We start from the raw sequence: 72,089 nt of genomic DNA, 5'->3' as shown, positions 1-72,089 counted from the left end.
CCACTTTCTTTACTCTTACAAGAAATTCTGTCCCCAGGCTCTGATGTTGGGTCACCAGCTTTCTATCCACGTCTTGGCCCATCTGGTTCCTGAAGCCTATCCTGGTGCCACCTAGCTTCTAGAGCCCCTCTAACTTAGAATCCTATCCTTGTCTACCTCAGAATACCCAGGATGATGCAGGGTCTGAGCCACAGAAACTGGTTCCTCATTGAACTCCTGGATTCTCTCTACTCCCACTTCTCATAGTATACACAGACAAGTAGTTCTCAGTTCCTTTATCTCTTCACTAAGTCTAATCCCCCGCTGCCCCCCCCACTCTTGGCATCCTAAGATAGCTGTGTGACTTTACTGGTACCCCACTGGGGGCCTGGCTAAAATGTAGACTTTGATACATCTCACCAGTGAGGAGCTCCCCAGCAATGCATCATCTTGGCAGAGGTTTGATCACTAGAGTTCTGCAGGAAAAGAATCAGAACTTGTGCCCATCCCTCCTCTTTCACATGGGACACATCTTTTGACTTATGTGGGCCATCTTTGCTAAATAGCTAAGGCTCAGATTGGTCTCAAAGCTTTGCTGGGCAGGCCTCTCCCTCCATAAACAGCGACACACTTTTCTGTAGGTGTGTTTAAAGTCTGACGTTGTTCAAAGCCTAGAGCCACCTTGGTACCTCATCCGCCTGAGTTGTACGTCATGTTTCTTGGAACCCTGTGTGACTTTTCTCTGGGATGCTCTTTCCTCACGATCAGATGCTGACTGACACTGTCACTGTTTTGCATTTGCCTGTGTCTTTCCAGTCAAACTCTGAGTTCCCACAGACAGGGATGGGGCTTTCCCCATCTTTGACGCTATTTTTTTTTCAGCACTGACATAGTGCTGCACATTTAGGAGACACTTAATAAATATCTTTGCTTTAAATTATTCAACTAAAATTCTGGTACACAATCAAAAAGTGGCTTGAGAAATAAGCTGAAGTGTGATCACATCCATCTCCTAGCCCAACCTGGGCTGCATCAGAGTTGTTACTTGGCACTGGCATTCCCAACGCATCCTCAGCATGGCCTGCACATCTCTGATGTCTTGTTCCATCACATGAGACAAATGTACATGGCAGGAAGTCATTACTGTCTGCTGGGGCCTCACTGAACACACACAACCTGTCTTCAGACATTATATCCATAGCAAATACAGCAGGGGAAGGAGGTGATAGGTACTTCTGTTGTTGTTGATTCTGGGGCTTGAGCTTATGACCCGGACGCTGTCCCTGAACCTCTTGGTGCTCAAGGCTAGTGCTCTACCACTTGAGCCACAGCGCCACTTCTGGCTTTTTCTGAGTAGTTTATTGGAGATAAGAGTCTCATAGACTTTCCTGCCCAGGCTGGCATCTGATCTCAGCCTCCTGAGTAGCTAGGATTACAGGTATGAGCCACTGGTACCCAGCTGTGATACATCCTATTGCCAAGAGGTCTTGGAAAGACAAAATCAACCTATTTACAAAGTTGGGTGGGGAATGGGGCCAAGGGCAGAGAGAAGGGCAGAAGTGAAAGAAGAGGTTAGTGGAGGGTACTATACCTCTTTGGCTCAGCAAACAAGTGACTTGTTCTATTTGTGGACTTGTTGGTTCAAGCCAGGAGCCAGTCGCTGGAGAGACTGGACAGGTGGGCATCACAGGCACCTTCTCCTTTGGACCTTGTCAAATCCAGGTTTTAGGATCTGACACTGTGAGCAGAGTGTGTTGGGACTTGTTTCTTTGTCCAAGATTTAATCAGGGGGCAAGTGAAGCGGCAGTCACTCTGCATCCAGAAGATCTCAGGAACTGGATATTAAGAGGTATTCTTAAAAAGACTTAAGACAGTACGCCTGTTGAAGGTCCTACAAGCATAATAAAGTTATAATAATCTTTGGGGTTGTCTTCTTTTACGAGGCCAAAATCTGCAAGCTAACATGTAATTCCACAGTGGCTGGGCTTTTGCCCAATAAATAGTACAGAATAAAGTCAAGGCCAGGTACACTCCCCTAAAGATTAGATCATCTCAGGCAGACCTAGGTCCCAGGAAGGCTTGTTTCCTTCCAGGTGGCTTATTTCCAAGTGCTGGCTGTGTTTTGAATCAGCATCAAGCTTCAGCCTAGTAAGGAAAAAGGACAGATTCTGTATATACATTGGTATAAAAGAAGGTGCCAAGCTCACATGTCCCCTGGTAGTCAGGGAAAAATGGTGGAACAGCACCCTCAAAGCATTCCCCTGCTTAGAGCACCCAGTGGACCAGTCCACCTCAACTCTTAACAAGCTCTGGGGGCTTTATGGGGGTCCATGTAACTCTTCATGGGAGCACTGCGGATAGTAGGACTCACCATCTAGAACAATGTTCTTGCCCTGGTTTGCAAAGCACCATTAAAAAATATTACTGCTTCTCTCATTAAAACCTTGTGCTCTTTATCCTGTTTATTTGTCCATATTTATACGGTATATAACATAGTAACAAAGTTTAATAGGCTATCACATAAATAATGCTTACTCAAAAAAGTGTGTGTGTGTGTGTGTGTGTGTGTGTGTGTGTGTGTGTGTGTGTGTTTATTCTGGATGCATAATCTCAAAACCCTCTCAAGTTTTAATATGTATCTGAGTCCCACCTGGGAATCAGGCTCCTTGGATGGAGTTGGTCTAGGAGGACCCCAGGTTCTATACTTCCTCCAGGCTCTCGGGTGATGTACAGTCACAAAGACAGATGAGAACAGATTTTCCTAAAATGATATCAGCAAGAACATGAGAACATGAAGGGAGAGAGCCACATGCAGGGCTCTACCCCATGCCAGGTACTTACCATCCTGGTGTCCCTAACTGAGAAAATTTAGTAGCAGTCCCCTCCCCCATGGTTGGTTCTGGGGTCAGAGCCTGTCTTTGTTCCCTTTCCCTGTCTGTCTCTGTTTCTCTTTTTTTTTTATTCTCTGTCTCTTTGTCTCTGTCTTTGTCTTTCTGTCTCTCTCTATGACTCTGTCTCTTTCTGTCTGTCTCAGTCTCTTTTTGTGTTTGTTTCTGTCTCTCTCTTTTGTTTGTTTCTGTCTCTCTCTTTTTCTCTCTACATCTGTCTCTGTCTCTCTGTCTCTGTGTGTCTCTGTCTGTCTGTCTCTGTCTCTATCTCTGTCTGTCTGTCTCTCCCTTCCCCCCCCCAGCTCCCCTACACGTGCTCTGTTATCTGCAGCACAGCTCCTGTTCATGGCCTGCTGGATGTCTCTTACTGTGGCCAGCTAGAGTCCTGTCTCCACAAAGCTGGATTTGACAGGTTTTAGACTTGCTAATCTCTAGGGTTTTCCTTCTTTTGTCTCAGTGAAGTCACTCCTCTCAATAATATTGTTACATGAAGAGACATTTATCTTGGTGGGGTCTTACTTTCCTTTTTAAAAAATATATCCACCTGTGAAACCCTCAAACAAACAGAAATCCATCGTCTACTTTTACTCAGCAGATTGGGTTATCAGAAGCTGGGAGGGAAATGGAAGAAAGAAATGGGGCTATGAAGTAAAAACTGAAGCAATTAAAGGATCAAATTCACCCTAAATTTTTCTACAAAGACCCACTCACCCGTGCGTGCAGGGCCCCCGTTCTTTTTAAGTTTTACAGCTACCCCTTGTTGGCAGGAAATTCAGTAAGTCACTTGTTGCACCTAGCACTGTTGTAAACTTCTTTGATTAAGAAAAAAAAAGGATGAAAGACCAGAAGGAGGCCTGAACACTGACTTTAAAGGCCTGTGGAATGGCAGGCTCCCCTTCCTCGGCTTCTTTCCACAGGACTGTGTGCTTGCTGCCGCCTCAGGGCGAACATGAACTATTGAAGTAAAGGAAAATTCTAGCCTTTGATATTCTTCTTTTTTTCTGCTTTTCTCTGTGAAATATAAACCCACAACTGATTATCACAGGGACTTGATCTCCAAAGCACAAGATAGGCCGGTCTTCTGGGGCAAGCCCTTGTGTTGGGGGCAGTGGAGGCCACTCTTTACCCCTTCTCTGCGTTGATTACAGTGTTTATGGAGTTGTTGGTCTTGTTTGGCTGTTTTGTCAGGAGCAGAGGTCCACATACAGTCAGTGCCCACTGGTCAAAAGTAGCCAGTCCTCTTCCACGGCAGCCCCTCCCTGCTTCCCAGAGCCAACTTTGGACTCTTGCCAGCATGGACCCTGGCACAGAGCATAAAATATTAGCAAATTGGAAAATCAATACATCCAAAGCTCACTCCAGAAACCCTATTACAAAATGTAGTCAGGATATTAGAATTGCTTTTTAATTACGCAAAAAAAAATTTTGCAAAGAAGTTGCAGTAATAGGAAGATGGGATCTTCTCAAAGGCCTTCAGCATTGCCTTAGGGGAGATAATACTGGGGCTGAGACTCAGCCTCCATGCTCCGATTCTACAGACTACACTGAAGACCAGGGACACTCTGAAGATGCAGTTTCCTGTGCCTTAGCCAAAGTCAACCTAGACTCAATTTAGTCTGGGCCTCCAATGCCACTGTACTTATTAAAGCTCTAGAGTCACTACAAGCCAGTCTTAGATTAGTAAAAGCTAAATTGTTCACCCAAAGTCCATGAAAAGATGATCCAATTCAAAAGTACAGATATACTGAGCACCAGTGACTCATGCCTCTAGTCCTAGCTACTTAGGAGGCTGAGATCTTAGGATCAAGGTTCAAAATCCATGAGATACTTGTCTCCAATTAACCACCAAAATGTCAGAAGTGGAACTGTGGCTCAAGTGGTATAACACTAACCTTGAGCACAAAAGCTCAGGGAAAACTCCCCGTCCTTCAGTTCAAGCCCCAAGACCAGCATGTGCACACACACAATAAAAAATATACAGATGCTGCTCCTCCACTAAAATGAAGTTTCAACCTGATGAACCTATCATGGGTTGAAAATATTTTAAGTCAAAAGTGCACTGACGCTGGGCTTGGTGGATCATGCCTGTAATCATAGCTAATGAGAGGCTTGAGACTGGGAGGATCACAATTCAAGACCATCCTAGAGGCAAGGAGAATCACCACACTCCTTCTCAACCAACAAAAATCTCGGTGCAGTGAGCCACATTTGTCCCCCCCAGCTATATGGGAAGCAAAAAGAGGAGGATCAGGGTCCAATCCTGAGCAAAAAGCAAGACCTTATTCAGAAAAACAACAAAAGCCTAAAGAGCTAAAGGAGTGACTTGTCTAACCTCTTGAACGTCCTAACTCAGCATCACAGTCCTCAGTAGAGTGTAGTCATTTCCCCTCAGGATCCAAGAAATGCTTGAGGGTGTGTGCTATGGCACCTGCTTCTGCCCAGCATGCAAGGGTTGGAGTGCATTTCAGTAACCCAGAGGTAAACAAAATCCAAATTCAACATCTGATGTACAGTTTCTACTTGTATCCTGAACCATCATGAGTAGAGCAGGCATCTGTTTCAGAATTAAAAGTAACAAAGACAGTGCTTGGCTAAGTAAATCGAGTTTTTGAAACGTTATACATGGGATGGCAGTGGTAGGGGAGGGGGGTGTGGAAGATGAGAGAGGATGGCTTCAAAGTTAGCCTGATCAAAACACCTTGATGTGCTAATGGCTTTCTTATCAGAAGTGAGGCCATAAACGGCATTAGATCCAAGGATATGGTGATGTCAAATGTTTTCATGGTGCATATTAAGAGACAAGTGGAAAGTGGAAGGTGTCACTCACAGATAAGGGAATTGGCCCTGAATTTTATAACTTCATTTAATTAGAACTCATTGGAGGTAGATAACACCTGGTTTTTCCAGTTTTCAGGAAATGTAGCTTTGCCTGGAGGGCCAAGAGGTATAGCAGGAAATGAGGGGGGGGGGGAGATGAAGATGAGGGGAGGGGGTTGTGGACATGAAAGGCCTCCATCTTGAGTTTTCTCTGTGATGTGATAAAACCTTGGCCTCCCTCTCTTCCCCTGCCAAAGCTCTGAGCAGCCACACCTCCCTGCATCAGACACCCATCCCATCCCCTAAGAAGGGCCACCAGCTCCCCTCCCAGCACCTCCGCTGCAGCAGTCTCCAGAACAAGAATGCACGACACACACAGTCGCCCAAAGGTAAGAGGAAAAGACCCCAATCCCCCTGAAGCCCCAGGCGCTTAGGCAGAGAGTCGTTATGAGGCCAAAAATCTCCTAACAACCTCTCGTTTGCCATTTCTTTCTCTTGCTATATCTGAGAACAAGTAGGATGGAAGGAAGGAGGGAAGGAAGGAAGGAAGGAAGGGAGTTGTAAAATAGGCAGGTTTTGTTGAGAGAAAGCGTTCAGGTTTTTCTCATTAAAGATAAAGTTTTACTTACTAATTTAAATATATGTATATTAAGTTGAGCTTTTTTTGGATTGTATTGAATTAGAAGGAATAAATTGATGTTTCTATTCGCAATGTGCTGTTGTTACGTGTGTTTTTGCCATGGTGTGTGATTTGTCAGGTTTTTCCAAAGATTCTGTAGGATGTGCTCTCACTAGCCTTCTCCTTAAAAAGTTCTAGGTCTTTCTGTGGAAGCCCGCCTCTTACCTCAGCACTGCTATCTTTGATGGATGAGCAGTTAGCCCAACAAAATGTGAAATCTAGGCCCAAGTGACCTTTCTTCTTTTAAAAAAATGTTTTTTTATTGTGAAAATACTGTAGAGAGGGGTTACAGTTACATGAGCAAAGTAATGAGTACATTTCTTATCAAGCATTGTTGCCTCCTCCTTTGTTTTTCCCCTACCATCCCTTCCTTCCACCTCTACAACTACACTCCCCCTTCTCTCCAACCCCCCACTCCACCACCCCCTGCCTAAATTGTAAAGTTCATTTTTCAACATAGAGTCTTGTTCATCTCATTGTTGCAATGGGTCCACCTGTATCCCTATTTGAACAATTTGTTTTTTCGATTCCCCTCCCCAAATTATACCAACATCAAAAACCGTGGGGGAGGGACATACAAAGCAACAAAAAAATCCTATGGTACCTTATAAATACCTTAGAAACAATAGCAAAAAGGGAAAAAACCACTTGTGTCCTTATCTTGGGGTTCATTTCGCTTAATATCAACTTATCTGACCTTTTCTGCTTGTCTCAGATATATACTAGTTATTGCAAATAAGGGAAACCATGAGACCTATGTTTCTTGTGGACCTATTCGTACTTTCTAGAACTGCTATATTAGTTGCTGTTCTGTTTGCTCACAAACCTGCCTCTTTAAACAGTAGCACTTTATCTACCAAAAACTCATCATCACCTCTTACCTTGAGTTTTGTTTCTCAAAAGTGTCTGGCTTCCTCTTAGCCCAAATACCAACTTTGATTTCCCATAGTTTGGGTTTCCTATTCAGTGTAGGGGTAGCATGGACAGCTCCTTCCTCTGCAGCTCGACCAGCAGTGACTAGGATTGCCTGAAGCCAGGACAAGGGTTGTTGGGTTAGCCTAGCAGCAGATGACTATGTTGGCTTCTAACTGTAGCCTAGATGTAACATCAGGACCCAGGGAAGTTCTGGATTTCTCAGAGCCTCAGATTCCCCATGAATAAATTGAGAGGTTTAATATCTAGATGTTTTAAATTAGGACATTTGAGAGACAGGAAGGATCTAAAAGACCATTTTCTGAGTTGTTGTGGTAGTCAACAGCCACATGTACCTGTTTTAATTAGTAACCTTAGTCACAGAGCCTCAGTTCAAGGGCTCAGCAGCCTCAGGTGCCCTGTGCTGGGTTGTAGAAGAGTACCTGGTTGAGGAAAGCCATTCCAGGGAATGACATGTCTCTGCTGAGCTGGCACCATACTAAGCTATGCTCGGGCTAGGGCTGGAGCTGAGCTAGGGCTGGAACTGGGCTGGGCTGGGTTGAACTGGAGCTGGGGGTTGGCATGGGGCTGCGTGCTGCTCCCTTCTTAGTCCCTTGCTGTCTGCTTCTACATATGAAGGCTTCTTCAAGGCCTGCTCTCACTTTCCTCCTGTTGCTCCCATTTTTCAGAAGGCTATAGAGAGGAGCATCCTTGCTGGTTTCTGGTCAATGGGAAGGGGTTCTCTCACAAGAGTTTCAGCCTAGGAATAAACTCACAATGGCCAAAACAACCTGCAGAGTCTCCTGGGTCATTCTTCTGCTGGAGGGTTCCTAATTCTCCCAGATCACAAGTTTTATGAAACAAAGTTTCTAAAGTATTTCTGGTAACAGTTCTCTGTTGTGGCTTATGGATGCCTTTACCAGATTATATGGTGCTACCTCATGGTTATACAGCATGAACTCATAAGAGTAACTTGAATGATGGAGACAGGGGAACCTTACTAAGACACCGCTCACAACTCCAGTGACCTCAAATGAGTTAGAACTTTAAAAAGTTCTCTTCTTGTCATTAAATTTAGGAATATCTGCATCAGATTTTTTTTTGCAAGGCCCTGAAAAGAAAACTGGATTTTTTTTTCCTTCAGAGTTTCTGTGAACTTTAGTTTCACTAAATTTGGGGTTGTGATTTTTTTAACTTATAGTAGTCATTTCACATTTGTAACAAAATTTAAACCCTGAATTCAGGCGCTAGTATCAGAAAACAATTTAAGATATATATATATATATATATATTTATATAGTATAGATGATAGATATTATATATAGTATACATATTATGTATTATTATGTTACATATTCATATGTATTATATTATGTATTATATAATTATATATTATACATAATATAATGTATAATTGTGTATCATATATTATATATCCTAATATATATCAATGAGTGCCCCTTTGATACAAATATCTGTATTTTTTTCAGAATCTCCATAACTAAGAAAGTATTTCTACCGTTCACATGCAAATCTGATGTTTGTTTCTTAAACTCCAGGCTTAGTAGCAACAAGCATAGGAGTGTGAAGAACCTGGCTTTGTCCCTCTGTGTCTCTCTTCTGTTCTAGGAATTCCCAACACACATCACAATCACAAAAGGGATTCTGGTGTTAGGGGGTCTGGCGTCCGTCCAGAAAGAGGACACAGACCCCACTCCCGCAGGCAGGTCTCCAGGCAGCTGAGTCTCACGTTCTATGGGAACCAGGACCCAGGAACTCCACCTCCCCTGGGGTGGAGCAAGAAGAGATGGGGCTCTATCCTTAAGTATGGAGAGCTGGCAGTCTGGAAGGGCTGGGCCCAGAGCCGTTCTGGCTCCTCCCCACTGTCCTCACTGGGGTAGGACTCTGGTGTTTCTGAGTGAGCCAGGGCAGCTAGTTTTGGCCAGAAACCTGCAGGCATAGGTAGCTGGGCTTGGCTACAACTGTCATCTCTTTTAGTGAGATGTCCTTCTTAAATGTTTAAGAGGGAGGGAAAGGATTGGACACGTTCCTCCCTTGAATCTGTTTCTTTGTTCTTGCAAATCTTATTCTCTCTTCTCTCTAAGCCTCCAAAATCCATTTAGGGCTCCCCAAGGCTCTCCAATCCTAGCTGAGAGGAACCCATCTGCCTGTGTATTCCACTCAGACTGCAGTTGTTAATGTGTGTGAACTAACCCAACAATTCCACCACTGGAACTCTATGCTGATAAAATAGCTGAAGTTCCTTACACTGTGTGTAAGGCGTATTCTGGCCTTAATTACAATAGAGAAAGTGACTGAAATAAATTTAAATATCCAATCTCAGGGAGGGGAGGAGTCATTGATTAAATATTCTTGGTAGTACACATGATAGAATACTATACAGCCATGCTCCTGAAGATCATCTTGTGACAAAGGGAGGTGTTCATTCAATTTGTAAATGAAAAGGATGCAGAGCTCTATATGTAATACGATTCTCAACAACTCTTACATGTGTATGGTAAAAGAAACTATAGATGGTAGGGCTAGAAATTATTTTTCTTTTTCTCCTTTATACTTCTGAAATATCTAAAACCTACACATAATATATATATATATAGTGTATATAATTTTTATAATTGGGAAAATGAGGAGAAATGACAGTGTCTAAGCTGGAGTGAAGGGGTTTGTGATTTATATCTGATCTATTTGTTGGCCAGTTGTAGAGCGAGGTCATACTCTGCCCTGGTTTCCTCATGCTCAAATTATCCCCAAAATTTTAGGTAATACTAACACATGTGACCTAGTTTGGGGAAATTCTGACATCTGGTCTGTTAGAGGAACCCAGTGGGCATCCCATAAAGAATTTGAAGGCCCTTGGCCTCTTTTGTTGTTCAGACTCATAAGAAACGGCCAGAACGGAGCCAGAACCATGGGGACTGTTGGAAATCTGAAAACCTGAGTCTATTTGGCATAAGTGTGAGAATTACAGAAAATCAAAGCATGGAGGCCGGCAATGTTCTGTTCACAGAGGACACAAGGCCAGAGCATGGAGAATTCCAGCCTTTTTTAGCAGTAGTTACTTTTTTTCTGGTACCAGGGCTTGAACCCAAGACCTCAGGTTTGCTCAGCTTTCTTGCTCATAGCTGGTGCTCTTTCATTCGCTGGTTAATTGAAGAGAGAATCTCACAGACTTTTCCTCCCAGGTTGGCTTCGATCTACAATCCTCTAGATCTCAGTCACCTAAGTAGCTAATATTATAGATGTGAGTCACCAGTGCCTTGCTATACTGGTTACTTTTGAGATGAGGCCTCACTGTATGCCCAGGCGTGCTCCTAAACCAGGATTTACCATTTTAAGATATCATTGCTGGGAAGACAGACACATGTCATCATGTTCATGTAAAATTTCCCTCTACTCAGGTGGAGTCCTTTATTTCTGCTGTGTCTGAGCTAGAACTGTGATCCTCCTAAATCTCAGCCTTCCACAAAGCTAGGATGTGGACTGAGTGTTTAGCAATTGGTTGAGAAGAGGTCTTGTAAACTTTTCTGCCTCAAACTAGCTGAGATTAACCATGCAACTCACTGGCACCTGGCTAGGAACATGATGCTTTAACTTTTAAGGCCAACAATCCACCATTCTGTCCTCTCTCTCTCTCTCTGTCTGTCTCTCTCTCTCTCTTGCACACACACACACGCGCGCACACACACACACACACACACACACACACGACTGCACTCCTGATGCACATATACAATTAGGCACTATTCCAGCATGTTCTTAAAGTCAGGAATTCATAGGAAGCCACAGAGAGCTGCTGTTGGCATAAGTATTTCTCTGGCTTCTGCCCAGCTTCCAAAAAGCATAGTCTTGGGAGCAAACATAGCATCCTGTCCTTCTCAGGTGCTCATTCCAATTGCTTCTACCAGAAGCCACAGAGGCCACTTCATGTGGACTTTCCAGGGGAGAATAGCATTGTACAACAAGTAAGGGTTCCCAGAGTCTCCATCTACCATTGTCACACCACCCTAGCCTGTGTATTTTCCCAGACACCTTGGAGCCTTGGACAGCTGAACTCTTTCAGTCCATCCTTCCAAGTGGACTTAAGGTCCCAGCATCCTTATACAATCAAAACCTTGCTCTTGGGCTGTCAATTCTCCTGGGCCTCTGGGGATCACAGGACCTTCCAACAAAAGTCATCCTTTAGCTGGGTGTTGATAGCTCATGCTTATAAATCCTACCTACTCAGGAGGCTGAGATCTGAGGATTGTGGTTTGACGCCAGCCCAGGCAGGAAAGTCCTTAAAACTCTTATCTCCAATTAACCACCAAAAAAGCCAAAAGTGGAACTGTGACTTACTTGATAGAGTGCCAGCCTTGAGTGAAAGAGCTAAGGACAGCCCCCAGGCCCTAAGTTTAAGCCCCAGTACTGACTCACACACACACACACACACACACACACACACACACACAATGAATCATCCTTCAGAGATCTGAGAGCCAGAACTTAGCCTCTTGACTTTGTAGTTTTTAAGTAAGCTATCCTGGTGACACTCTCTAGCAATTCCTTCTGCCCCCTGCCCTCTGCCTTTCTGACCTGGCCCCAAGCAGCTTCCCCATTAGCCCACATCGGGCATTTGCCTGTTTTACTTTCCCCCTTGCTGAAAGAAGGTATAGCTCATGGTTATTAATGAAAGTGATAGCAATCCCACGTATTTATCTTAGATTATGTGGTCGTTAGGAACTGAAGCACCTCCAGCAGCCCTGTCTGCGGTTGATTTGAAAACAGGCGAGTCCCAACAATGAGCTTAAGGAAAGGTGTCAGGTATAAATCTTGTCTTCAAACACTAGGGTGCATTCCAGACTTCAGAGACACTTCTTTGAATAAAGGCCTCTTTTTTTTTTACCCCTCGATCCTGCCTTTCTTGTCCTTGGGCCTGGAGCGGGATGAAAGTGCAGGGGTGTGTGCGTTCGTTTAGTCTGATAATAAGGGTGAGGCTCCCGGGCATAGTAATTTGGCAGCTCTGGTACTTCCTGTAACAGTTTTAATTTTTTTTATCCAAAGGCTGCTTAAAGACAAACATTTTTTGTTAAACTGGTAGTTCATTTTCTGCAGGAACCGTGCAATTAATCTTGTTTATATTAAAGAAGCAGGTTGCCTTTGTCAGCTTTCCTGAGCTATAATTAATGAAGATCAAAAACGTTACAAAGACATAATATTTAGCTTAATGCAGATGAGGCTAAGGCAACAGCTGCATCAATTAGAGAAGTAAAAGGAAAAACAAATATCCTTTCCTTCAAAATAATATGGATATATTAAGAAGGAGGGATCATGAGGCACTTTTCCCTCCACCACCTTCCTGGGTAGCCTGGTGACAGATGGGGTTTGGACATTAAATGGCTTTTAACACCTCAACAATTATCCCTTGGAGGAACACAAGGACTCTCCACCCCTAGCCCAAGTTAATCCAGGTGTGAGGCTGTGAATCAGAGCATCCCTGTAGGGGAGGTAGAGGGGGGAATGAAGAAGTTGGGAAGGCAGGGGAACCTGAACTTGATGATGTCTAGAGCAGTCAAGCCTACTAAGGGTGTTAAGCAAGCCAGGGATGCTTTCTTTAGAGCCCTCTGTTGGAAGGCCATCATTAGAAATCAAAATAGGGCAGATCAGATGAACTCAATCCAACAGCAGCACCTGCCCTGCCCATGACTTCCTAACCTGGTGACTAAGGCTTGTGGTTTTCATGGGCAAGTTCAAAAGCATTGTCTCTGCCTACAACAGCAGAGCATAAGCTTTTGCTCTGTGTCCTGAAGCCAATGAAAAACATCTACCTGGAGCCCACCAGAGAATCCCATGAAAATGTAGATTGGGAAGACCCCAAAGACGAAGACACACGTCCAAAGTCACAATTAGAGTACCATCACCTTTTCTGCTAAGTCTCATAAACTTGAAATCCCAATTGTAAAACTCCAGGACAAGAAAGAAAATGGAACAGGAATCATAAACCAATTTAAAGCAAATACTGACATAGAAAGATAGCTGAGTAGATGGGCGGAATTGCCCTAACAAAGTGTCTATAAAGAACATTCTAACCAAACATCAAAGTATCTTAGGAAATTATTGCACTGGGCTAGGTATCAAGACTACGTGTGGTTCTTGGCTATCCAGAATGGAAGGATAGAATGTGACTCAGTGCATAGCTGGTAGAACACATAGAATGAATTGAATGGCATCAGGAATACTCAGTATTCAAAGCCAAACTATGTTCTTCTCTAAAGCCAAACCAAACTCATTTCCCAGTTTAAATGATGTCTATAGTACTCCTCACACCTCGGTTCTGAACTCCTTCATGACTTTTAATTTCATAATTCTGCTTTTCAAATTTTATAAAGAAAAAAGGCTATCATCAGATAGACACAAAGATGTTCATTGCAACAGTACTATAATAGTGAAAATTGAGAAACAACCTGAAGGCAAAATATTAGGAAACTGATTCATTTAATTATGCTCCATCCATGTAATGAAATACTTTGAACTCATGAAAAAGAATATTTTTGCCAGTGCCTTAAGTCAGGGCCTGGGCACTGTCCCTGGCCTTCTTTTGCTCAAGGCTAGCACTCTACCAATTAAGCCAAAGTGCCACTTCTGGCATTTTCTGTTTATGTGGTACTGAGGAACCAAACCCAGGGCTTCATGCATGCTAGGCAAGCACTCTACCATTAAACTACATTTCTAGCCTGAAAAAGAATTTTTTAAATAATAGCTAAAGGCTGAGTAACAGTGGCTCACATCTGTAATCCTAGTTACACAGGAGTCTGAGATCTGAAGTTTGAAGTGCACCTAGACAGAAAAGTCCCTGAGACCCTTATCTTGGATAAAGCAGCAACCAGCTGGAAGTGAAAGTATGTCTCAAGTGGTAGAGCACCAATTTTGAGCCAAAAGCTAAGGGAGAGCTCCCTGGCCCTCAGTTCAAGCCTCAGTACCTGCATAAAATAATAATAATAGTAGTAGTAATAGTAATAATAATAGTAATAGTAATAATAGAAGATCTATAGAAAATGGAGTTGGTAGCACAAGTAGCATGTTTACATATTGTGTGTGTATACAAATAAGAACTGAATACATTGAAATGATGGCTTCCTGATGACAACTGGCTGAAAGTTCACTGAAGGAATAGGACAGAGGTGAATCCTAAGGACAGGACGATGAGAAGGTGCTGACTGAGATGGAAAGAGCCGAGCATTGCCTCATAACTGCCCAGTGCCATCTGCTACCTTCCATCTTGACCTCTCTATGCACTATGCCGGCATCTAAATCCTTCTCTTTTATGCCAGGTCACTATCAAATGCCACCTCAGACATGAAACTATCCTCAGTGTGCCCAACTAGCAGTGTGAGTTCTCCCTTATGTTCTTCCCAAAGACACATCAATGAAAAAAACAAAGCAACAGCAAGAAGAAAAGAAATCCAAAACAAACTCTTGTGGTCTCTTTATTAAAATATTCTTGGTCCTACTACCAAGTCTACTAATGAAGAGATTTGGGGGCCAGTACATGTCTTATTCATCACGGAACTCAATTCAATACCACCACAGGCCTGGAGGGCAATGCCTGTTGAATTATTCGGGTAAAACAGATCTATAATAAGGTAGTCTAATCCATAGACATTGGTTGCCAGTGTTACCAAGACTTCCACTAAATGTCATATGTCTAACAGGCTTTGGTGGACTGATAGAAATGCAAGAACCTTTAGAAATGTTTTAGGACAATACCCTCAATTTACAGTTGAAGAACTTGAAGGTCTTGGTGAGATGTCTTACCCAAGGCTCTGTCCTCTAAACCACATTGCCATACTCCATAAACAATCACACATATTTATCTTAGATACCCATAAAGGATTATAATAAGATTATACATAGCTTTTCAAACAATACTTTCAAACTCAAGTTTCAATTTTGTTATGACTAACCACCCTTCCATTGAGATGTGCTTTGTCCTAAATTTCTTTCAGGCTTTCTGAAGTTCTGTTATTTCAACAATCCCGGGCTGGGAAGGTGGCTCAGTGGTAGAGCGCTTGCCTTGCATGCCTGAGGCCCTGGGTTCGATTCCTCAGCACCACATAAGCAAAAAGAAAAAAGCCAGAAGTGGCGCTGTGGCTCAAGTGGTAGAGCACTAGCCTTGAGCTGAAGAGCTGAGGGACAGCGCCCAGGCCCAGAGTTCAGGCCCCACAACCGGACCCCCAAAAAAAATCCCATAAAATAGCCTGGCCTTGGTGCTTGAATGCTTGACTTCCCAGATGACAGAAATAGCTGGCAGATCAGCTCTTTGTGGCCATCTATGAAGTTTAGTGCCTCTCTCCTACCTATACTAGAGTGTGGAATTTGGAATTGGATTCCACTGGCTGGTTTAGATACAGAAGATGGACTCAAGTTGATACATCACACCGCTTCCATCAGGTGACCTAAGTGATAAAACTAGGAAGGAAAAGGAGCTCTTCCCCACCCCCATAGGAATCTTCAAAGAAATAGATTCCAAGTACACTGACTCTTCAGGTTAACTACCAGGGGAGTTAACAGAAATAGCTGGGATAGAGTAGGTGTGATGCCCACATGCCTGAAAGACAAAAGAGTCCCAGCATCTGGGTCCTGCCAGATGCTGGGACCATGTGTAACAGCTAAATCCCCCAGCTGGCAGAAGCCCTGGAGTGAAGAATCTGTTCCTCCAAGGACACAGCCTGGGTTGGTGTGAGGTACAAAAGCATCCTGTCTCCAATGCACTTCCATCCCTACAGTCCTAGGGAATCTGTCTATGAAAGAATAAGGACAAGGTGCCAGACAGCCTGAGAGCAGAGCCAGCAGGGAAGAGGGGCAGATGTGAGTCCTGGTGGTATTCAGGGGGAAGCCACACAGCTTTACCTCCCAGCTACATGGCATTGCGATGTCATGAAAGGCCTGCTGACTATACTTTCACATTAACATGGCCTTGCCTTTAATGGCCCTGGCTGGCTTACATGCTCTTCATGGCTTTGACCATTATAAAAAATAATAAAGTAAAAATTAAAAACAACCATAAGCCAGGTGCCAGTGGCTCACACCTGTAATCCTAGCTACTCGGAAGATTTCAGTTTGAAGCTAGTCTGGGCAAAAAAAAAAAAAGGCCATGAGACCATTATCTCCAATAAACTATTCCCTCCCCCAAAAGAAAACAGAACTGTAGCTGTGGCTCAAATTGGGAGAGCTCAGGGACCCCGACTTCAAATCCCAGGACCAGCACAGAAAAGACAAGGAAAGGAAAGACAGAAAAAAAGACATAGCCAGGTATTGATGGTTCATGCCTATCATCCTAGCTGAGGCTGAAATCTGAGGATCAAGGATCAAAGCTAGCCTAGACAGGAAAGTCCATGAGACTCTTATCTCCAATTAACCACCAAAAAGCCAGAAGTGAAGCTATGGCTCAAGTGATAGAGTGCCAACTTTGAACAAAAAGCTAAGGTAGAGTTCAATGCCCTGAGTCCAACACACACACACACACACACACACACACACACACACACACACACAGATGTTCCTATAAAACATCCTAAGTCAAGTGCATTGGCTATATGTAAGCTACTTAACATCCTAGGTTGGCCTGGCTTACCTTAAGAACACTTAAATTAGCCTACAGAGAAACAAAGTCATCTAGTACAAAGCCTGTTTTGTGATAGTGTAGGTTATCTCCTGTGATTGAATGATGTAGTGAATGGTTGTACAGGTACTCACCATTAATGTATGGGTAGTGCTTATTGAAGCATGGCTCCTACTGAATGTGTATCACACCATTTTTTAAATCAAAAAATCATAATTGAGGACTATGAGTACAATACATCTAAAAAAAATACATATAGTAGAGGGCAGGGATCTTCCCCTGCCTTGTAGACCTGAGAACAACCTATGTGTGTTGCTGTCTCAATCAAGATGTTCCTTCCTGAGGTCAGACATCATGGCTCTTCAGAGACCAAGCCTAGCAGAGCCCAATGGGTTCACCATCGTGATCACTACTTGATCTGTTCTGGTGCTGCAGCTCAGTGCTCCAAAGAAATGAGCTCCTCCTATATCCAGATATTCTTCCTACTTCAAAACCCTCAGGAAATGAGGGCATTGGCCATTGTGAGCTCAGAGGTCTTTGATTTGGAATGGACATGGTCTTCAGACGGTGGTCTCTAGTCACATCTACAACATAGGCAGTGCAAAGACCTAGTCTATGATAAATCACAGGCCATGTGCATCATTCTTTCAACTGAAGCATGCTTTGGGGTTTGGGAAGTAATGAGAACATCCATGTACCATGTGGACAACAGAGATGGATGGATTAACTCTTACAGCTCCAAACTGGTCTCTAGCTTCCCTGGAGTCTTTTTATGGTTAAGAGTAGGAATTTCACTACAATTTTTATAAAAAAAAGGTGTCTCATGATGAACTGCTTCACAAATCATGACCAGATGGAGAGGTTGTCTTCTATGGAACAATAGCAGTAGGAAAATGATGTGCTTGCCCAAGCGTCAGATAACAAAATATGTGTGAACGTGCATGTGTGTGTGTGTGTGTGTGAATATCAATGCCATTTACTTTTTCATAAAAATAATTATTTTATAGTTTTTATTAAAAATAGTCCAGGCAGGTACTATGGTGTACTCTTACCTACCCTTCATGGCTTCGGCCATTATGAAAAGAAATACATAATGAGGTGCCTGTGGCTCATACCTGTCATTTTAGCTACTCAGAAAGCTGAGAACTGAGGATCATGACTCAAAAACAGCCTAGGCTGAAAAGTCTATGAGACAACTCGCTTAAATAGGGATACAGGTGGACCCATTGCAACAATGAGATGTACAAGACGCTATGTCGAAAAAAGAACTTTACAACTTGGGTGGGGGGCGAGGGGGAGGATTGGGTAGGAGGGGTGGGGGAGGTATGGGAAGGGATGGGAAGGGGAAACAAAGGAGGAGGCAACAATGCTTGATAAGAAATGTACTCGTTATCTTGCCCATGTAATTGTGACCCCTCTGTATGGTATTTTCACAATAAAAAGAAAAAAAAAGAAAAGTCTATGAGACTCTTATCTCCAATTAACTACCAAAAAGCCAAAAGTGAGGCCCAAGTGTGAGTTGAGTGGTAGAATGGTAAACCTTGAGTAAAAAAGCTAAGGGACAACACTTAGGCTCCAGGGCCAGTGACACACATATAGGCTATCCTAGTAATTTTTTTTTAATTAGGCAATATAGAAAACTACAAAGAGGGATGGGAAGGTGGCTCAGTGGTAGAGCGCTTGCCTTGCAAACTGAGGCCCTGGGTTTGATTCCTCAGCACCACATAAGCAAAAAGAAAAAAGCCGGAAGTGGCGCTGTGGCTCAAGTGATAGAGCGCTAGCCTTGAGCTGAAGAGCTGATGGACAGCGCCCAGGCCCAGAGTTCAGGCCCCATGACCGGACCCAAAAAAAAAAAGAAAAAGAAAAGAAAACTACAAAGAATGTAAAGGGAAAAAGATCCTAATTCTTCCACCAGAAACAACCATTATTAACAAGCAGGGATGATTTCAGGGCTGTATGTGCATGTGTGTGAAGTCCCCGGAGTTTCTCCAGTAAAGAGTTCTGCCACTTCTTGAAGGAACCCAGAATACATACACAATTCTGCTTTAAAAATCCTATCTTTGGAGAATAGTGCATGCCAAACAATCTTATTGTGTGTATGTGTGTGTGCTGGTATTAAGGCTTAACTTAGGGCTTAAGCACTGTCTCTTAGCATTTTCATCCAGGGTTGATGCTCTACCATTTGACCACATCTCCACTTCTGGCTTTTTGCTAGTTAATTGGGGATTAAAAAGTCTCTCATATTTGTCTGCCCACACTAGATTTGAACCACAATCCTCAGATCTCAGCCTCCTGAGTAGCTAAGATTCCAGGTGTGAGTCACTGGCACCTAGCACCCTCTTAATTTTGTGTTCATGAAACATTTTCTTTTCTTTTCTTTCTTTCTTTTTTTTTTTTTTTGTCGGTCATGGGGCTTGAACTCTGGGCCTGGGTGCTGTCCCTCAGCTCTTTAGCTCAAGGCGAGCCCTCTACCACTTGAGCCACAGCACCACTTCTGGTTTTCTGGTGGTTTATTGGAGACAAGAGTCTCATGGACTTTCCTGCCTGGGCTGGCTTTGAACCATGATCCTCATATTTCAGCCTCCTGAGAAGCTAGGATTATAGGCGTGAGCTACTGGCACCCAGTTACATAAAACATTTTGACCAGAAAGCTCTTTAAGAACAGTTACTGTCCCCCATATTCCTGACATGGGCCCCCTGAGGTCAGTTCTGCACAATTCACTTTCACAACTGTCCCTGAGCCTCTATGATGGGTGTACAGGCCCTGGACCAATGTGCACTCACTCGAGTGTGCATCACACAGCTGCCCTTCCTACAGGTACTGACCCAAGTCTTGTGCATTCAAGAAGCCTCTAGTAAGGTGAGGGAGACTGGGTGTTTCAGTGGGTACCTGTGTTTACTCTATGCCAGGCTGGTCCCCAGCCCCCAAGATGTCTCCTTAACACGTTGTACCTGTTATGGACAACTGTGACAGATTCCTCATACCTGAGAAATGCTCAAGAATTAAAGCTAGACTATGCTGGTTAATTTTTTAATTAAAGCCTGTAATTGGTGCTGGAATGCTCCCAGCACCAATTCAGAGAAGTGGAGAAAAGTGGACATGGCCTGGGAATTGTTAGATTGTCTGAGCTGTCTCTGACCCAGGGGAAGAGTCAAAGAGGACACAGGATGGAGCAGGTATCCACCGTTATAGAGGAGCATCTGCCAGAGACCACCCTTCCTCTGTGAATCCATCTACTCTACACAACTCACTTAGTGGAACTGTACACTGTCGTTATATAAGCCACGTTTTGTTCATCTGAGATTCATTGCTTTTTGAAATAAACATTATCTGTTTTTAGAAGTTAGCTGTATTATTCTTTTCCAACCATTCCTGGCACTCTTTGTAGCTGACATTTAAAGTGCTGACAGTGAAAATTATGCAAATCTTATTTATTCTACCAGTATCTCTTTGGTTCCTTATTACCTAGAGATAGACTTTTATTAAGGTTTTAATGAATTAACATATCTTAAAACTTTAATTTTTAAGTTTAACCAGCATAGTCCACTTTCAAATACTTTGGCATCATTGAAGGGCTCTTGGCCTGAGAAAAAATAACTGATGGCATTCCAACCCAAGAATACATATGAAAATACATATGAAACACCTAATAAACAGTCTTTGGAACATTGTTGCTTAAGGTCACTGGCATAGCACCTATTAGCCACAGGATGGAAGGCTTGGCTATGCATACTGTGCTTGGTTTGGCCATTTGTCCCTGGCTAGGACCTGACTCAGACACCAGAAGATGAGGCAGCCTTGCAGTCAGACATCATCATATACACAGTCACAACTCCCAACATATCCAGAGGTCAAAAGAGTCTATGCTGCACTAATGTAAGCCAGATAGTAAGGTGTAGCTTTTCTAAATCACAAAAACTGGTGAGATACAGAGCCCGTGGAAACCTTGTCACTTTGTGTGCATGTGTGTGTGTGTGTGTGTGTGTGTGTGTGTTTACCTAGGGCTTGAACTCAGGACCTAGGCACTGTCTCTGAGCATTTTTGCTCAAGATCAGTGCTCTACCACTTGAGCCACAGCTCCACTTCTGGTTTTCTGATGGTTAATTGGAGATGAGTCAGTCAAAGCCTTGGCTGGCTTTGAACCACAATCCTTAGATCTCAGCCTCCTGAGTAGTTAGGATTACAGGCGTGAGCCACCAGCACCCAGCCCTTGTCACTTTGATTAGGCAGGCCTTCTGCTCTCTCTTCCCCAGACTATTGGCACTTCGTGGGCAGCAGCCACCACCTCATGGTGAGACCATGTTGGCCCTCTTGCCAGCCAGCTTGCCCTGCCTCTTAACCTGATTTGTTGATATGAGTAGGGTCTGATACCTGCTCCAAGTCACATTCCAACTCTGCCCAGTAGGTATCTGCAGACCATCTACCCAGGCCCCCCATGCTCCCTGGACTCTAGAGCTGTGCCTGGCTCTACTTTGAGTAACCACCTTTCTTTCCTTCCCCCTGCTGCTCTGGCACTTGGCACAGCAAGGTGCAGTAGGGTCTACTGAGGACAAAAAGCTCCAAGTCCTTCTCAGAGTAGGGAAGGAGCCCTGTCGTCAATCTAAGGGAACCTAATACATCTGCATAAGTTATAACAGCCCCATTATATTAAGGGCAGCTGGCAGCACCGTTGGATATTGTCCCAGCTGCACTATATTAAATTTTCTGAAAGAAAAATGCCTCATTCCCATTGCCTGTATACCTTCCTGCACAGCCATAGTCTGCATGAGCTCCTCGCCCATCCTCTCAGAAATCATCCTCTTTCATTTGTCAGGACTATGGGCAGAGGACTGTGTTCCCAATTCAAGAGGTAAACCCACTATGAGACCACTGAAGTCCAAGGAGGAAAAGTGACTATGATGAAGCCACAGGCTCAGAACCCTCTCTTATTCATCCATCTTAGCCCTGACCTGTGACAGCCTGCTAGATCCATCTCCTCTGTGAGAGCCAGCATCCAGGAAAAGCCACGAAAGGATTGTGCTGTGGTTCAACCCACCAGATGGATGAAAATGTACCAGTCTTTTATTAAAACATTTTTTGCAGCCGGGCACTGGTGGCTCACACCTGTAATCCTAGCTACTAAGGAGGCTGAGATCTGAGGATCATGGTTCAAAGCCAGCCCAGGCAGGAAAGTCCATGAGACTCTTGTCTCCAATTAACGACTAGAAAACCGAAAGTGACTCTGTGGCTCAAGTAGTAGAGTGCTAGCCTTGAGCTGAAGAGCTCAGGGCCAGCATCTAAGCCCAGAGTTCAAGACGTATGACCGACAAAATAAATAAATAAATAAAAATTTAAATACTTTCTGCTCTCATTGGCACATAGTGACTATATATATGTATATACATTCGTATATACGATTATACACATGTATGTAATATGCAATGATCAGATCAGGGCCATGGGCATATAAATCACCTCAGACTTCTATTACTTATTAATATCAGGAACATTCAACTAAGCCCCTCAGAATATTCACTTACTGTTAACATTAGTTTCCCTGCTGTATCATAGAAGCCAAGCCGCTCTCTTCCCCATCACTGAAGGCCAGTCTTTACTCTGAATCTTTTGCTCAGAACTCAAGGTGAAATCAGATCAAGTTCTCTGACACCTATATAGCATACTAGTTCTAGATCATTCAGTTGTTCTCTGTCTGGGGAAGCACAATTCTGCCTTCCATTCCACCACCCCCCTTTTTTTTCAAGTATATTTAAGACTTCAGCTGTGACTTCATCTCCTCCATTTTGGAGAAGGAAAAAAAAAAAGACCAAGGGTCGGAAAATGAGCACGGTGTAATTGCAATATAATTGACATCCCATTTGTGAGTAATTTAGCTGTGAGAAGAATGACATCAAGACACTAGTTTCTTTCTGAACCCCCAGCTCAGAGGGATGTGAACAGTCCTCTATCTCCCTCAGTATAGCAAAGGCCCTGGGGACACCAGACAGACCCATCTTAGGTGGTCTGACCAAGGTGAGGTTTGGCCTCCTCAAGGCCTTTCCGTTTCTATACTTGGAAAGAGAAAACTCTTTCAAACCGGTAGAACAAGACCCTGAGTTTGACAGAAACGATTCAAATTTATGAGCTCCTTGCTTCATGCTTGGACTTGAATTTAAGGGAGAAAAACAAAGTCCTCTCTGAAAGGGACATTTAATGGTTATTTATAGCTCTGAGCCATCCGGGTCACCTGTAGGGTTATTTTTCATCTATGAGGGCCAGAGGGAGGGGCCAGCCCCAGGATTAGAAGCTAGGAGCTGGGTAACAGTCCTTCTACTGTGAACAACAGACAAACAAAATCCTACCCCCCATATGTGCAAGCCCAAGGTCCATGAATGTGCCACATGGCCATTGTGGGGTGTACTGAGCAGTTCACCCCTGATGTTCCAAGTGCAAAGCTTCCTGGTAGTTGAGCTGGTGTGGATGTGAAGAGGAAAGCAGACAAAACAGGAATCAAATGACTGCAGAACTCCCCAGATGGTCAGAAATGAAGTTCCAACCTTCTGGTGTTATTCATTAGCAGACTCGTGAGAAGCCAAGCCACTCTGGACATTTCCTAGGAAGGAAAATTTCTTGCCTGAATAGCTCCAAACCTGGCTTTCTTGGCTCTCTCTCTCTCTCTCTCTCTTTCTCTCTTTCCCTGTCCCCAGTCCTGGGGCTTAAACTCAGGGCTTTCCCTGAGCTTCTTTGTGCTCAAGGATAACCCTCAACCACTCGAGCTTCCGCCACTTTCTGCCCGGGCTGGCAATCCTCAGATCTCAGCCTCCTGAGTAGCTAGGATTACAGGCGTGGGCCACAAGCATCAGGCCTACCTTGCTCTCTTACCTTCTTACTATCCCATCCCTAATCTTGCTCCAAGATTCTGCAACTCCTATTCCTGAGGCTGTATGAGAAAGTAAAAGACCAAATACACCCGGATTGTGTGTCAGCTGCCTCACTTGTCTGTCTGTGTACCCATAGGCAAGTCCTTCAACCTCTTTGCCCTCCGGGGTAGTCCTAAGAGGGTCCAAATGGAAGCCTAGCACTGGCTAAGTGCTCTACAGAACCTCATCACTGAGGGCTAGACCTCTGCCCACAACAGTACCTGCAGGCTCCATGCCACACAGAGATACCAAAAGATATCCAAGGACGTTCTCCTAGGAGCACAGCCAGTGTCCTCACTCCAAGGGCATATGCGTATGTGCTGCTATCCCCAACCAGCAGAGGGAGCCACTGTGTCTGGTGACTACTCTCTCCAACAACTTGACCTATTCTAACATAAATCCTTTGCCCCCAGCAAGCAGCTGCTCTCTTGCCTCCCTGACTACCTAGGTTCTTTTGGAGACCAAAGGAGATCACCAGGGCCAATAGCATAGCTCATAGGGATATGAGACCACACACACACACAGGATAGGGGCTGCTGCTCCTCTGAGTACCACCCCCCGTCCCTTTAAAAAAAAAAAAAACTAAGACAGAGGAATCTATTGAGGACAATTATTTACAATGACCAACAGGAAGCTGTTTTTCAATACACATTAACAATCTTCCTGGTATGACTTTACCAAAAGCATTCGCTGTGGTTGACTCTGGGAACACACTATGATTCTTTCAAACTTCAACCCTAGCCTTTTGGCCGCACTCATGGCTTGGATGGGAAGGGGTTTGGCATTTCATTGGTGGGTCCTCAGACCTGTGTGTACATCTCCCTGGCAATTGCCAGCTGGTGGGGTGGGCATGGTCCCAGGAGCCAGTTTGGAAGCATGGCATCTTGCTGCTTGCCTGGTGACTAGAAGGAAAACTTCGTCCTAGCAGTGATCTCCCCTAGAAGAATCTAGAATAAATAAATGTGAACAAAAGTGGTGGCCACTCCTTTGATGTAAGGCTGCCTCCAAGGTCAAGACAATACAAAGCACGGGAAATAAAAAACCATTTTTAAATGTAATCTTAGCAAAAATAAATCAAATGGGCAAATGAATAAACATTGTGACTTATTAATATGAGTAAAAAAGGAATAAGTCACTAAATCTTACCACACAGACGAACCATGGGCAGGGAAAGAATCCAGCTGCATGGTTTCACTTCTAGGAAGATCTACAGCAGGCAAAATTCTGTTTTAGAGAAGGGAATGGGAATGCACATCTATAATACAAACACTCAGAAGATAGAGGCAGGAACATTGAGAGTTTGAGGCCAGGCTGATCTATATAGTGAGATCCTGTTTCAAAAAAAACATTCAATATTAATCTACACTGACAGTAATAGCTATGATGAGGGGCAGCAGGTAGATGTTAAAAAAGGAACAAGAAGGAAGATGAGGGTTTGTTCAGATTGTGCCATCACAGTTTAGATTGTGTCTACACAGTAACCAATGGCTACCTCTTCCTATCGCCTAAGAGGGTCAAGTCTGTCCCCCACCCTCTTCCACAGTACCTGCCACTTGCTCACTCTCAGTATTTATCTCCACCAAATTGTGAAGACACATCCCTGACAGGACAGAGATGCTATTGACTTTGTGGTTCAGCTTGGTCTAGAGTAGGTGTTGAGTAAATATTGCATGCATGGATGGATAGATGGATGGATGGACAAATGGAATGGTAGGTGAAATACATGTTACAGTGCTGCTTTTGCTCAAGAAAATCTCACATTAATATGTTTATATGAATCCTAGGAAAACTTACATTTTATAATTAAGAGAAATTAACTTTATTTACAATTGCCTCTCTGGTTTTTCTAAAAAAAAAAAAGTCTCCCTTCGATTTCAATTAACGCAATAAAAGAAAGCTTTGTTTTTCAAAGTTTCTCTAGGTTTAATGCTTCAACAAGAATTCTTTCAGTATTGAGGCATTGAATGACAACAGTGAATACATACATACTTTTACAGCAGAAAATGTGGATAATGATCATTGTGCTCCCTCTGAACTTCTGGATGGCTAGCCATGTTATTATCATGATCTAGTCTTCAAGACTACAGTGGTATCCAAATGCCACATTGTATGACAAATACTAGAGAAAGTTCCTCTCTTCCACCTCCCTGCCCAAGCAACTCTGGGAAAATAGGTAATGCCTCTATCCTGTCAATCTTTTGTAACACGTCATCTGGGAGATACGAGCTCCCTGCCTGCCTTTCACCCTGTCTGTGACACCATGAGCAGATACCCACAGCAGAGCTAGACTCCTACAATTATCCCAAGAGTTAATGCTCACGTACACAGACAAGTCAAACCTGAGCAAAATGCCCCCAATAGAGTGGGAAACATCCCTTGAAAGAAAAGTGTATGGCTGGGTGTGGTGGCACTTGCCTGTAATCCCAGGAGGCACAGTTAAGAGGAGTACAGTTTTTGTGCTTGGGTGTGCCAGTACTGGAGATTGAACTCAGGACCTACATACTCCCTTTTGCCTTTTTTGCTCAAGACTGGTGTTCTACTCACCTGAGCCACAAGTCCACTTGGAAATGAGTTGTAAGAACTTTCTACCTGAGCCAGCTTTGAGTAGCTGAATGGCATAAGTCACCAGTGCCTGGCTTGAGTATTACAGTGTGAGGCCAACCAAACAAAGGTAGTGTGGACCCCATCTGAAAAATAAAGTAAAATTCCAAAAGAGCTGGGCGTGTGGCTTAAGTGTTATAGTACTTGCCTAGAAAGTGCAAGGTCCTGAATTCAATTCTTAGCACCACCAAAACAAAACCAACAGAAAGAGAGAGAGAGAGAGAGGAGAGAGAGAGAAAGGCTACATAATGGTTAGTTGAGGGCAAAAAAAACCCTAGAACTGGTGCTCAAATGGTAGAGCTCTAGCCTTGAGCAAAAAAGTTAAGCTAAGTAAGAGCAAAAGGCCCTGAGTTCAAGCCCCTGTACCAACACACACACACACACACACACACACAAAGAAGAACATTGTGTAGTATAGTGCAACATATCACTCACATGTTTGAGGTGGTGTTAGTGTAAACAAACCTACATCTATGTACATACATCATAGTTGGTTAATGATAATAAACAGCTCTTACTAGTTATGTACCTATTATATTGTTCTTTTAATTCTTATTGTAGATATATTGTAGATATGTGTTGTCTTATGCTGACAACAGCCCTGTACATCACATTTACCTCAACTTTTGTTTGTATTGCTTCCTTTCCAGCTCGGTTTATCTTGAGCTGTTGGGTTCATCGTGGCCCTAGCACCACATCTGCCAGTAGCCCAGGTGTGTGTGAGGCTGTTCTATCTGGTCTATGCAGGTATAGCCCATGACACATCCATGGATGCATGTCATGTATGTGCAAGCAAAACTGTCCCCACTACCCCCTTCAAGATGCATCAGAGATCAGTTGAGCTCTCCAAGTCCCAAACTCTTTACCAAGAACTTTCTGGAGAGTTGAATGGCACCAGGCTATCTACATCCTTGCATGATGGTATTTAAACTCCCCAGTCCCCAGTGGGCTGTCATCAGAGCCAGATCCTTCTCCTGTTTCTGGGAAAGAAATGGCCTTGTAGGAAAAAATAGTCCCTGACAAGACTTGTGAAGCTCTGACTTCCAGTCTGTCTCTGCCCAGGCTGCTCTAGTTCCCTTTTAGGTGGGACTATATGGAGTCTTCACCTGTCAGAAGTTCACAGTGGAGATGGAGAATTCTTCTTCAAACATATCACTAAGGATCTAGTGATGGGCAGAGCATCACACCAGAACGGGCATGGGGACCCTGCCAAAGTAGCTGGAAGAGATAGAGAGACTGATCTGACAAACAGAAATGAAGAGAGAATGAGTTCATCTACGTACAATCTAGCATTAATTAGCACTCTCTGACTGGGCCATAAATCACATCAAGTGGGAATGTTTTCAGCTGCTCTGATAATGACCTCCAGCTCCTGGCGGGAATGAGGGTGTCTTTGTTGGAAGGAAGTGGGGCCTTCTGAGGAAGCCAGAATCCTGGTGTGTGGCATGAAGGCTCCTCCTGCAGCAGATCCTGGGAGGCCAAAGGGAGGGAAAGAAAGGGGAGGAGAGGCAGCCTCTGGCCACCTCCCACACACAGGCAGCTGCCAGTGCCTGGCCTGGCTCCACCGGAGAGCCTGCACCCAGGGAGCTGGGTGGGCTCCCCCAGGCCATCCACTTTCCCATCTAGGATATGGGCTGCCCCCTAGCCAGGCCTCTGCACTCAGTGATGGAGTCTGATGAGGCCAAGGGTCCCAGTTAGCATCTAATATCCTGCCAGTGCCCAGTGCCGGTCACCCATGGCAGCCAGGAGAAAACAGCCAAAGACAGACAAGAGCTCCATCTTTGAAAGTAGCTCAAAAAGGTTTTGCTTCTTCTGAAAATTTCCCAGGGTGACAAAGGGCTCAGCTCTTCCTGTAGACCAGAGACAGGCAACTCCTCAGGGGTGATTCTTCCTAAGAGAAGTAGCCCCTCTATACTCAAGGTTGGTCCAACTGGGTAGAAAGTGCATGAAGCATCCAGAGGCTGGGCTGTCCACTGCCTTATCCCAGAAATGGTGACTAAAGGGGAAAATTGACATCTTCTTCCTGAAGTAAGCAGCATCTCTGCTCAGAGGCAGCATAAAGACACATATATTGAGGCCAAGTCACCTCTTAGGGCATTCATAAAAGAGGCAAAATGCCTACACAAGACACAGATGAGAGGAAGGGAGTTATGGGAAGATGATAATTCTAGGCTTAATGTCTGGAGAGACAGACAGGATCACAATGACCAGGAGCCCTGTCTCTGTCTTCAGAGTTTCTAAGACCACTACACTATAGTAACCTCATAGATCCATGTGAATTGGAAGAATGAATGAATGAATGAGATTACAGACAAAATACTGAATGTCTAGTGCAGGGTTCAGATGGGGATGCTATTCACTAATGGCATTTGTTCCTAAGAAGAAGAACAAATTTTAATAAAGAGGGGATCCAGCCAAGTATTTTTCCCTGGGATCCCAGGGGGAATTAAACACTAATGGCGCATTAAACGTGTTCCTTCTCAGCAAGATGCTCTCAGAAGGCTGTCTAGATAGCCATCCTCAAACTCAAATGAGCACATAGAGTCCTGCAGATGTGGTAGGCAAGCCAGTACTGGAGCTTGAACTCAGGGCTTGGGCACTTTTCCTTAGCTTTTTCACTCAAGACTAACACTCTACCATTTGAGGTACAGCTTCACTTCTGGCTTTTTAGTGGTTACTTGGAGATAAAAGTCTCACAGCCTTTTCTCCTGGGGTTGGCTTTAAACCTTAATCCTCAGATCTCAGCCTCTTGAGTAGCCAGCATTTCAGGAGTGAGCCCCAGCACCTGGCCTGAGACCTGAATTTTTAACAAGTTCTCAGGAGATGCCCCACCTTGAGCAGCAAAGCCCATGAATGCTGCTGTGTGTGGCTTATGATCTTCTCACCTGGCCTGTGCTTCATTTAACAGTTGACAAATCTTCCTCTGATGATTGTCTGTAAAGCTGGGCTTAGTCTAGAAGATCCTTGCCTGGGGATGCAAGTACTCATGAGCAAGCTACATCACCTTCTTTAGCCATTTCCTGGCAACAAGTTCTACTTGTTAGTTCATCCTTCCCAGGAGCTAGGACAAGAGACCAGGCATGTGCTGTGGTGGTGGCTCCCGATAGGCACATAATAACCCGACCAAGGAGGTCAAGCTGAAGCAGCCAGCACACACACTTTTCCCTAAGAGAATGGTCACCTCATACCTGTATGGTGTTTTCCATCCCAAGAGGCCCCTGTCACATAGCTTTCTCACTTAATCACAGCAATTGCTTAGCAGGATTGGTACCTGTCCTGGAGTTATGATCACTGTTGCTGTGATTATGGATTCTCTCTCTCTCTCCTTCTCTCTTTGGGGGGCTTGAACTGTCCTTCAGCTTTTGGCCCTCAAAACTAGCACTCTACCACTTGAGAAACAGCTCTAATTTCAGTTTTTTGCTGGTTCATGGGAGTTGAGAATCTCATGTACTTCCCTGCAGTTTCAAACCTCCATCCTCAGATCTGTCTTCTGAATAGCTAGGATTACAGGCATGAGCCACTGATGCCTGGCCAAATTATCTTCTTAGGTAGAAATCCTGTGGCAATGTGAATTGCAGGAAGCAGAGAAGTAGAGTGGGTGGGAAGGAAGAAGGCAGTCAGTGAGGCAGGTCAGGTGGCGTCTCCTGCCCAGGGCAGAAAGCAGGCATTCTGGGCTCAACTGCTTTGCCTGTGCTGTATCATGAGAAAGATCACAGGTACCAGGTAGCAAGCAGGTGCTGCTGGACTCCAGTAATGGGTATTGATACCCCAGTGGAGGCTGCTGATTTGCCACTGGGTGGCCATTTGCCAGCTGGTCAGTTCCACAATTTAAGTAGCAACCTTGTCTGCAGGTAGGTGGCAAAATGCACAATCATGCTCTCTTGTCGCCCATCAGTCAATCATAGGACCTGAGCTACAGGTACCTTCCCTCATCTCTGTGCCTTGTACTTCTGGCAATGACTCTGGATCCTGCCCTATACCCAAGGCTAGCAGTCCCCAAAATAGCACAGCTATTCCATCATGCCAGCCTCTGCCTGCATCCTTGCAGCTCTCAGAAGCGGAACCCCAAAATGCCGCGCATGCACATCCTAACCACTTCCCTTCTAGGAAAACTGATCACAGTAATGAAAATGCCATGGATCTTTTGTTTGGCTTTATCTGTTTATTTTCCTTTTGACTCTTTGGTTTTATTGGGAATGTCTTTAATGAGCCTTTCCATAAATTCTCCCGGCTGGCACCACAATTTGGCAGGCCCAGTGTGTCAGAGAAGCCCCCAAGGCTCAGCTATAATTAGAAGTCACTTAAATTAGAAACCATTAAAATGGCTCCTTGGAAGGCCTCCAGCACGGTTGACAGCCTCTGGCCCTGTCCACAGACTCCTGGAAACTAACCTCCGCTACCCCACTGTCCTTCTGAAGTGAGGCCAGGCTGGGGGCCCTGGGCAGCTCCCCTTTCTAGTCTCTGCCCCTCCCTTATTGGCAGAGCTGCAGCCAGCCTTTTAGCTACCTGCCCTAGCTTGCTGTTGCTAGAAGGAAAAACACCCAGCAAGTTCAAGGCCAGGGAGCTGCCTGGGTGCTTTCATCTTGCCTTCATCTACCTCATGGTTTTCAAATGTATATGCAGCACTGAGCTTCGAGAGGATCCAGTAATCTGCTCCTTCCTCCAGAGGCACCTGGTAAAAATGGCCCAGGGAGAACCACTACCATGTACCTACACCATTTGTTCACCTGGGCCCATGGAAGCATCAAGCTCCTACCTTTTACCTATCCCACATGACCAATTGGGGAGATGAGCTTCTCCCAGACAGAAAAATATCTTGGTTGGTTGGTTTGTTGGTTGGTTGGTTGAATCTTGAAGCTCTCAAGGATTCTAAAAAACCATGCATTCTAAACCTGAGTCCTTGATCAACCCAGACTCTTTCGCTTCCTGCCAACAACTCTCTGTCAGAAGGTCGGTGGACATCTATCTCCCAGACCTGCTTCCACACATATAAAAATTTTGACAAGGCAGATCGAGTAGCTCACACCTGTAATCTTAGCTACTCAGAAGGCTGAGATTGGAAAGATCAAGGTTCTAAGCCATCTCAAGCAGAAAGGTCCATGAGATAACTGCAGGGCTGGGAAGGTGGCTCAGTGGTAGAACACTTGCCTTGCATGCCTGAGGCCCTGGGGTCGATTCCTCAGCACCACATAAGCAAAAAGAAAAAGCCGGAAGTGGTGCTGTGGCTCAAGTGGTAGAGTGCTAGCCTTGAGCTGAAGAGCTGAGGGACAGCACCCAGGCCCAGAGATCAGGCCCCACAACCGGACCCCCCCCAAAAATAAAAAGAAATAACTGCATGAGGGCCTCCATTACTTACAAAAAAAAACCTTTATAAGCACAGCCACAGAAACATCTGTATAACATCTTTGTTATTGAACAGTGGTCTGTAAGCCCAGCAAAGAACTTCAAGACTCTCTCTCTCTCTCTCTCTCTCTCTCTCTAGATTACCTCTCATTAGTGAGCTACATACAACCTGGATTTTTTTCCTATATTTTGGCTACTTTTCTACCTAGTTTTTTCCAGGATACTGTAGGGACAAAGTCTTAAGACTAGGAGGGAAAGAAGAAAGGAAGGAAAGAGGGAAGGCAAATAATGATTTCCTATTCACTATGCGCTCCTGCCTTGAGCATTTCTATACAGTATTTTCTTGTGTGCTATTGGTAATTATAGATTTCCATGACCAACTTGAAGGACAAGATCTGGAAGGCTCCCAAGGCCCAGTTTATCCTCTGGTCTGAGTCTAAGATGGATTCTGAAACTGGAGATTTAGACCTCAAGCCCAAACTCCATGTGATTCCACATGCCAAGTCCACCTCCTCCACCCCTATACACCAAATAAAGAGATATGGTGAAGGGCAGAGAATGATGTATTACATGGCACGGGTCTGCCATGGGAAGATATCATACATATTTGGCCATATTTGGGGTACAAGTATGAGCTTTAGGTTTTATAATTGAAGAACTGAGAACCATAGGGAGGGAGACATGCAACCATCCCAGTTATTAGTGTGGCCTGGCTGATCATTATCTCAGTCTTTGTCTTGAGGGAAGGGTCAAAGAATTTGTTAGCACTTCATCACTTGAGGGGAGTGAGACTAAGTCACACACTGTGGCCAGGCCTCTGTTACCTGGCAGATGGTTTGTCTTCATATCTTGTTTATTGTCTTCCTTTAGAGTAATTTTGCCACAGAATAATAAGAAGGCAGCATTGCTTGTCTGAGGGTCAGTTGGTTTTGTATCCCACGATGCTTATGAGCAAATCCTGTCCTTCCTGGAACCCAATGTGATTGCAAAGTGACTTCAAGAAATAAAGGGTCAGATAAAAAAAAAAAACATAGATACAAAGTGGAGGGTGCCCAGCTCTTATGCAGCCTCTAGTTAATTCATGGGCCCCACTAAAGAGTCTTTCCTTTCCCCAGCAGAAATCAGTGTAAGTATTGCCTACTCTCCCCAAGGGGAAGGTGTATTGTTTGTCACTAATTCATTCTCAATGTCGACCCAGTGACGAGTGTCGCAGTGCAGAGTCCAGGAGTTCAGAGAAACATGTCTTCTCTCCCTGTCCAACCAGGCAAATTAAAATCCAGACTCCCAGGTAAAATTGCTTCAGCTGGAAGCACAAATTCATAAAGTAAAATGATGCATACACACACAGTCCCCTCCTGCAAAGTAATGCATTAATGTAGTCGTCAGTGAAGAATTTGTGAACCTAGGCCATAGCCACCTCTGCTATTATGTAGCTAGCCATGTAACTACGGTCAAGTCACGTACCCCTCTGGCCTTCAGTAGTCTCCATTATCAGGTTAGGACATTGGGCTCTACTCACCTGCTTTAATTAATGGTCTGTGCTTCACTAGAGAGAGAGGAAGAAGGGGAGAAGAGAGAGAGAGAGAGAGAGAGAGAGCTGGGAGAGAAAACTGGAGAGAAAGCTGGGAGAGAAGGGACAAGGATGGGCCAAACTCTGACCTCCAGCAGTATCTCTAGGGGTCTTCTTGCTGTATTGGAGACCAAGGATGAAAACTAGCCTGGGCCATCCCATACATAAAGCTTGTGAAAGAACACCCTATGTTGTATGAATACTTTTAACATTGTCCCAGTCCTGGATTTAACAATAGGTTTCAGTCCTCCTTCTTATGGCTTTTTCTTGGAAATGGCATGATGCTGGAGAGGGCCTCAGAGCTGGTCCAAGGGTACAGCCTGGGACTTGGCTTCAAGCCAAAAGAAAAGTCTTTTAGGGTGTATGCTTTCCCACAAGGCCTGCTGGGATGTACCTTACATCCAATGAAGATGAAGGCAGGCAGATTTGAGGCTGAGGGGCCACTGTCAGTGTCCACCTGATGCTGATAAGAATGTGTCTTTCAGGTACACCCTCAGGAGAGCATGGCCCATATGGGGGACTGTAAATGGACGCCCTGGCTCCCTGTACTGGTGGTAAGTGGCTCTGAGCACCTGCTTACACTGCCCAGCTCTGGTAATGATGGGCCAGAACCTCCTCTCCAGACCTCAGCCTTCACCAGCTGTGCTACCTTAGATCGGATCCTTAGCATCTCCAGCTTCAGCTCCCTCTGCCATTAGATAGGATGACAAGAGCAGCACCTCCTTCGAGGATGAAGTGAGATCATTTCTGCAAAGTCCTGTGTACCATCTGTCCTCCAGTTAGATTGAAGATTGGATTCTAGTGCAGGCTCATGGATGAAAACATCCCTCGGGCTTATGGGTGGTGAGCTAACCACAGCATCCCCTGGGGGGTGAGTCCACAGTGAAGAGATATGCAGAGTTCCTTTTAGGGGTCTCGGTGGGGATGCTATATGACTGAAAGGCCAGCTTCAGGGGTGCCACCTTGGCCATGACAGTAGAAAGAATCAAAGGAGGACTGCATGGGTGAAGGAAACTTGAGACAACTTTGATGGGGTAGAGGGAAGGCAGGGACAAGGTGGACAGGGGTTAGACAGCACAGTAAGGAGGAAATGGTTCTGGATGGTGGCTACTGATGAGACGTGGCTATGACCTTGACCAGCCAATGGCCTACAAGTCCCTGGGGTTGCAGCACTAATGGAGGACTCACTGGGCCGCACCAGGATAAGGCTGGCACCACAGGGGCCTGCATTCCCAGATAGACCTCAGGCCTCTTGGGCACTGCTTCGAGCAAGTATATGTGTCTGGAGGAGGCACTGAGACCCAACAATGTTTCTGTGGCAGGTATCTCTGATGTGCTCAGCCAGGGCAGAAGACTCCAATTGTGGTGAGAATGAATACCACAACCAAACCACCGGAATGTGCCACCAGTGCCCCCCCTGTGGGCCCGGGGAGGAGCCCTATATGGTAAGCACCATCCTGGGCACAACTGGCTGCCTGCAATACCATTGTATTTTACCAATGGTCACCAAGTGTCTTCCTGTGGTTGCTGGCTTCTGAGGCTGAACTGTGATGTGCCCAGGGCTCTTACTGGCTGACCACTTATTGGCAGATTCCTCAGGAGTTGTGAATTCTTTTCTGTGTGTATGCTGACTCTGAGGATTAAACTCAGGGCTTCATATTCTTGTTTGGCTTTATTTTTTTTTTTTGCTTAAGGCTGCTCTTCTACCACTTAAGTCACAGTTCTCCTTGTGGCTTTTGCTGCTTAATGGGTTAATGGGAGATATGAATCTCATGGACTTTTCAGCTCCGGCTGGTTCCAAACTGCTATCTTCAGATCTCAGCCTCTTGAATAGCTAGGATCACAGATGTAAGCTACCAGCACCTGGCAAGTGATCAGTTTTTTTTTTTTAAGGAAGATTAATTTCTTGTTCTACCCTGATTAAATGAGTGTCTGGTTGTCTAAAGTGGAAGCGTGCCTGAAGTGGTCTCCAGTTACAGAATTATCTATCAATTTGAGGATGACATCTCCCTTCCTGTGCAGAGAGGAAAGTTAAATGTGGATGCTTAATTTATTCAAGCTCAATACTTCCAAGTTTCAGTCTTGCATAGCACTGAGAAAAGTTAGGTGCCCAGAGCTGTTCCACTGATGGGAAATTCCAGAAGCCAGTGGACTTAGGGACCTCAGAAGACATCAGGCAAGCCTAAGACAAGCTTACAGGGAGAGGAGAGAATTTGGCTAGAGCTGGCAAAGTGAGGGATTTGCAATGAAGATGAGACAGGAAGCTAAGGCCTGGCAAGAGTAGCTTCCGGAGAAAGGCAGCATCCAACTAGACTGACCCATCATGCTCACCATGTCTTCTTATCTCCCGCTCCCTGGCAGTCCTGCGGCTATGGCTCCAAAGATGAAGATTATAGCTGTGTGCCCTGCCCAGCAGAGAAGTTTTCCAAAGGAGGCTACCAGATATGCAGGCGCCACAAAGATTGTGAGGGCTTCTTTCGGGCCACCGTGCTGACACCAGGGGACATGGAGAATGATGCTGAGTGTGGCCCGTGTCTCCCTGGGTAAGTACCAGCTATGCTGGGAAGCCCCCTGCCCAGTGAGAACCCCTTCAATGAGACCAAAGGTCTGGGGCAGTGCATGCCTGACCCTTGTCCCCAACTATTGAAGCCACATCCAGGGTTGGCAAGGCCTGTTACCCCTCACTGGCAGGCCACCCACAAACTGTGTCTATGCCTCTTACAAGGACAGAAATCATCATCCTTGCAGTGTCTTCTAACTGCCCAACTGAAACAAAATCGGCTGAATACTTACAATGAAACAATACAGGTGAGACAATTTGGGGAGGAAAAACGAAGATTCTATATAGAAAAGTCTTATTTCTAGTATTATTGATATTCTGGGAAATGAGAATAAAAGCTACTAATAAAAATGAGTCATACAATGACTATGATTCTACCACAGTTATCTATCAAAAGTCTTCCAAAATAAATGATGCAGTTGGCCTGAAAGGCAGTAAAAATAATATCTTCCTTTTCCCAGATAGGGAGGATTAGCAAATTCTGCCTGTGACCAGAGAAAAAAGAGCCTGACACCCAGTGAATATTAAGCAACAGCTGTTGCTACTGCCTCCCTCTAGTGGCTACAAAACATAATGCACTGCTAAGGCTGCACATGGAAAGCATGTGGAGGGGCTGCCGGTGCTGGTGAAGGTGATCTAGGTAGTGATGATGGTAATACACATCATGATGGAGGTAGTAGGGGTGGTGACAGTAATGAGGAAGCTGGTGAAGGTAATAGCTGGTGATGGTGGGAAGAGAGACAGGGTGATGCTGAGCGGGGGGGTAGATGTAGTACCAGAGGAGATAAGGAAGATGATAGTGGTGGTAGATGGGCCACCAGTGCAGCACTTGTACATATGCTGTCTCCCTTGATCACTGAACAGAACTAAGAGCAGAAGGAAAATAAGAATAATAAACTCAACCTGGTACTAGTGGTTCACACCTTTAATCCTAGCTACTCAGGAGGCTGAGATCTGCAGGTCTCGATTCGAAGCCAGCCAGAGCAAGAAAGTCAGTGAGACTCTCTTCTCCAGTAAATTACCAAAAATAAAAATCTGGAAGTGGTGCTATGGCTCAAGTAGTAAAGCACTAGCCTTGAGCAAAAGAAGCTAAAGGACAGCGCACAGACCCTGAGTTCAAGCCCCCACCCCACCCCAAGACTGGAAAACTACAAATAAACACACAAAGCCAGATTTTTATAAGTAGGGAGGATATTAGACTATCATCCTGGAAAATGCAATAGAGATAAATGGTTTGTGCTCAAGTAGTTTCAGTGGGGAGATCCACCAAAAGGACCATGATAGATAGGTCAAATCAGTGTGTTCCCGCAGCTACACAAACCCTCACGGAGGGTGCTCTGTGCAGCTTGCCACAGGAATTCAGCATGGTCTTGACCTTAGACAGCTAGAATCATCTTCTAATAGCTTAACTGCAAACTAGAATTTTATCTTGATTGACTTCTGATTCCTTGATTTCATTAATTTTTCTTGATCGGAATCCATAATACATGAGAGAAATGCAAATGCTTTTGTGGATTATGCACAGAAAAGTATGCTTACTTTTTCATGCTGCTCTAGACAAAAAAAATAAACACTGAAAAAAAACCTACATTTATTTCCAGAGGATCCCAGTGTGGATACCTGACCATATACTCACAAGCAACCTTAATATCTCCATTATTTATTTTCATAAATAAACTTTTCATCCAAAAGAGACCAAGTAGGTACTAGTGATACAAAGAGAAGATACAGAAACCAGCAGCCAAAATAGTATGGTACGGGACATAGTGCTCCAGAAATGGGGGGAAATCTCCCTCACCTTATGATTAGGGAGGTGGGGTTCATAGGACCTTAAACTTCTGGAAATTATACTGGGTGGCTGGGATGTTAGAAATGAGACAAGTCAGGTGTTGGTGCCTCACGCCTGTAATCCTAGATACTCAGGAGTCTGAGATCTGAGGATCATGGCTCAAAGCCAGCCTAGACAAGTAGTCTGTGAGATTCTTATCTCTAACCAGCAAAAAGCTGGAAAATAAGCTGTGACTCAAATGGTAGAGCTCCAGGCACAGTGCTGTGGCCCTGAGTTCTAGACCCAGCACCAAAATAAAAAGAAGACAGAGAGACAAAGAGAGAGGAGAGGAAGAAGGAAGAAGAGGAAGAGGAGGCAGAGGAGGAGGAAGAGGAGGAGAAGGCTGAGATCTGAGGATCACTATTCAAGGCAAAGTCCATGAGACTCTTATCTCCAATCAACCTCCAAAAAGCCAGAAGTAGAGCTGTGGCCCAAGTGGCAGAGTTCCAGCCTTGAGCAAAAAAAGCTAAGGAAAAGTACCTAGTACTGGAGTACCCATGTGTATGTATGCATACATGTACACGCATGTGCACACTTGCACTCACGTGCACATGCGCACACACACATACACACTTCAAATTGCTTAGTCCCCAAATCTACCAGAAAGTGTCAAGTCTCTAAAGAAAGTGTGTTTAGCTTCCTGCCTCTAAAAAATGTGAGCAGATACAGATGGCCTTCATAGAACTAGTGGGGAGCCTGCTTTATCCAACTTGATTACCTCTCTTCCCTAAAGGCCCTCTTTGTTCATTTGTATATATGTACTGGTACTGAGGCCTCTTGCTTTTGCTTTGCTTTTTCTGCTGAAAACTGGCACTTGAACCATACCTCCATTTGTGGCTTTGTTGTTTAATTGGAGATAAGAGTCTCTCCGATATTTCTGTCTTAGCTGGCCTCAAACCTCAATCCTCAGATCTCAGTAGCTAAGATGACAGGCATGAGCCACTGAGACCCATCCCAAGACTCTATTTAAACAGACTCTTGTCCTGAACTGTTCACTTTTCCCAACAAGAACAAGGGGAGAGAAAAAGGAAAGAATTATAGACCGTCTTCAACTTAACAGTTTTCCATGGGAACAGATACTTTGTCTTCAGCACCCAGGACAGAGCGAGGCTGGCTCCCAAGCCTCCTCCAGGGATTGTAGAAACAGTACAGCCAGTGCCTTATTTGGCTCTGTGATGTGGCATGTCTGTTTCAGTCAAGCACTCCCAATCCACAGGCCACTAAAATAGAAAGTCCCCCCTTATTTTAGGGGCTGAGGCCCACTCTTGTTATGAACCCAAGGCTGGACTGGGCAGGACCCTGAGTAGTACTCACTTGCTCACAGATTTCTTGCTGAGTCACAGAGGATTATATGTGCTTTGGCGAGCTGGCATTATTAGCTCCATGAAAGGTTGTTTTCATTCTGAACCCCTGTGGTTATAGGCTGCGGATACAGATTGCTTCCATTACCTGGAGTCTGCCTTTCCAGCCTCAATGGTTCTACTCTCCCTTCCTGTGGTTTGGCAGGTACCAGCTCATTCACAGTCCCTGTTCATGCCTATCCAATGTGTCTAAGACACTTGCTGAACAATAGGCTTTCCTGTTGGGAAAGGTTTGCGTGGGCAGACTGGCATAACCTCTCCCCACCCTATACCACCTTGGGCAAGGAAGAAGGACAGAGTTGGGTTTAAAACCTCCCTGGCATCACCGGCCCCTGAGGAGCTCCTCGGGCCAGCTCTGCCCCCGCCACCCGCTTCAGACAAGCGGCTTCATAATGGTTCTGAAGGACCCAGGGGCTAGCTCTTCTCACCACCAAAGGAGAGTAGGGCATGTCATGGCTCAGGGACATCTTCTAGCAAGCTCAAGGGTCCCAGAAGAAGAAGATCTTCCTAAGAAATCTACCCCTATTGGCTTGGAAAAGACTCTGGAGGCTCCATTTAACTAAATCTTGCCCTGAGCTGTGCATTTTAAGCAACCCAGGAAGAACAGAGGAGAGAAGGAAAGAAAAAACAAGAAGCAGTCTTCAGCTTAACAATTTTTCAATTTTAGGATGGTAGAAATGGAACATTCATTCAATAGAAGCCATACTTCAACACCTAATAAGCTAAGCTAATGGATAGTCCCCAAAGAGCCATGCTCATTCGCTCTCAGAAAAATGAGTACTGTGTGGATCGTGTGTGCCTAGGCCATTGCCCCCTTAGCTTGTGTACTCAATGCTGGCGCTCTACCACTTGAGCCAGCTCCACTCCCAGCTTTTTGTAGTTAATTAGAGATTAACAGTTTCGTGGATTTTTTTCTGCTCACTCTGGTTTCGAACCACAATCCTCAGAGTTCAGTCTCCTCAGTAGTTAGGATTACAGGTGTGAGCCACCAGCACCCAGTTATACTGAAATTGATTGAGATAAGTCACATGATATAACCAATACTTTATTATGAAGTAGAATTTCATGATGTTACATAGATGCGTCTTCTGGGTATCCAGAGGGCATCCCCCGGGGCTGGCTAGGGGAAGGTTGGTATACTGAGTGCATTTTCAGCTTCATGGTATTTTTAACTTAAGAGACAGACTCATTGTAAACCCTGGAGCATCTGTGGTTAAAATTGAAATGTGAATAAAGCAGTCTGACGTCAGACCTTTATAAAAAGATAAATGGACTTGATACTCTAGCTAAGCCACAGATCCCTTCAAAACCGATGAAACTCAATCAGGTGGCAGAAGACAGGCCAGTGTTCTCCACCCTGCCTACCCTGCATTAGCACTATGGAAGCTAGCATACATTTTAAAATGTTCTGTGCAGCAGTACGAGAACAAAGTGGCTTCTCATCTGCAGGCATTTGCCCCGCCTCCCAAGTGGTCAACACAACTTTTTGACCATCTCCTGGAGCCAACCTGGTTTGGGTTTTTGGTGTTCTGCTAGATAGATAGATAGATAGATAGATAGATAGATAGATAGATAGATAGATAGATAGATAGATAGATAGATAGATATAGATATAGATATATCTTTCAATTTTGTTTCTTTTTTTAATTTTTTATTGTGAAAATACCATACAGAGGGGTTATAATTACATGGGCAAGGTAATGAGTACATTTCTTATCAAGCATTGTTGCCTCCTCCTTTTTGTTTCCCTTTCCCATCCCTTCCTATCCCCCCTCCCCGCCTTTTGTTTCGTTATCACATTACTTACTACTACAGTGCACAGCTTAGACCAAACACACAGGTGGGGTCAGGGAAGAATCTTAGAGCTAAAGCCATTCAGAGCCCCTGTGGGAGTTAGAAAGCGACACCCCGTGAACACAACTGTGCACCAGTTGCTGGTGTCTATAACCCTACTTATTAAGGAGATTAAGGTCTGAGGATGGAGATTCAAAGCCAGCAGAGCAGAGAAGACTCTTTAATGAGCCAGTAAAAACCCAGAACTAGAGGTATTGCTTACGTGGTAGAGCACCAGCTAGAGTTGAAAGCCCTAATTCAAATCCCAGAACAGGAAGGAAGGAAGGAAGGAAGAAGGGAGGGAGGGAGGGAGGGAGGGAGGGAGGGAGGGAGGAAAGGAGGAGGAGAAGGAAGAAAGAAAGAAGGAAGGAAGGAAAGAAGGAAGGATGGAAGGAAAGAAAGAAAGAAGGAAAGAGAGAGGGAGGGAGGGAGGAAAATAGGGGGAAAGGAAAGGAAAGGGAGGGAAGGGAAGGGAAAAGGAAGGAAAAAGGGAGGGAAGAGGATGGAAGGGAAGGGAAGGGAAGGGAAGGAAAAGAAAGGAAAGGAAAGGAAAAAAAGCAAAAAAATTGCTGAATTTTGGTGGCTCACATCTGCAATCCTAGCTACTCAGAAGGCAGAGATCTGGGGATGGAGGTTCAAAGCCAGCCCAAGGAGGAAAGCCATGAGACTTTTATCTCCAATTAACTACCAAAGTCTGGAAATGCTCAGAGACAGCACCCAGGCCTTGAGTTCAAGCCCCAGGACTGGCACAAAAAAAAAAGAGAGAGAGGGATGTGAAGGGTAAACAAAGGAGGAGGATGCAATGCTTGGTAAGAAATGTACGCATTATCCTGCCCATGCAATTGTAACCCCTCTGTACAGTATGTTCACAAATAAAATAAAATTAAAAAAAAGAGAGAGCCCCCTCCCATATAAGAGTAGTCAATGGGCAGCAGCACGTGCCTATGTGACAAGAAAAGGCCACCACAAGCTGCCCCAGAACTGACCAGCACCCCTCTTTGGTGCTCAGCAGGCAAGGGGCCCCATTGGGTCCAGTGTCCCATATCTACTGATGTAGCTTTGGAATATCCTGTAAGACAGAGCCTACAAGGGGTACTAACAGAATCGAGGAGGCTGTGGCCCTGTTCTTTTTAAAGATCACAAACAGCTCTTTGGGACTTCTGTCCATCTCAGCATATTGAACTGTTGTGGAGAAGCAGTGTGTCATTCACTAATTTGACCCATCAATATCTACCTAGAGCTGAGGGACAGTGCCCAGGCCCAGAGTTCAGGCCCCACAAGCAGCAAAACAAAAACAAAAACAAAAACTGGGATGGGGGAGTGAGTCACTGTCTGCTCATGGAGCCAAATAGCAGACACACGCCCCCTGGTGGGATGATCCATCATTGGTTCCCATGACTGCTCCACAGACAAAAGGTATCTTCCAGAGGGGGAAGAAGAGTATGTTTGAGAGAAGATATTTCTAGAAGGCTTAACTGTAAGACTGGCTGTTGTGGTTTCTGAGAGGTGTTTTGAAACTGGTTAATTAATGTTTACAAGATACACAAGGATCTGAGGATAAAAGGCTTTGAGGAAGAGCAGGCAATTACAGCCATCATGTTACTGAGAATAGTCCAAGCACAGGAAGGCTAGAATCCAAAGCCTCCCCCCACCCAGCCCTCCCGCATCGAGCTGCTGTTAACCACAGCCATCATCAGGACCTTCATGGAGCACAGCTAATAAGAAAGAGATTAGAAACCAATCAGAAAAAGCCCAATAGCAGGGAGAGATTTTCATCCCTCCAATTGTAATGAGGAAAAGTGTTGGCACCCACTCAGTTCATTGAATCGACTTCTCACAATGTGATAAATGGCTCATGATCACCATTAAATGTTTGTTTATGGAAAATGGCATGTGCCAAAGTGGAAGCCACAGCTGCTGAGGGAAAGAGGCTGAGAGAAGAGGACAGGGCCAGAGGGAGGCTGGTCCTCTGGAAGGAAGTGGCCTGCAAGGGCTGGACCTCACAGGCAGATTGCTGATGGCAGGACCCAAGGTCACTTATGTTGCCATAGGATGGGTTTAGAAACAGCAGCATCTGCGTGTGTGCGTGCGTGCATGTGTGTGTGTGTGCATGCATGCATGTGTGCGTGCATGTGTGTGTGTACATGTGTGTGTACGTGTGGGGGGGGGTACTAGGGCTTAAACTCAGGGCCTGGGCACTCTCCCTTAGCTTTTGATACCTAGTAAGTGGTCTTTGCTTCCTATCCCATCCTTTCTGGATTCCAAGATGGTTGCCAAATGACTGCAGGAAATAATGGCTCAGAGCAAAGGACACAGATACAAAGTGTAGGCTGAGAAGCCTGCCTGTAGTTAATTCATGGGCCCAAGTAAGGAGTCTCTGCTTCACTGTAAAAGTAGCTTTTAAGTACTTTTTACAAAACTGGCCCAGCTGGGACTGGGAAGGTGGCTCAGTGGTAGAGTGCTTGTTTTGCAGGCATGAGGCCCTGGGTTCCATTCCTCAGCACCACAGAAACAGAAAAAGCCAAAAGTGGTGTTGTGGCTCAAGTGGTAGAGCGCTAGACTTGAGCTTAAGAGTTCAGGGACAGCGCCCAGTCCTAGAGTTCAAGGCCCATGACTGGAAAAAAAAATTGGCCCAGCTGAACACCATCAGGAGAACTCGGTGGGCACCGATGCTGTTGTACTCCCTGGGCCTCGACTCCCACCATACTCTGATTCCTGGCTTTAACCATGGCCTGACCATGCCCACCTCACTCACCTGTCTCTACTTTGTCTTTCCTTGCCTCCAATAGTTACTACATGTTGGAAAACAGACCCAGGAACATCTACGGCATGGTCTGCTACTCCTGCCTCTTGGCGCCCCCCAACACCAAGGAATGTGAGTGTTCTGCCCTATCAGAAAACCCCATTTGTCCTGCACTGTGGTCTTTTACTATAGTGGGTGTAGAAAAAAGCTAGTCCCAGCACCTGTAAGAGATCATTACCCTGATCTTATGCCTGTAAACCTAGCTACTCAGGAAGCTGAAATCTAAGGATTGTAGCTCAAAGCCAACCCCGGGCAGAAAAGTCTGCAAGACTATTATCTCCAATGAATTACCAAAAAGATAGAAGTGGAGCTGTGGCTCAAGTGGTAGACTGCCAGCCTTGAATAAAAGAGCAAAGGGACAGTGCCCAAGCCTGTGTTCAAGCCCCAATACTGGCATTACAAAAGGGCTGACACTAATCAAGAGCCTGTAGTCATAAACTGTTTTATTAGATGCACCTCCTTTGTACAACTATTCAAAGATACTCTAAGAACAAAAGACAAGATACAGGGTTAGGAAGGTGGCTCAGTGGTAGAGTGCTTGCCTTGCATGCATGAGGCCCTGGGTTTAATTCCTCAGCACCACATAAGTAGAAAAAAGCCAGAAGTGGTGCTGTGGCTCAAGTGATAGAGCGCTAGCCTTGAGCTGAAGAGCTGAGGGATAGTGCCCAGGTCCAGAGTTCAGGCCCCATGACCAACAACAACGACAACAAAAAAAGACAAGATACAGTTCAATGGGGGGAAAAACAGAAAGGCAATCGCACTAAACAGTAAGCAGGTGTGGATGGGGCCCAATGAAGTAAGGAGGAGAGCCATATGTACCCACAGACTTCCCTGCTTGCGCTGGCTTCAAACCACGATCATCAGATCTCAGCCTCCTGAATAGCTAGAATGATAAGAGTGAGCCACCAACGTCCATCCATCTGCTTTTGTAATGTTAAAGAAGAGGAGGTTCTGGGCATCTTGGTCATTCAGGGGCTTACTGATGCTGTATGTCTGAGTTGGCTGAAAGTGTTTCTAGCAAGTCTTGGTGGCCCCCACTTTGAACAGCTAGTGCAGGTCCTATGACTCAACCCATTTTCCAGGATCAGCCTCAAGGGTTGCTTAGCGAATGCTATAAGTACAGGACACCCCCCCCCAAGACAACTCTAAAATCAATAAACAAATCAGTCTTAAAAATCCAAACTTTTTACCTGCTGTAGAGAATCCTTGCCAGTCTAATACACACTAACATATTTATAAATTGTATGGATTTACGAAACCTCAAAGACCCCTGATATTCTATCATTGCTTTCAGTGGGAACATAAGCCCCAGTAAGCCTTGTGTTCACAATCCTGGAGTTCCCCAAGGAGGGAGCACAGTACCTGCATCCACCTGTCTCTTTCCTCGGTGCTGCCAAGTGCTCACAGTGAGCCAAGTGCATCCACTCCACTGTCTTGCGCGTTGTACTCAACCCTGAGTGGAAGTCTGCACCTTGTTTGTTCTACAGTTTTCCCCAATTGGTGTCGAACACCTTGACTTACTCATTCAAAGCCGGGATCTAGCAGGGTGTGGTGTTTCATGCTGTAATCCTAGCTAGACAAGAGTCTGAGATCTGAGGATCAGGATGCAAAGCCAGCCTAGGCAAGAAAAAAAAAAGGGTACCCCTCCCCTGAAAATCTCTTATCTCCAATTAACAAGCAAAATCTGGAAGTAGAGCTGTGGTTCAAATGATAGAGCATCAGGCTTTAGTAAAAAAAGTCAAGCCAGAGTCATGAGTTCAAACCCCAGTACCAACACACACACACACACACACACACATGCACGCACGCACACACACACACACACACACATACACACACGTGCCAGAGTCCACATGAAAGCAGAGATCTACAGTGGACCACCCAAGGAAACCCCCATGGAGAAACATTACCATTTAGTAGCCTGTTCCAATGAAGCCACGTGACCTGGAGTTATGAATCTGGCTTTTGAATGGGGTGACTGTCCAGGCACTGGTCATTGTGAAAGTGCTAAGCTAAGTATCACCAGACCAGAGCAAAAGCTAGTGCAAGAGAGCATGTGTGCTTGCCGCTCGCTCTCCTGGAGGACCTGCACTGGGCACCCGCCAGCCCTGCATGTGGGGATGAATAGTTGATCTGTTTGCTAGAAGCTGGTGACATTCACACAGGAAAGAGCAAGAAGAGTCTATCTAGCCTTCTTTTTCCCTTCCTACTCTGTTTCCCTAGACTGAGGTTTGCCTTATCCTCTTGGACAAATTCTTAAGATTAACATGCACACTTTTGAAATTCTGGGATGTTTTTCAAGCGTTCTGGGGCAGTTGATGAGGAGCAGGTGTGTATTTGCTCTGAGGATTTTGCCAACCACACAGATGCCAACACCCCTTGGCTGCCCTCAAACCATAGTTGGTGCTACCCCTTAGGGCCAAGTCCACTCACAAGTTGTCCCTGGAAATGGGCTCATATTCATATGCCTAATAATGGTGCCGTGACTTGAAGTGAGAGACTTGAGACAGAATGCATAGCCCTGGAGGTTAGCCTGGCAGCCCAGGACAGGGAGGGCAGGGTTTTTTTTTGGTGGTGGGGGGGTGGGAGGGGCTCGTCTGGTCTTCTTACACCTTTTCTGGTTTGGCAGATGCAGGTTATTGAATTGGGGAACAAACCAGACCAGATAGTTGCAGGTCATTTTACAGTATGACTGTACTCAGAGCAGATTCTATTCTTTTTCAAAGTGTTAATTTCTTTGTATGTATTAGCATATTCCTTTTGCCTGTCTTCAATAGAGCCCTCACTCTAGAACATTCGAGTGCACGTGTACATTTATTTGCATTGTGTCTCTTCACCTTTCTCCCTTCTCTGAAAGAGCACCATCATTCCCTTGTTACCTAGCTCCAAACCTCAGGAGAGGCCCACTACCGGGGCCTGAGGGTGTGTGGCTAGAATTCACACACCATTCTGCTCCTTCTGTGTAAATCACAGGACTCCAGATCTGCTGCTGCAACCCTGAGGGGAGAGTCTAGCCTCCTAGCACACTGTCTAGGAGCCCTGAGGGCCACCAGTGGAAAGGATGGGATGGGGACCATCAGGATCCAGTGGGTACTCCCTGTGGGGTTTAACTGAGGGGTAGATACAGGCAGCCAGCTCCAGTCCCAGCATGGACACACTGAGCTCAAGACAAACAGCAGTGTTCACCCAAGCTTGTGGCACCTACCATACTCCTGCTCAGATGTGCCCAGAGCCGGAGTATGTTTGACAAGGAAGCTCCAACCGCCTCCTGGCTGGTCCGTGCAATCTAGAAGCTCAGTCTACTCCAGCTGGGATTCAGTTTAGGGCAATGTCCAGTGCTTCAGGCAGAAGTATGGCTGGCCAGGCAGGCAGTGCCCGAGGGGCTGGAAGATGTCCCTAACGAACAGCACCTGCACACTGGCAACAAGCTGGCCTCTACCAGGGGGCAGAGGCATTTCGTAAGTCTGTGCTGGCGAGGGTGTTTTCATTGTTCCTCACTAGACAACAGGCCTGGGCATATTTGTGTCCCTGTCCCCAGCCTGGTCATTGCTTCAGCCTGCAAGCCCCAGCAGGAAGGGACAAGAAGAAACAAGAGAACTGACATCCATACACACCACCCATAGCTGCGTTTTTTTTATCTGCCAACACATCCTAAGCTCCCTCAAACACCTTTCTAAGCAGACATTTTAGCTTTATTTTAATATCCTATATGTTCTGTGTGTGTGTGTGTGTGTGTGTGTGTGTGTGTGTGTGTGTGTGTGTGTGTGTGTGTGTTGGTTAACTGGAGAGAGGACATTTGGATTTTTCTGCTCAAGCTGGATTTGAAGCTCGATCTTCAGACCTTAGCCTCCTGAGGGGCTGAAATTACAGCCTCAGCTAGGATTACAGGCATGTGCCATAAGTGCCCAACTTGTCTTTTGATGTTGTTTTTGTTGCTGTTCGAAAGTTGTCGTTGCTGTTTCGAAAAGGAAAGTAGGTTCTGCTTGAACAGGAGCCACAATGCTTCCCTTTCTCCCTGATCTGAGGATACTTGTAAGTTGTTTCCCAGTGTAATGCAAGTGGCAGGAGCTGCAGCCAGTCATATCTGCAGCTAGAGTTAACAACCTTAAACAGGCTAAACACTAAATATCTGCAAAAGGCCTCAGCAGGATCTGTGAGCAGAATTTCTCCCATTTGATGGGTGCACCTGGCTGCAGCACCCCTTCCACCTTCCTTCCCTATCATGACACTGGTTCTGGGCCAAGTATGGAGGCTTAATTTCAAAGGCAGACCTTAGTCAGGTGCAGGTGGCTCACACCTATAATCCTAGCTACTCAAGAGGCTAAGATCTGAGGATCTGGATCGAAAACCATCCTGAGATAGTTCCATGAGACAATTACCTCTAACCACCAAAAAGCTGGAGGTGGAACTGTGGCTCAAGTTGTAGAGTCTCTAGACCTTGAGTTCAAATCCCAGTACTGGCACACAAAAACAATAAAATAAAATAATAAAAAAGCAGACCTTAAGCTTAGAGGTTAGCAAACAGAAAAAGAACTTCCAGTTTCCCTTGAGAAAGACAAGGAAACATCTTGGCCTCCCTGAACAGGTGCCGTTTCTCCTGGCTCAGATGAGGGGTGCCCATAGTTCAATTTCTGTCCACATAAGAGACCAGTCTCGAATCATCCAGAGCACTGACTACAGCTCAAGTTTGCCTTCAGCTTGCTGGCTTTCTCTCACATCTCCACCCCATTTTATTTCCAAGCTCTCTATTTTTCTAACAAGGTGTGAAGACTGAGTAGGGTCAGAGCCCTCTCTCCACTTTGTGTGGATGCTTGGGGATAACTCCCAGCAATCCACTCCCAGCTTGTGCTAGCCCCTGCTTCTGGGCTGTCCCAGTGCCATGCATACAGCAGGCCCATGCTTCTTCCGAAACCTTCTTTTAAAGAAAATGGCCCTGCTAGGAAAGTTTGTTTTCATGGAGGTCTTGAAGCAGTATGACCTGATCTATGTACAACCTCATGTCATTCCTCTTGGCAGGACTGAGCTAGACCAAAAGGGCCCAGGGTACTGACTACAGACAGGCAGGCTGTCCTTTCTGGACTCACAAAGTACAAATCCACTTCACAAACCTCTCCAGAACTGGTAGAGACAAAGAAAAAGGAGTGGAAAATTGGGCTGAGTGCCACTACACTCAGATCATAGGCTCAGGCCAATAATCCTAGTGACTTTGGAGATGGAGATTAGAGGGTCGTGGTGCAAGGGCAGTTTAGGTATAACAGTTCATAAGACTCCATCTCCACCAATGGCTTGTATGGTGGCATGCACTTATCATCCCAACCATGGGAAAAGCACAATGGCTTCACACAGTGCCATGAACCTGTTACCCCCAGTGACAAAGCAGAGTGCCAATAGGAAGATCACAGCCCAGGCCAGAGTATAAAGTGAGACCCTATCTCAAATCTAACCAACACAAAAAGGGACTGATGGCATAGTACAAGTGGTAGAACACCTGCTTAGCAAGCATGGGGTCTTGAGATCAGACCTTAAGACCACTAAAAAATATGAAGAAGAAGAAGAAGAAGGAGGAGGAGGAGGAGGAGGAGGAGGAGGAGGAGGAGAAGAGGAGAAGAAGAAGAACGAAGAGAAGCAGGAAGAGAAGGAGAAGAGGAGAAGAAGAAGAACGAAGAGAAGCAGGAAGAGAAGGAGGAGGAGGAGGAGAAAAAATAATAATATCCAACACTCTGGGTTTGATCCCTAGCATGCACACACATACACACACACACACATACACGTGTGTGCGTGCACATGCATGAAAACAGAAAGGCCTTAGTAAAAATTCTAGAGGGAAATTATACCTAAACTAAATGTCAGACAATGAGGCTCAGGTGATTTTTTTCATTTCTTTCTTATGTTCTTTATTTTCCCCCAGATTTTAATAATGACTATATATTACTTTTAGAGCTAGAAAAGGTATTAAGAACACTGTTATTTGTAATTGAAAAAATTAATCAAGCACTAATAATACCTTCCCAGACAGCCACTCTCATCCTGATAAATCGTACACTTTCCCCAGGAAAACGAAGTAGGTGAGCCTGCAAATCACCAGCATTCACTATTTCCTCTTAGCAGGGGTGTCACATGTATCTTTTTATTTAGAGACCAAGAATCCCAAGAGGTCAGAATAGAAGCAGTTAGGGATAATTCAATGTGCTAAGAAATACAAATATTTCCTCCCCACTCCTACTCCCCACAACCAGTCACAAGATAGAATTCCAGATAAATCCTCCTCATTACTGTGTCTTATTGTGCAACCCTTGAACGTAGTATTTCCCCAGATCACTTATGGTGATTGTGTTTTCCTTGCAGGCACAGGAGCCACCTCAGGGGCCTCTGCCAACTCCCCCAGCACCTCTGGAGGCAGCACCCTGTCCCCTTTCCAGCATGCCCATAAAGGTAAGGAGGACACCTAGGTGTGATTCTGGATTCCAGAGGCTCGGCAAAGGTTAAAAGGAAGAGGGAAAGCCTATTAGTCATGATGGTGCCAGCATGCTCTTCCCCACCTGCAGATACTTCCCTAATGTGATTGAATCACAGTTGGAGCCCAAGTTATTGGAAGTCAGTAATTATCTCTGCAAGAATTGGAATTGATGCTCCATGGGTATCCTGGACCCATTAGAAAAGGCTTAAATAAAGGCACTTGGCAGGGCAGCCTGTGATATGCTCAAAGCACTTGGAGCAGGATGAGGATGGATACTTCCTGTACCTTAATTCAGCCAGAAGTCAGGGGCAATGAGATTGTTGGCTTTCATGTAAACCTATGCACCTTCATACATTAATACTCTTTTCTTTTCTTTTGGTATTGGTACTGGGGATTAAACTCAAGGCCTATGCACTGTCCCTTAGCTTTTTCACTCTATACTAGCACTCTTCCTACTTGAGTCATAGCTCCAATTCTGGCTTCTTAGTAGTTAATCGGAGTCTCACAGACTTTCCTGTCCAGGCTGGCTTCAAATCACAATTCTCAGATCTTAGCCTCCTGCATAGCTAGAATTACAAACATGAACCACCAGTACCCAGCCTTGGTGCTCTTTTTTTTTTGGGGGGGGGTCCGGTCATGAGGCCTGAACTCTGGGCCTGGGCGCTGTCCCTCAGCTCTTCAACTCAAGGCTAGTGCTCCACCACTTGAGCCACAGCGCCACTTCTGGTTTTTTTTTTTTGTGGTGCTGAGGAATCGAACCCAGGGCCTCAGGCATGCAAGGCAAGTGCTCTACCACTGAGCCACCTTGCCAGCCCCCCTTGATGCTCATTTTAAGGACTACATTTCACTTTCCCTGACTCCTGAGCAATGGAATGACTTGCTCCACTGCCCCTACAGGCTCTCACATCCCTTCCCTTGCCTCTGTTTCTAATGCCATTTGTTGTTGAGACTGTGGAGGGCTGAGCTGACTTTTCAGTTCTGGCATCTTCCTCACATGACCTAACCTATTTGTCACCCGCCTCTGTGGGTGGGAAGGGGTCACCTGCATCCTGCTTCCTAAGAGCCAGAGTTCTAGTTGGCTATTTTAGAGAATTTGAGAAAACTTCAAGGCATGAATCTGGGGACTGAGGAAATCTCCTGGATGGATGAGGAAGGGCACCACAAGTCTTCATCCTGGGATTCTTATTATCACAGAGGTTGAAATTGCACATGGCATAAAGAGAGCCAGACCAGAAATCTGACCTAAGTGGTGGACTTTTGTGTCCTGTAGACTTTTGCTTGAAAATGTCCATTCTTTTTTTTTAATTTAATTTAATTTTTTTTTGTCTGACGTGGGGCCTGAACTCTGGGCCTGGGCACTGTCCCTCAGCTCTTCAGCTCAAGGCTAGCGCTCTACCACTTGAACCACAGCACCACTTCCGGCTTTTTCTGCTTATGTGGTGCTGAGGAATTGAACCCAGGGCCTCATGCATGCAAGGCAAGCGCTCTACCACTGAGCCACCTTCCCAGCCCCGGAAATGTCCAATTCTTGAGCTGTGCTTCCTCACAGCACTCTGTTCGTGAGGCTTCTCTTTTCCCATCCTCGTCTTGGGCTCCCAGTCCAAGAAACAAGCAGCCAGGAATAACCAGGAGAACCCACATGCTGGGCTTCCTGCTACTGAGCAGGGAGAGGGGCTGATAGGTAGTCCTGACCTAGAGACCAAAGCATGCTCTGAGAGCTGGACTCTTGAGCAAGGCCCGCTGAGCATGCCCCATGGTGAGGCCATTCTCTCAGGGGTCATGGGCCCAAAGGAGAGACCTACAGGGGCATTCATGTCACTTTCCTCTGATGTCAGCAGAGCTCTCCGGCCAAGGACACCTGGCCACCGCCCTAATCATTGCCATGTCTACCATCTTCATCATGGCCATCGCCATTGTCCTCATCATCATGTTCTACATCATGAAGACAAAGCCTTCTGCCCCAGGTGACAGCTCTATACCTTACCCTTTATCTCCCATTATTTACCAGTGGGAGATCCTAGCTGCTCACTCCCTCTCTCCTTTTCTCTCTAACCAGCCTGCTGTACCAGCCCTCCAGGGAAGAGTGTGGAGGTCCCAGTGGGCAAGGACGAAGAGAAGAAGGAAGCTCCAGGTCTGCATACTTATCCCACATACAGCCCTATGGCTCATGTCCATCTCAGTGCACCATCATGTGCTGGTTCTTGGGCAGAACTGTGGTAATCAGGCAAGAGGAGGCCAAGCTCAAAGCTTTGCCACTGTTAACTCTTCCCTTCCCCACTTCCTGTCTCCCTACAGACAGTGTGGTGATTTTCTCCGAGAAGGATGAATTTGAGAAGCTGACAGCAACACCAGCCAAGACCACTAAGAGGTATGTAGAGCCAGGCAGGGTCTCACACTTAGGTGAAGCAACCTTTAACCTTTAGCCTCGTGGTACCATGACAGTAAGTGTTCAGAGTTGCTGATGCCTGGCTGGCACTCCCTGACAGAGGGGTACAATCTAGGTAAGCTTGGGCTGCTACATGTGGGGCAGGTATAATACCTGCCTGCTGCTCCCAGTCAAGCCCTCCCTCTAAGGCCTCCCAACTTCCTTTGACCTTTGCTTTTGGATCCTTTCTCCATGCTGTGAGAGGCATCTATGAAGCCAAGGACATAAATCAAACCCTGACTTAGGTTCCCCCAGTTGCCAGCAATGCTAAAGGCACCATCAAGAACCAGTACAGGCATTGCTATTGTGCTATAATGATGGTGATGACAGCTAATAATACTCAGGACTTGTTGCCTGCCAGGCGTGCCCACTCTGTCATAGTGTTCTTCTGCTACAGACTAAGAGTAGCACATGCTGGAACCATCCCTGCTTCCAGGGTTTGGAAGTTGTCACTGAGCCATTGTGTGAGCTGGCATCTGAATCCAACTTCATATGATCCATTTAATCTTAGTGTAGTAAGTCTCGGGAGGAAGAGGTTTCATCTGTGAAATTTCACCATATTTACCACACATGAAGCTGTGGAATCAGCCCCCACCTTAAAAGTGAGGGAGGAAGTCAATTCTCATTCTCTACATTGAATGGTTATTTGGACTAGATGCTGTTTAAGTCCCAAAAATCAATGCCAAGACCTCAGTCCCAGCAAGTCACAGTGAGAGCCCTCCCTACCAGGCCCTGCCTGGGAAAGGGACTCAGTCTACCCAACACCTCCTTTTGCAGTGGGTAGACATTTTGAACACATTGCTGAGCCAACCATGGAAGATCAGGGCATTCAACCTCTTCTAATCTCAACCTGGAATTCTGTCTCCATGGTGCATGGACTCTTGCAGACCTTCCCTCCTTAGCAATAATGAATCTAAGTGTCTCTACAGTGTTTTCCCATTGAGAGCAAAGACCAGTGCATTCTCATTTGGAAAGTTCTAGCATCTCTCAACACTGCCCACATCAGAACAGGAGGCAAACAGAAATCCCAACATCACTAGGCAAGAGAAGCAGATATTGTGTGTTAAGCTAGTCTGTTTCTTGGGGAGGAGTTGGTTTCTGTAAGTGCCTCAATTCTGATTGGCCATTTTCAGCCCAGGGGATTTGTGGTCTGAGCCCCATGAGCCATGTGCCAGGAGCATGGTGCCACTGGGATAATGCTAGACTCAAGGTGCACTTGTGGAGTTGACTCCCAAAGAGACTTGCTGGAGATGGACACAAAACTGTTATTCCAGCTAGCTGCCACAGCTCATGACTGTAGTCCCAGCTATTCAGGAGCCTGAGATCTGAAGATCATGGTTTGAAGCCAGTCCAAGCAGTAAAGTCTTTGAGATTCTTATCTTCAATTAACCAGCAAAAAGCCAGAAGTGGAGGTATGGCTTAAGTGGTAGAACACCAGTCTTGAGCAGCTAACACAAAGGGATAGCACCTAGACCCATAGTTCAAGCCTGAGTACCAGCCACACACACACACACACACACACACACACTCACACACACACACACACACACACACAACAACAACAACAACAACAACAAAAACCTGTTTCTGTAGCCATCAGTCAGTATAATCCGATTCTGTCTCAGCTCTCTTTTTCTAGCATTTTTAAATTCTAAAACTAGAAAAATTGGAGTAGCTAAAGGGCAGGAATGTACCTCATGGCTTAAGTTTCACCTAAGAATCGTAGAAAATTGCAGGACTGTGCTTGGAAAAGATTAATACTAACTTTGTATATAAAATTAACTTTGTATTTAAAAATTAAAACTGACATTGAGGCTTTAAAGGCAACAAAGACTTGAGCTCATTCCTTCCCTCCTTCCCTCCCTCCCTTCCTTCCTGTCTGCCTACCTGCCTGCCTGCCTTTCATTCTTCCTTTCTTTTTTCTTTCATTCTTTCTTTCTTTCTTTCTTTCCTTCTTTCTTTCTTTCTTTCTATATTTCTTTCTGTCTTCCTTTCTCTTTCTTTCTGTCTGTCTTCCTTTCTCTTTCTTTCTGTCTGTCTTCCTTTCTTTCCTTCCTTCTTTCCTTCCTTCCTTCCTTTTTCCCTCCCTTCCCTCCCTCCCCCCTCCTTTCTCTCTTTTTCTCTTTCTTTCCTTTCTTCCTTTCTTCCTTTCTTCCTTTCTTCCTTCCTTCCTTCCTTCCTCCCCTCTCTCTCTTTCTCTCTCTCTCTCTTTTTTCTCTCTCTCTTCCTTTCTTTCTGTTTTTGCCAGTCCTAGGAAGCCACCTTCCTTGTCTGGCTTTTGGGTGATTAATTGGAGATAAAAGTCTCACAGGCTATCCTGCCTGGGCTGCCTGGGAACCATGATCCTCAAATGAATAGCTAGGATTCCGGGTGTGCACCACTGTGCTGAGCTTTTGTTTCCATCCATAGCTGTCGGGTCTTAGGGACACAGATGTGGGGGCCACAGGATGGTGTGTGGGGACTGCATGCTGCCTCCCTGGCCTGCGGTAGATGAGGCCCAGGGATGGGCTAGAAGACTCAATGTGAGGCCCTGCAGCTCAGTGAGGAGGTGCTCTGCTGGGGACTTCAGTGTGACTTTATGTTCTTTGTATTATCCTGCTGCGTTTGCATAAGATCTTCATGGCTGTAACGTGGTTACTGGCAAATATAATCCTTTCTTTTAAGGTCTTTAGCCAAACCACAGGAAGTAAGCAGAATGCTTATCAAAAAGAATGTTGTTTTTTATATATTTGGAATGGTGTAAGAGGTTAGGCTCCAAGCCACAGGTGTTGGGGCCAGCTAGCACCGGTCCTGTGTGACCTGGGCCGGGAGCAGTGGATAGACACCCAGGCTGTGTGTGACCCTGCCCACCCTCTGGAGCCACAGCCAGCCCTGCCACCCCACTGGCTGAGAAGGCGCTCCCCAGCACAAGGCTCTGCTTAGTTCATTTTCCATCATTTTAGTGAAACCTGCACAGATCCAGCCATATCATCTTGGCTTAACATGAAGACACAAGATTGGCTCACTTTCTGGGACTAAATACAGGAATCTAGAACATTCCATTCTACACATCCACGAAGCGCCAGACACTGTGAAGAGATTCACCCAAAATGTTCTCAGTGGTGGCCCTAACTTTTCCAAATTCCCGTGTACCTGGTGAACCCCAAACCTGCAGTCACCCCAGTCACTCCCATATTAGAGCTGCAGGTTTGGAAAAGAGCAGGGAGCAGGGATATGTCCTTTTTAATTCAAGTCCTCCCACCTACAGCCTTCAAGGTGCACAAGTCACCACCCTCCATTGTCTGTGCTTGGGTGGCAAGATCACCCCCACCACCATTCCCCCCCCCCCCGCAGAGAGGTTGTCAGTGCTGCCACTAACAGGTGTACCTTGTGTTTCTGCAGCGAGAACGATGCCTCCTCTGAGAATGAGCAGCTACTGAGCCGTAGTGTGGACAGCGATGAGGAGCCAGCCCCTGACAAACAGGGGTCTCCAGAGCTGTGTCTGCTGTCACTCGTGCACCTGGCCAGGGAGAAGTCTGTCACCAGCAACAAATCGGCTGGGGTGAGGCTCTTACACACATGGCAATGTACTAAGGCCCACAGTGTACCAGTGCAGTGACTCCCAGCTCCAGACAAGACCCCTGTGTTGAATGAGCTCCTGTAAAACAGGGAATTTCCCCCATGAGTCCCCGCTAGGACATGGGACGTGGTAACAGGTCAACAGACAGAAAAAGAAGACTCTTTTGTTGTATTACTTTATAGAAGAATTGGAAATCTCATAAACAAAAAGGAAGAAGTTAAAAATACTTGAAATTCAATAAAAATAATAAAAGAAGAAACCTTTGGAAGCACATTGGTTGATATCCAACCAACTTTCCAAGTACAAACATATAAGTATCTGTAGGTTTCAAATCCAGGGATTCAACCAACCATGGACAGAAAATAATAACAAAAAATTGAATCTACTAAATATACTTTTCTTCTTGTCATTATTTCCTAATCAATGAAGTATAATAATTACAGAGCATTTACATTATATTAGGATTAGAAGTAATCTGGAGCTGGGTGTTGGTGGCTCACACCTGTAATCCTTCTACTCAGGAGGCTGAGAACTGAGGGCTATGGTTCAAAGCCAGCCCGGGGAAGAAAGTCCATAGGACTCTTACCTCCAATAAACCACCAGAAAACTGGAAGTGGTGCTGTGGCTCAAGTGGTAGAGCACTAGCCTTGAGCTGAAGTGCTCAGGGACAGTGCCCAGACCCAGAGTTCAAGCCCTACAACCAACAAAAAGAAAGTAATCTGGAGATGACTTGTATAGTGGAAAATATGCATTTTATACAAGGGACTGAAACATCTGCAGATTTCGGTATACTCACAGTTCTGAGACCAGTCCCCAAACAAATGATTTTATGTATGTATACACACACACACACACACACACATTTCTGTATGCATCATTTATACAGAAATAAGATCACACGTACAGTTGTCCAAAGCAGGCCACCCTGGAGTCTCTATGACCCCAGATGTGGGCATAAGGCTCTGGTGTATGTTCACTCTCCTTCCTCAGCCTGGGCCATCCTTACAGGCCAGCCAAACCATGGGGCAGCAATATAATGGAAAACAAAAATGCCCAGTTGAGATCCTGAGACAATCCTGGTTCTGCTGGGACATGGTGCTCTGGGCTGCTTTGAGTTCCATGATGTCTCTAAAAAGGGCTAACGCTTAGGAGTTGGAGGCATGGCACCATTGGTAGAGAGCTAGCCAATGAACAAAAGTATCAATACCAAGTCTGAGTCCTAGTTTCAGACCCAAAATGAAAATAAAAAGGACCACCATGGGCTGGGAATGTAGTTTAGGGGTAGAGTGCTTGCCTAGCATGCATGAAGCCCTGGGTTTGATTCCTTAGTACCACATAAACAGAAAAAGCCAGAAGTGGTGCTGTGGCTCAAATGATAAAGTGCTAGCCTTGAGCAAAAGAAGCTCAGAGACAGTACCAAGACCTTAAGTTCAAGCCCCAGGACTGGCAAAAAAATGGGGGGCAGGGATGCACCACCATTTGTAGTGGGCTTTGTTACAAGAGCTGTGAGTGCTGCTGGCATGGGACTTTTCACCCAAGGCCACTCAGCACCTGTCCCTGCAGAAAGCTGTCTGGCCCTGGGAGGAGAAAGCCCCATGGAGCTGCTAGCTGTTGCATGCATGGATGGTTTGCTAGTCAACTGAGGACTCTACCACCATCCTTCCAAACACGTTGATGCCAGATGTGGCCTTGGGTGTCCAATTGAGTCCAAGGAGCAGTTCTAGTGTGCACCACAGATGTTCACATGAAGGAGCCACTTTCCCCTGCTGTACTGGGCTGCGTTCCCTCTGGGGGACCTCCTGAAGCATCCTTGAGCTATCAGGGTAAAGCCTGTAGCTGACAGTCCTGCACTAAAACATTTAAATGTCTACTGCCATTCTCCCTTTCTGAGGATTAACCTCTGAACACGTTTTGTTTTCTAGATCCAAAGCCGAAGGAAGAAGATATTGGACGTGTATGCCAATGTGTGTGGTGTTGTTGAAGGTGAGCGTGGCCGTGTCTCCGAGGGTACACTTTCCTTGCAGCCATCCCAGGGCTTGCCCAGTGTCCACCCTGGGAAGCTTGTCCGCTCCTGTGTGGGAAATGGAGGGAACTAGCCCACGACACTTGTCACTCCTTCTTTCAGACCTGCAGCCTGACACCACTTCCAATTTGGAAGGAAAGGGAATATGATTGCAACAGCTAGGGCCTCTCTCCTGGCATACTCTGCTGTCCTTTCCCTTACAGGACAGGAGATGGCAGTGCCAAGTGAGGTCAGGAATGCAGTGGTAGAGCCACATAATATCAGTGCCTGGATCCAGGCATGTTGTCAGGGCAATATCTGATGGCAAATAGCTGACATTAATCCAGTATAATCAAAGCCAATTAATAATGGAAACGTGTTCTGACAAAATTGCAGTTATGCTTTCTTTCTTTGTTTTCATTCCGAGCTTTGAATTTATAAACAAGTGCTCTACCCCTTGAGCCACACCTCCAGTCAAGTGAAATGATTTTGTTTTTATGTGAACATCTGAGTGATTTGCACAAGCCAGAATGGCTACGCTGTCACCTGGCAATTTAATCTTAGGGGAACACTGTTGTATTTTTACCCTGTCATAGACAGAAAGGTCATCATGCAGCACATGGCTGTATCTAGAAGTCTCTCTTTCCCATCCTGAGCATCACAAATGATACCAGCTAGCCTTAACAGACTTCCTATCTCCTGCCAAAGCTGCCACCTGAGCAGCAAAGTCAGATTGCCTCACAGAAAACCAAGCCAGATCTGGTACAGGCAGGTAAGAAGCAACAGGATTAGGAAGATAAACCTTTCCTTCTGAAATCCTAATCCACAGATATCCCAATTGCTGCAAAATCCAGTCCCTAAATTACCTCCTATTCACCTTGAAGCTAAACTCCTCATTGCTGAGGTAAGGATTTTCCTGCTTCTGCTTCCTGGCATTCTTCCACACATTCCCCAGTCTGGCCAAGCTGGAGGGATGAAGCTGGGTACACATTCCACAGCTCGTGGCCCACATGAGCTGGCTGCAGCCCACCAAGCCTGAGCAGGCTGGCTGAGTGCTCTGTTGGCCAGAATAAAACCGCCGAGCCTGAGTTTCAGGGCCAAAACATTCTTCTTGATTGCCAACTGATGTTTGGCATCTCTCCATAAATACCTACCTGGTCAGCCTGCCTGATCAAGCCTGGCATGGTAGGAGCTATTGTCTGCCCAGTGAAGGTTGGTCTGAGGCTTGCATTCCAGCACTCCAAAAGCTCATTCTCCAAAGAATGTCTTCTTGGCTTTAAGAGTCCATAACTCTAGGGCAATGATATTAAAGTTAGTTTTAGGAACTCTGAGCACAGAGGGGACCTTCCAATGCATCTGGAAGGGTAAAATCATGAAGCCCTGTGCTCTTGGCAAGTTCATACGCCATCATGATCCCATCACAACCTTGGCAGAGAGTCTCAGAACAGCAGAACTTAGCACCAAGAAGATCTCCCTGGAGACCCTAATACCATCTCTGTCTACCCAACCCAATCCATCTGCCACAAGGTCTTAATGTTATTGATAAGGATGAGCCCCAGACATATCTTTTCATTCTTTGGGGTTTTCTGAGTTAAAATTTTATTGTGAAATGGTTTTTTTTTGTATTTGTATGCCAGTACAAGAGCTTGAACTCAGAGCCTCATACTCTTGCTCAGCTTTCTTGCTCACAGTTGGTGCTCTACCACTTGAGCCATGCCTTCAGTTTGGCACTTTGCTGGTTAATTGGAGCTAGAAGTCTGTTCAGGTTGGCTTTGAACCAAGAGCAACCATGTTTCAGCCTCCTGTGTAAGTAGCTAGGGTAACAAATGTAAACCACTGAAACGTGGTTATGTGGCATTAGTCTTACCATACAACGGTTAAGAGGTAATATAATGGGATCCTGTGTGTCCTTTATCCAGGTTCTCCTAATAATAATGTCATGCAAAACTGTACATAAAAGTCATAACCATGACTTTGATACCAATAAAGGGGAGATGGGGATAAAGGCAGCATGTGGCTATACCTTTCTGTTACAACAGGGAACCTTCCTACTACCCTTTTATAGCAACGTTATTCCACCCCCCTAGACCCTGGAAACCACCAATCTGTTCTCCAGATCTTCAAGAATGTTATAAAAGTGGAATCAAAGTCAAAGCTGAGCGCTGGTGGCTTACGTCTGTAATCCTAGCTACTCAGGAAACTTGATCTGAGGATCACAGTTCAAAGCCAACCCAAGCAGAAAAATCATTCAGACTCTCACCTCTAATTATCTAGAAAACAGCTGAAAGTAAAGATGTGCCTCAAGTGGTAGAGCACCAGCCTTGAGTGAAACAGCCAAGTGAGAACTTGAAGCCAAGTTCCAGCCCCAGTACCAGCATTAAAAAAAGAGAGGAGCAGGGAGGGAGGGAGGGAGGGAGGGAGGGGGAGGGAGGGAGGGAGGAAGGAAGGAAAGAAGGAAGGAAGGAAGGAAATGAGGGAGGAACAGAAGGAGAGAGGGAGGGACAGAAATAATGAGAGGGAAAGAGGAGAGAAATGAAGGAAGAAGGAAAAAATAACCATATACCATGTAGTCTTTTTGTTTGGCTTTTCTCATAAATCAAAATCACTGGGGATTCTCCAGGTTGTTGCATGTGTCAATTCATCCCTTCTGTTTCTGAGTAGTGTCCCCTGGTAGGAACAGGCCAGGGCTGTTAACCCTTTCTTTGTTGATGGGTAACTGGGTTGTTTCTAGCCAGGGTCATATATAAATGCTATAAACATTTCAGGGCATGTTTCTATGTGAACATAGATCATTGTTTCTCTGAGATAAATGCTCAGGCATGCAATTGTGGGGCTGCATGCTAGTTGTATGTTTTGTTTTTAAAACTAGCCAAACTGTTCCAAAGTGGCTGCACCATGTTATTATATCCCACTAGTAATGTATGAATAGCTCAGTTTCTCCACATTCTCACCAGCATTTGGTGTGACTACTATTTTTGCCTCTTGCTTTTTCCTTCTTTCCTTCCATCCTACCTTCCTTTCTTTTTTTCTTTCTTTCTTACTTGCTTGCTTGCCTTACTGGGAATTGAAGTCAGGGCCTTGAGGTCTCCCTGGGCTTTTTTCTATTATTAGTAGCACACCATCACTTGAAAAATATTGTTCTAGACATCAGTGGCTCACACCTATAATCACAGCTATTCAGGAAGCTAAAATCTGAGCATCGTGGCTCAAAGCCAGCCCTGAGCAAATAAATTCAAGAGACTCGTGTCCAATTAACCAGCAAAGTGTTGGAAGTAAAGTCAAATGTTAGAGCATCAGCTGTCACTGGAGAAGCTAAGCAAGAGCAGGAGTCCCTGAGTTCAAACCCCAGTACATACATACATACATATACACATATACATACGTACATACATACACACACACACACACACACACACATATATATGTTTGTGGTATCTTGGTCTAGTTTAGGTATCAAGCTGGTAAATATTTCTTTCATTTTCTTTATTTTTCTAGAATAGTGTGGAATTGGTGTTCGTATGTAAACATTTGGTAGAATTTCATTTTTAGTGGTATTGAACTCCTGTTTACTGCCATTTGTGACTATAAATGTTGTCCCCCTAGGTCTCAGCCCCACAGAGCTCCCCTTTGATTGCCTGGAGAAGACAAGCCGCATGCTGAGCTCCACGTACAACTCTGAGAAGGCTATAGTGAAAACATGGCGCCACCTGGCCGAGAGCTTCGGACTGAAGAGGGATGAGATTGGGGGCATGACAGATGGCATGCAGCTCTTTGACCGCATCAGCACCGCAGGCTACAGCATCCCAGAGCTGCTTACAAAGCTGGTGCAGATTGAGCGGCTGGATGCAGTGGAGTCACTTTGTGCGGACATCCTGGAGTGGGCAGGGGTTGTGCCCCCTGTGTCCCCGCCCCCCGCCGCGTCCTGAGGAGGGTGACCCATCTCCCTGAGATGAGCTGGAGAGCCAACCAGACCTCCGCAGCCCGGGTGGTGCCATCAGACCTCCCAAACCCAAGCGTTTTGTTTCCTGATGGATTACCATATGCCTTACGCTGCTCCAAGGAGCCAGAGAAAAGAAAGCCTGTCTTTCAGCCTAACCTAAGATCACTGATTAAAAGCTGGGATGTTGCCTGCTTCCTGCCAGGAAGAATGAATATTTATTCATTGCTCTAGCCAGTCTACCAGGCCACTGTAAATTCATTCAAGAGACCCTGTTGGGCAACCAAGTGAACCAGACCACTTGGGATGACAGCAGTGAAGAATCGGGTCCTTTTTGTTAAGGAGCTTGTACTCAGTGGGAGACAGAAGATGTGTTATAGACCATTCCATCAGAAGTTATCAGACAAGCTGAATGAAAGGTGCTAGCCAACCGTAATAAAAGTCCTCAGAGGAGGGGAGGACTTCTCATGGAGTTGATGGAGGAGGAAATCCTTGTGAAGGAAATATCTCAAATGTTTCAATGCAATGAGTACAAGGTCGCAGACTCCCTCCTCTGTGTGCTGTTTGAAGATCCGTAGTCCGTTGTAAACCCCTGTGGTGGTGTTGGGCTAACTGGACCTGCTCTTGAGGTCATTCATGTTCCTGCATGGCTTTCAGTCAATGGTAGAAACCTGTCATCTGTGTTCTGCTCTGAAACCAACTTATAAGGCGTATGTCTGTCCAGCTGGGCACACATGCCAATTCTATTGACACACTGTCTCCTGGGATCCAGAGGTCTGGACTACATGGCCTCCCACTCTTGTCCAAGGCAGAGCTCATCTCCAGGAGCAGCCATGGTTAAGGACACAGCAGGTCAAGTTACAATGTGTTAAGCTGTTTTGTTTTAAACAGGCACATATGGTCAGCTCTGCTTAGGAAGGGAAATGAAGACATCCTACGCATTCAACCATGTGTACGTCTAGGTTTCAAGAGTGACTGACGTGTTCACGAGGCTCATGAGTTGAGAGTCTCAGATGCAGGCTTCTGAGCCAATCAGGAACAGTGGAGCCATTGGGACACTACACAGCCTGGCCCTCAGTGTTGGGCCCTAACTGGTCACCTTGGGTCACTTTCTTCTCCTTCGTTGGCCTAAGTTTCACTTCTAGAAACCAGAGGTTTATCTGTGATACTGTAATCAGGGAAGTAAGGCTGAAGCCTTAACTGAGCAAGAAGAAAGCTGAGCCACAGGGCAGGCTGGGCCTTGGAGGCCTCCATGGATGAACATAGCACAGGCTGGCACACAAAATGTGAAAACAAATCAGAAGAGGTCAGAGTTGACCGTTGTGTGATGTAACATGTACCAAGTTAGCAAACTGGCATTGTTCTCATCATTCTTGTAACTGCCGAGGGCTGTGGAGCCAGAAGCAGTGATTGCTCCAAGGATGAATGCCGAGCTATGTGCTGTGCTACCTCTGGACAGGGCTGACTGGGGTGGTTCCCAAAGTAAAACAAAGCCTCTGACTTAGAAAGTGCTGTCTTTATATGGTTGTTTTGTTTGTTTGTTTTGTTTTTCTGTGCCAGTAGTGGAGCTTGAACTCAGGGCCTAAATATTGTCCCTTAGCTTTTATGCTCAAGATTAGTGCTCAGTCACTTGAGCCATACCTCCACTTCTGGCATTTTACTGATTCATTGGAGACAAGAACATTACAGACTTTCCTGCCCAAGCTGGCTTCAAATCACAATCTAGGATTGTGTGAGCCGCTCATGCAGGGTGAAAGTGATAGTTTTTAAATTATAAGCCATGCGACTGAAGGAATGCTTTGGGGAGGAGAAACTAGTTATATGTTGAAAGCCAACAAGCAATTTCCCATCACTGAATGTAAAACATACTGTGAGAGGACCATAATTAGGTCTAAATGTTTAATGCCATCATTTATTGTGTCTGTTGCTGCTGTTTTTCCAGAACCTATTTGGTACATCTTGCAAACTAAATACTCTGGGGTGAGGCTTAATTATCTTTTCAACTACTCTTAGTATGCCCCTATCCTCCTGTTTTGTAATAGTAATGATGAGTGTCTTTTGTGTGTGTGTGTGTGTGTGTGTGTGTGTGCGCGCGCACGCGCGCGCATGCTACCGGGGCTGGAACTCAGGGTCTCAAACTCTTACTTGGCTTTTTTTGCTCCAGGATGGTGCTCTGCTGCTTGAGTCACACCTCCACTTCTGCTGTAGTCTGGTTGATTGAAGATAAGAGTCTCAGAGACTTTTCTACCTAGGCTGACTTTGAATTGCAATCTGCCGATTTCAGCCTTCTGAGTAGCTGGCATTAGAGGCCTGAGCCTAAGTGGGGATCTCCTCTTAATTAGAGTGAAAAGGCCACATGTGATGAATGAACAGCTCCAAGATAACATCTTGCACCTCTTTCTGGGGATGTTTGCAGTGAGAGGAGGACAGCTGTGCTCAGTTGATAAAGAAATTGACTTTATTCCACCCAGAGCCAGAATGAAGCCCACATCAGATCCTGTTCTGTTAGCTTCCAGCCTGACATGACTATAAGACTAGTTATACCTTCCCTTAGCTTATGTGGAAATAAACCCAAGAAAGGTTAACTTCAAAGAGCTTTTGCCTATGTTAATGGGATTCAAAATCAATGAGCCCATGATGAGTTTCCTTGACCAAAGCTGAGACTCCCATGTTGTTTGGAGACAGTTTTTATTTTGCAATACTTAAAAAACATTTAGTAAGCCCCCTCGCTCAGCTAAGTTGTGGCCCTTAGCCAGTGAAGTCTTAATTGTGGATATTTTTTAATCAAATGCTGTATATATAACTTATTATATTTTATATCCTCAGCAGACATGTTAATAAAAAAAAAGAGAGATCTACTGACTGGTGTCCTGCTGGCTCTTTGTGTATGGTGGTGGTGTTAAGACGGAGAAGCTCCTCATTGCTTTGTCCTGGGTATGATAAGAGTGAAAAGTTACAGCCACTCAGGAAGAAAATACCTGAGAAATTGTAACCTGAGCCATTAACTCGGCAAAAGCCAGTACAGCAGATCCCTGGTTTCCTTGGGAGTACAGTTCTAGGAAGACTACCATGGAGGGAAAACCACACGTGCTCAGGATGCAGGGTTTAACACTGGATTATGTGGGTACTTGATTCATTATTCCCATACCACCACCTACCTTTCGCCATCTTTCAATCATTCTAAAAAGTTTCCCACTTTCTCACTTCAATTAAGCATGCTCACTTTTTCCCTTGCTTTTGTGGCACCATTTAATTTTTCAGGAGGCAGCTTCTCACAAAATTAAAGGCAGGAAAACACCCTGCAGATCATAGAACAATTTAAACACAATCGACAGTACCAGAAGGCTGAGAGTTCCTCTGCAGTTATGAGTGTAGAAATTGGAAATTTTTGTTCTGAAATTTAAAAGAGGACAGTGTGATGGGAATTGGAACGAAGGGCCTCATACTTGCTAGGCTGGAGCAATAACGCGATCCATGCCTCCAGCCTTGTTTTTCGCTGGCTGTTCTTCAGCTATGGTCTCCTTTTTTTCCTTGCTTCACCTATTTTAGGTTTCCTATTTTTGTTAGGATCACAGGCACATGCCACCATGTCCAGATTGCCTTGTGGAAACTGAGTCTGTCAGCACTTTCTAATCTGGCTCTCCTGGCAGCAGGGCCCTCTCAATCTCAGCTTTCCATATAGTTTGAGATGACAGACACATACCACTGTGCCCGGCTATATCATGACCCAACCAACCTATAGCAGAAAAGTAAAGAACACAAACTTCCCTTGGGACGTTTGCTCTGTCATGTTGCCTTAAATGTGATCACTTAGAACAACGCAAACGTGTGGCCTCAGAGTTCTGGAGATAAGAAGTTCTGAAATCAACGTGTTGCCAAGGTTGTGTTCCTTCTTGAGGATTTAGAAACCCATCTATTCCCTTGTCTTGTCTGTATTTCTCAACTTGAGGTTCCTTCAACCTCTCTAGGCCTCCCTCTGTGCTCTGATGCTCTTGACTCCCTCTTTACTTCATAAGAATGCTTGTGAGTCCATTATACCCACCCATTCATCCCTCTGCCCCCACAGCAGATGTGTGAAGGAATGTGAAGTCAGAGAAGGCCCCACCAGCATCTGGAAAGATGCACTCAGTTGGGTCCACTTATTATATTAGCAGAACATAGTAACAGCAGCAGCTTCCTTCCTGTTGAGGCTTTGGGAGGAGACTGGCATGGTATGATCAGGCCCACTAGGCTCATGTGGGCCACCTGTCTAGATACACACCTGTGTGTCTGTCACTCAGCACTCCTCCAGGTCCAATCATGTGGTCCAGAAAAGACATGGCAGAGCCATTTAATCCTCATTTTGAATTGCAGGACAATTCTTTATTCAGGACTTTGCTCAGACTTTTCTTGTGAATATTTTCTGCACCAGTTCCCCCAGGAAGCAACAATGATGTGGAAGGCCCATGTGAGTTTTCATCTGCATAACACCAGAGCCTGAGCTTTATATATTGCTTCGTCACTCATCCACTGAGGCCCTTCAGACATTTTATTCCCAATTCCTGGTACTGGAGTGTTTTACCAACCAGGAAAACATGGAGAAACCACTTCAGAGGAAGAGAAAATCTGGGTGCTGGTGTCTCGTACCTATAATATTAATTACTCAGAAAGTTGTGATTTGAGGATTGTGGATCAAAGCCTAACCAGGCAGAAAGTCCATGAAACTCTAATCAGCAATTAACCAGCCAAAAGCCAGAAATGGAGCTGTGGCTCAAGTGGTAAAGCACCAGCCTTAAGCAAAAAAGCCAAATGAGTTGAAGGCCCCAAGTTTAAGCCCTCATACCAGCACACACACACACACACACACACACACACACACACACACACACACACACACACACACTTGAAGCTTTGGTTTCCATCCTGTGAATTGATTGGTGATTGGATCATGAGGACTGTGACCTAATCAGAGGATTCATCCCTGCATAGATTCCGAACAAAGAATTCTTAGGATGGGTGAAAGTAAAATGGACATCATAGAAATGGGCTGCTGGAAGTATACCCTAAACAATGTCTTGTTCCCAGCCCCTTCCTTCTCTTTGCTTCCTGTCCACCATGAAGTGAACTGATCTGCTTCCCATAAGCTTAGGGCCAAGATATTCAACCTTGCCTTGGACCCATAGCAATGAAGCCAGGTGACCACGAACTGAAATTTCCAAATCCATAAGCCAAAATAAATCTTCCTTTTGTTTTTCCCAGGCCTTTGTCACAGTGATGAAAATTCAATACTGGGTGAATTGAGTAGCCACGTATATGATCATAGGTGGGTGTCTCTTTTCCCTAAAAGATGAGGCGAACAGGACAGGGTTATGCTTCTGAATCTCTCTGCACCCCCCCCCAAGATATAGATGGCACAGGGAGGCCAGGACCAGGTCAGGAGGATATCATGAGAGGCTGCATCCCAATGTGTGGCCAGAGGTCAGAGACACTTGTGTAGCCCAGGGTCAGGAGCCTCTGAAGAAGACAAGAGAAGAGGAGACTTGGAGGGCAAGGTGACCTTGTTACTGACCCAGGTACACTTCACTTGCCTGGATGACAATCACTAAAGCATCAGTTATGAAAGGAACTGGTGTTTCTTTGGAGATAAAGACAACCTAGAGGAGGCCTTCACGTCAAACCTGCCCTCCCCCAGGACAGAGACTGAGTCTATGAACAGAGATGTTAGAGCAATGCATCTTAGTCAATGTCAACTTGGTTTCAAATTAACACAATGCCCCTTGACATGGCATTGGTTCACACACAAGTTCATCGTAAGCAGCCCACCACTACTGGCCCCAAAGCAAGGAGGGGCTGAAGGACTGATCTTTTCTCTAGATTCCCTGGAAAACAGCCATCGTTCCTTGATGGATTTGCCATCGTAGCTCTGCACCTCTGTGAAGGTTTGTATTGGCAGTACTCTGCTGAGCCTCTTGCAAAAGAATACCACAGTTTTTCTCATTTTTCACACAGGGAAATTCCAGCAGTCAGGACACTAGGCAGGTACACTGCCCATGGCAGCATGTGTGTCCTTGGAGAGACAACACAAGGCTAAAGTGGCCCTTCTCAGTTTGAAGATGCCAATGGCAGCTTCCAGCAAGTTCTGTTCAGTAGGAAAAACACTAACTAGCTGAAAGGGGACTTGTCCTAACAGCCACAGCATGCTTTGCTCTTCTGCCAAGACAGTCACTTTATATGGCTGGCCTTGACCTCATGGGCTTTTCTCAGTGGCCCTAGATGAAGCATGGGATCACTATCACAGAGAAACAAAAATACACAGCAAAACCAGGCTCCTCTCTGCTATGATGTACTGTCTTGCTTTGCTTTCATGCAACTATTCAGAATGGAATCAGACTCTGTGTTTCCAGGGTCTGTCATTCTCATCCTAGTTGGTGTAGGCTACACATGCCCATTCTTAGCCTCTTGTAACTGCACTGCTACCTTGCACTTTTTATTGTTATTGTACAGGTGATGTACAGTTACATCTACAGAAGTCAGGCAATGAGCATATTTCTTTTTGAACAGTGTCACAGCTTCCCTCATTTTGTCTCCATTTCTTCCTCCTGACCCCCTTCCACCAAGTTCTATAGCTCCTTTTCCACATAGTGTCTAGTGAGTATCACTGCTGCATTTGCTCTCCCTTTGTCCCACCATTTCTGTGCTCCCCCTTATCTTCCCTGAAACAGATAAACTTACATACAAAAGGTACGGGAAAAAAGGGGGGAAGGAGGGGGAAAAAGGCAAAATAACAAAAACATCTCTTGCTTCCATTTCTTGGAGTTCATTTTGATATGTATTATTTTATATGATCATATGCACATAGCTATTAAGCCTTTGTGAAATTCTCCTAAGAACATCCCCCCCTTTGGCCTGTGTGAATGTTTAGAGTCCTGTATAATTTGTCATGTCCAGATGTATTTTTTTGTCTTTTACCATCGAGTATGTTTACTTGTAGATTTATAGGCACATCCTAGTTACAACAAATGAGCTATCTTTCATTTGGATGATTCATTGACATTTTCCAAAGTGTCCATTATGTTCCTTGACATTCACAATCAGGGCTATCAGGTATTATGGTCCTGCTGGATAGGACTTGTGAGGCAAGTCAGGTACCAGGAACTGACATTTTCAAGTACAACAGTTTCTGGAGGGACCCTGGCCAGCCAGGAAGCAGATGGCATACTCAAGTGGGAAATCATGAGACCAATTTGTAAGAGAGGTGTGAGCTCCACAGAAGCCATGAGGGACAAGGATATGAGCTGCTAGGCCCTGGAGATGCAGCGGTAGACCCAGGTCATATGGGGCATAGAGGGACACTGGAAGAGTTGGAGATTTGGCTATCCTCTCCTCACTGGTCAAGCCCAGCAAGAAAGCCACACAGTTCATCTTCCCTGTCAGGGAAGGGTGCAGAGTAAGTCTGGAGGGAACTCCGGAAGTCTCTACCACAGTCAGCAAAGCTGGCATGGGATACACTGTCTCCTGGCTGTCCTCATTACAACCAAGGGTTCTGCAGAAAGACTGTACATACATAGTCCAGGAACGGGACACACACGGGTCCTGTGCTAACTCTGTGTGCACCCCCAGCCACTCATGTTTATGTCAGGACTTCAGCATGAGACTGAAGTTTGAAAGAGGCAATATCTGGGCAATTGCACGCATAAACAGAAAATAGTGGATGTTCTTGTCAGCAATTCCAACTCCATCTTACAAAATTCACAGGAACAAGTGCCACAAAGCTTTTTTTTTCCCCTAGGTTAGTCTTTCTATGAAATGCTTTCAGAGATTTGTGGGATGAATTGTGGACTAGGGCACACATACCATCACAGGTTTGATCACTGTGTCAGCCTTCCCTGACACGTACCTAAAGGGTACAGACTTGCAAAATACAGAAGGTGGGATGACATGAAATACAAGGAATTCAGTCATGAGTTCCAATTTTTCTGGCCCTCTTGTTTAGTTTATTCACTCAAGGTTGGCTCGCTACCTTCTTGAGCCTCAGCTCCACTCTCAGTATTTGGCTGGCTGGTTGCTGCATGGACTTTCCTTTCCAGAGTGGCATTAAATTGGAATCCTCCAATCTCAGCCTCCTGAATAGCAGGGATTACAGGTATGAAGCACCCACATCTGGCTCACACTAACATTATTTTTAAATGCCTTCTGTGGGAATAGAACACACAACAGTGCTCCTTTGCCTATTTTTACAATGAGCTTTAGAAAGATTTTTCTAATATCAAGTTCTTTGGGAATGCTGATGGAAATTGATTTTGCTGAAATGTGCAAAATAATTTGGCACAATCTGATGCCCTACAAGTGTCAAGACTTTTCCCAAGAACAGCTAGCTGTCTTCCTGAAGTCTTCAACGTCTGCTATGGTTGCATGTATCTGCCAAAAGTTCATATGTTGGAAACTTAATTCCTAAAGTTGGATGTTTTTTTGTTTTGGGGGGTTTTTTTGGGTCCGGTTGTGGGGCTTGACTTTTGGGCTTGACACTGTCCCTCAGCTCTTCAGCTCAAGGCTAGTGCTCTACCACTTGAGCCACAGCGCCACTTCCAGCTTTTTTCTTTTTGCTTATGTGGTGCTGAGGAATCGAACCCAGGGCCTCAGGCATGCAAGGCAAGCGCTCTACCACTGAGCCACTTTCCCAGCCCCCCCTAAAGTTGGGTGTTAATAGAGGCACAGTCTTCAAGAGACAATAAAAATTAGGTGAGGTCATGGGGGTGGGTGGCCCTGATCTTAGCAACTTCATGAGAAGCAGCAGAGATCTTAACACATTTGCTGAAATCTCCCCCTATAAGCCTTCACCAGGTTATGCTACCGCAAGGAGACACTCCCCAGATGCTGAACAAATGTGAGCACCACTCAACTTCCCAGCCTCCAGCACGAGTCAAATAAGCTTCTGTTCTTTATTAACGCACGGTGTCTCCAGAGTATTGTCATAGCAACAGAAGACAAACCCAAAATAATATCCCTCACCCATTAGTTGAAAGTCTTTCATTTCCATTCTGGACATGTCAGCCTTTCACTTAGATTCTGGACATTTCATAGTTTTGATTCATTTTATAAATAATACAGTAAGTAAAATATCAATCCCTAATTTATCATTACTCAAATATTAACTTCATTTTCTATGGTTACTTTGTAATTGAGTATGTTATCTAACTAAAGTTTGATAATAACCCTGCAATTTACTAGGTAGTTGTATCAACAATCATTTGCTCCTTTTCAATACGTTATGCCTTCTTAAATATATCATATTATATAAAAGTAGCGACTGCCTTCATTTATTCCTAACCTTACTAGGTCTATTTCTAGTGTTTCATTGTAAACTTTTTTTGATATTACCTTAAACACAGTAGAATCCTTGTATCAGGAATATATTTGTATTTATCTTTAGGTACGTAAATAAGAACATAGCTTTACTCTTTTGCTCCAGGAATACAGTAAAATGTTTTCCCAGCAGAAAATATTGTATTGGCAGGATGCACATTTTCCTTCCTTCATGCTGATTTGAGGTTCTTACCATAAGCAGTTCATGTTAATTTGCTCAATCTCTTTAAGACTTAGGGATGGATATTCTTCCTCACTTTCTCTGATAATGTTTTGATGCGGGATTCATGCTATCTGTATAAAGCCACATTAGATGTTTCCTTCACTACCTTTTTGGATAGTTGGTATAACTTTAAATATTTTCACATTGAAATTTTAAAATAATTCACCTGAAAAGTACTTACAGACACTTCTAAAAAGAATTGATAAATTTATGTAAAGCTTCAATATTTTCTATTAAAAATTTCTTAGCACAATTTTGGCAATGCCTTCTATAAACCTCTTTTATACAGATTTCAAATTTATCACATAGGGCAATACAAAATTTATGTTTTATAAACTTCTATTGTTTATTCTGTTCATGTTTCTCTATTCCTGTTTATCTATATAGGTTTTTTGTCTTTATTTTTTTAATTTTTATTTATTTTTTATTGTGAAAATACTGAACAGAGGGGTTA

The 72,089-nt window shown here is 45.1% G+C and overlaps 1 protein-coding gene across 1 annotated transcript; it reads left to right on the top strand.

Moving 5' to 3' along the window:
• The first annotated feature begins 33,808 nt into the window (after positions 1-33,808).
• Edar (ectodysplasin A receptor) lies at positions 33,809-62,059 on the top strand. The gene is made up of 11 exons (XM_013034268.1): positions 33,809-33,859; positions 34,628-34,750; positions 35,667-35,848; positions 43,677-43,762; positions 50,036-50,122; positions 51,986-52,111; positions 52,204-52,278; positions 52,443-52,515; positions 55,954-56,113; positions 58,054-58,114; positions 61,737-62,059. The coding sequence occupies exons 1-11, from the start codon at positions 33,809-33,811 to the stop codon at positions 62,057-62,059; spliced, it is 1,347 nt and encodes a 448-aa protein (XP_012889722.1).
• The last annotated feature ends 10,030 nt before the right edge of the window (positions 62,060-72,089 follow it).

The sequence above is a fragment of the Dipodomys ordii genome, unplaced genomic scaffold (genome assembly GCF_000151885.1).
Source record: "Dipodomys ordii isolate 6190 unplaced genomic scaffold, Dord_2.0 Scaffold186, whole genome shotgun sequence".
NCBI classification, from domain to species: Eukaryota; Metazoa; Chordata; class Mammalia; order Rodentia; family Heteromyidae; genus Dipodomys; species Dipodomys ordii.
The sequence above is the reverse complement of the archived record's forward strand: the minus strand, read 5'-3'. Positions and strand labels throughout refer to the sequence as shown.

Coding starts and splice junctions, on each gene's coding strand:
- Edar (XM_013034268.1), top strand. CDS start 33,809: ATGGCCCATATGGGGGACTGTAAATGGACGCCCTGGCTCCCTGTACTG. Junction 34,751..35,666: donor CCGGGGAGGAGCCCTATATG/GTAAGCACCATC, acceptor GCTCCCTGGCAG/TCCTGCGGCTATGGCTCCAA. Junction 58,115..61,736: donor TGTGTGTGGTGTTGTTGAAG/GTGAGCGTGGCC, acceptor TTGTCCCCCTAG/GTCTCAGCCCCACAGAGCTC.